At 47.2% G+C, this 64,338-nt stretch overlaps 1 protein-coding gene across 1 annotated transcript; it reads left to right on the plus strand.

Annotated features, from left to right (window-relative positions):
• The first annotated feature begins 982 nt into the window (after positions 1-982).
• LOC146357067 (alpha-1-antitrypsin-like) lies at positions 983-59,635 on the plus strand. The gene is made up of 9 exons (XM_084843736.1): positions 983-1,037; positions 2,234-2,315; positions 4,935-5,065; positions 7,088-7,128; positions 9,625-9,907; positions 48,080-48,682; positions 53,184-53,454; positions 57,012-57,159; positions 59,265-59,635. The coding sequence occupies exons 1-9, from the start codon at positions 983-985 to the stop codon at positions 59,454-59,456; spliced, it is 1,806 nt and encodes a 601-aa protein (XP_084699862.1). The 3' UTR covers positions 59,457-59,635.
• The last annotated feature ends 4,703 nt before the right edge of the window (positions 59,636-64,338 follow it).

Consider the following 64,338-nt stretch of genomic DNA (forward strand, 5'->3'; position numbering starts at 1 on the left):
GGAGCCGCTCCGGAGGAATTCGAGGGGACAGGAGTGGCATGACTGGCCCCTCTGCGAACCTCCCCCCCCACCGGACCAGAAGATGGGGGGTTCATACAACCCTTATCACAGCACTAGGAAAAACTCCTGCCTGAAACCCTGGAGAGCAGCTGCCGGTCAGTATCAACAATACTGGGCTAGATGGACCAAGCAAGGGTCTGAGTCAGTATAAGGCAGCCTCCTATGTTCAAGCATGAAAAAGCTAATACCCTGGAAGACAGGGGAAAAAAATTCAAAGTGATCTTGATCGGCTGAACAGTGGTCAGAAAACAACAGAATGAAATTTAATAGGGAGAAATGCCAAGTTCTGCACCTAGAAAAAGAAACCAAAGGCACAGTTACAAGATGGGGGATACATGGATCAACAACACTACAAGCGAGAAGGATCTTGGAATTGTTGTCCATCACAAGCTGAATATGAGCCAACAACATGATGTGGCTGCAAAAAAGGCAAATGCTATTTTGGGCTTAATTAATAGAAGAATAGCTTCCAAATCCCGGGAAGTACTAGTTCCCCTCTACTCAGCACTGGTTAGGCCTCATCTGGAGCCCTGTGTCCAGTTCTTGGCACCATACTTTAAGAAGGATGCAGACAAACTGGAGAGGACAAGAGGAGGGCAACTAAGATGATCAGGGGACTGGAAACAAAGCCGAAGCCCACTTCTGGTCCCCCCCCGACACCTCCCAGCCCCTTACATTGCCACCGCCTCTTCTGCTGCTGCCTTCTCTACTGCTGCCTTTGCTGCCTTCTCCGCCACCTTCTCCACCTGCGCTGCCTTCTCCGCTTTCGCCACCGCTGCCGCCATCAACGCTGCTGGAAGTTCCTGGAAGTTGCCATTTTAAAAATGGTGACTCCCTGCAATAACAGTTGGCGTGCATGTCCAGGCCTCAGGACCTGAAGGTGGTGATGCCGGTGGCAGCAGCAGAGACGGTGGCAGTGATGATGGTGGTGGAGGTGGCAGTAGCAGAGCTGGCGGCGAAGGAGGTGGGAGGCTCAGGTAAGGACCTGGAGGCACTGGCATGGCTGGGCCAGGGGTGCCAAAGCTCCAAAGCGCACTGAGCGCTTCCGAGAGCCCCTGACCTGCTCTGGGTTGCTTCGTGTGCCCTCTGCTTTGCTTTGAAAGGGACTCAAAGTGACCCAAAGCAGCCCGCTTAAACTTGGGGTTCGGGCCTTGGGCCGAAGCGGTGCCCAGCCCTACTTGAAAAGTTGTCACAGAGAGGAAGGCCAGGACCTCTTCTCGATCTTCCCAGAGTGCAGGATACGGAATAATGGGCTCAAGTTACAGGAAGCCAGATTCCGGCTGAACATCAGGAAAAACATCCTGACTGTTAGAGCAATACGGCAATGGAAACAATTCCCTAGGGAGGAGGTGGGCTCCCACAGGCATTCAAGACGAGGCTGGACAGCCACCTGTCAGGGATGCTTTGAATAGGATTCCTGCATCGAGCTGGGGGTTGGACTCAGTGGTCTTGTACGCCCCTTCCAACCCTACTATTCTGTGATTATGCTGTTCTATGATTCTATGAAAGTGAGTGTGCAATACTGGCTCTTGTGATCAGAAGTCACTACAGAGTTTCTGAAATGCACAGGCATGACCTAAATGCTCAGAGCTTGGTAGTCTGTCCTTGCATAGTGTACAGAACAAAACCCTTTGTTAAGTCACTCTAGGAGCCTTTTTGGCTGAAGAGTGGGATTAAAGTAGCTTAAAGAAATACATACATACAATACTTAACTCCCAAAGAGATTTCCCCCATGGTTTCCCCCAAGTTATTGTTATATTCACAAGGAATTTAATATGTTTGATAGAGGGACAGTGGCTCAGTCTTACCATAGGAACAAAGGAAGCTGCCTTATACTGAGTCGGACCCTTGGTCCATCTAGCCAGTATTGTCAACTGACCGGCAGGAATGCTCTCCAGGGTTTCATAGAATCATAGACTAGTAGGGTTGGAAGGGGCCTACAAGGCCATCGAGTCCAACCCCCTGCTCAATGCAGGAATCCAAGTCAGAGCATTCAGGAAGAGTCTTTCCTAGCTTCACCTGGAAATGCTAGGGACTGAACATGGGACCTCATTATTTGTTGCCTTGATTCAGAGGCCTTGTGGTCAAGCGCAATGAACGATGGCAGGAAAAACCCCTTGGGCTCCTCCCATGTTGACTGGAGCCCTCTGTCACCTGCTACCCTCTCTCCAAGGCATAGATTTTCTGATTTTGATTAGCAGATGGGGAGAAGAGATGGGCAGACTGCCTCATCCACAGCGCAAGCCAGCCAGAGGGTGAGGTGGGGTGGGGAGATCTTTTTTTTATTTAGTCTTTTCCCTTTAACTGGTGCCAGGGGAAGCTTTCCACACACGGAGCACTCTGAAAGTGGAGACCAGCAGTGCTGCCAGATTGTAACCCACTCCAATGAGCAACATAAAGAGAATTACAATTGCTCTTATACTGTCGGGGGGTATAAGCTGTGTGGCAGAGCACATGCTTTGCATCACCACTCCAAGGTGAGAGATTTCCCTTTTTTTAAAGTTAGGGCATGTGGAGAAGAGGCTGGCCGGGAGGGAAGAGGAGAACTTAACTTGAAGCAGGCTTCCTTAAGGTGGGCTGTGCTCACCTCCCATTACAGCATCCGTGAGCTCTCCACCCCTGCTTTGAATCATGGCTTCATCCATATGCCTGATGGTTTCGCAACTATATGAAGCATCATTGGGAAAACTGATTCATATCCATTCCTTACATTTGTCTGGACTGAAATCAATCCACCCTGCCACCTTCTGTTGCCAGTCTACATGTCCTGTTTCTCCAAAGAAATATCCCTCTTCCTTTCTGTGAAATGATGAAGGGTTTGCAACCCTTGCCTTTTGCTCAAGACATGCTTTAGAGTGAAGTCAAGCAGCTGCTTTCTGGTTAGAGTTAGAGGTTTTGAATTGTACAAATATTGTAAGTGAGAAGCAGGAATGGTCTACTGAGTACTCAAATCACGGAAGCTCTCAAAAATGCACACTCAAAACCACCTTGCTGTGTTCTACTCCGTTGCAATCTGATTCATCAATAAATGTATTAAACCCCCAACAAGACCACTTCCTCTGCTTTCTGGCTGAAAGAAAATTAAAAGGTTTTAAAAATTATTGTTGTATGGAAAGGAACACAGTGTTCCCATAGCTCCCAAATGCAATCTAGGGCCCTCTATGGAGTAGACCCTCAGAAATCAACCCACATAATCAAGTCTGCAGAGAGGAAGCGCTACAAGAGAGCACAAAGAAGAAATAAAAAATAGATCTGTGTGCAAACGGCCTCTCAAAATTCTCCACCCTATTTGTGGGCAGAGAAATTGGGTAAACAATTTCACCAAATTTCTCCAGGGGGAAGAGAAATTCCGCAACACTTTCTCACAGGTAGGGCTCGCCGTTGGCAGGGGTTATAGCACAAGTGCTTTCTTTGCACCTAAGAGGGTTCTGTTTTGTACTGTCACTGCAAGTAGCAACAGCATCCATTGTCTTGGCAGCCTTGCCCCAATTTTGCATCCTCCACAATGCAGGTGTGTGTGTGTGGCGGGGGGGGGGCAGTGTTGTGTCTAGCTCCAGGGAAGAGGTGGAACTAATGCTGTGCCAAAATCGCTCCCGCAATTTCCAGAAAATGTTCTTCCCCCATGAAAGAGGCTTCCATTTTTTCTGTCTCATCCTTAGGGCATGTTATAATCATTTTGAATTTATTACGGTGGTGTTTTTGAGCATACCTAATCATTGCAAGGTGGCCAAGGTTGCTGTGTGTGTGTGTTTTATCCTCCTATTACCCATCCGTCTATTGTTCTGTAGCCTCCCTGGCTGCCTGTGCTTCCTGATTCGAAAAAGCCCTATGTGAGGAACACATCATAGGTAGATGTGTTCCCCTGGGCAGAAAGCACAGGAAGCCAAGGAGGCTATAGTTTGCTGGATATATGACTGTACAATGAAAGACGGGACAATCATACCCACTCCTCAGCACCTCATAAGTAAGTTAAACACAAGAATCCTGATCCCAACCCATGAGACTCCTTGGAATTCCTTTTCGAAAGCAATTTCTTTTCTATCAAATTGAATGAGAATGGCCGAAAAAAATGTAGGATAAATTTTTGGCACAGCACTAATCAAAATGGTCTCCCATGTTGTGATGAGGTGTAATTCAATCACCTTCCACCATGACATTGTAATAAGAAATTGAGAATAGGATTCTTTCTTTACAAATTACTCCCAGAGGAACATGATGTCTAATTTCTAATTTCTAATTAGAATTTCTAATTCTAATGCATTTCTAATTTCTAATTCCTAATTTCTTTACAGATAACTCCCAGAGGAACACAATGTCTAATGTTTAATTCTAATGCATTTCTATTTCTAATTCTAATTCTAATTCTAATTTCTTTACAGATTACTCCCAGAGGAACACAATGTCTAATTTCTACCTGTGTTTGCATCTTGCTGGCCTCCATGGTTTTGCCCACTGTCACCATGTTCCCGCCCACCATGAGGACCACAGCCACTATCCTCCTGTCTGAAGATTGCCACAGCCAATATTGAATTTGCATTTAGATTCTACCATGAGGTTGCTTCAGAGGCTGCTAGGAAGAATTTTTTCTCTCTCCTCTGAGCATTTCCACTGCTTCTGCCATGCTTTCTCTGGGGGCTAAATCTACCACACTGACTCAGCTTTTGTCAGGCCTTGGCTTTAACCTGACAGAGATCAGTGAGCAGGAAATGCATGAAGGTTTTTGTGATTTCCTCCACAAGCTCAACAGCAACAAGACTGAAATGGAGCTGAGTGTTGGGGATGCCCTTTTCATAGATCAGAAAGTTAACCTCCCAAAAAAGCTCTTAGATGATGCCAGACATTTTTAATCAGGGTGATGTTCTTCATAACTTCAGGAATCTTGAAGAAGCTGAGAAGAAGATCAATAGTTACATTGAAGAGAAAACTCATGGAAAATTAGTGTATGTTGTCAAGGGTCTCAATCCATTGACGGTAGTGATCCTTGTAAACCATGTTTTCTTCAAAGGTAAGTGGGAAAGCTAGTCTTGGCAGCTAGTGCTGGACCACAGGACTGAAGTCCAGGGTCCCTGCAGCCCAGTGGGCCTCCAAATGACCATCCAGACAAGTGGCAAGCAATGGAGACAGTGGCAAACAGGCCTTGCATGAGCACCAGGACTTGCTTGGTCTGAATTAGATTATATTTAGAGGGCACAGTAGCCCCTTAGGAAGAAATTACACTAGCCAAATTTCAGGAAAACAGGAGCAAGGATCTTTGTGCTGTGAGCATTTATGTTTCTTCATACAGCTAAATCTGATGTTTTCATTGTAACAACATGCAACATGTAACAACAATAGAACTCCATACATACTAAGAGCAACCTCAGTTCTCCACATGTTGGTCCATATGTAGCCAAAACAGCACTACCCATGCAGAAGAGGGAATTGTGAGCATCCTTGGAGAAACCCCAAGATTAGCTGAAGAACAGAAATCAAAAACTCCAATGTGGAAAACCTGATGGGAGGGGGAATGAAATGGAGTATCCTGAACAAGAGCACCCTAGAATGCAACATTTTATTACCTGTATTGTTATTATGGACTGGATATTTTACTTACTTTTGTTTTTCCTTACCCGTTAGACTTATCCTGCAAACTGCCATATAGGCATATCAGGTGGAAACAGAACACTTTCTCAACTTAGGGATGTATGAAAGGTACTTACCTTTCGGGGATTATGCTGATGGTGTGGGGGGAGGCGTTCCGTCCCTCCCCCCGAAATCCTTGCTGGGGGGGGGAAGCGCTCTGTTCCTCCCCCCCTGGAATCCTGGCCGGCCGGCTGTGCTCTGCAGCGATTCTGCGGAGCCGCCAGCCGGCTCCGCCAGCAGCCGGACATCGGGCCGGTGGCTAGCAGGGACGCAAATGGCGGCGGCTGTAGCCGCCACCGTTTGCGTCCCTGCAGTCAGCTGTGATAGGCTATGTAAATGTTTACATAGCCTATCACAGCTGATTAAAAAACAAACAAACGCGTGTACGCAAATTGCGGCACCCATGGGCGCCGCCATTTGCGTTCCTTATTTTGGCACGTCTTAGTCTACGTAAAGATTTACGTAGACTAAGATGGCGAAAATAAGGGGAACACAAATAGCGTAGCGTCTACGCTATTTGCGTTCCCCTTATTTTCTCCATCTTAGTCTACGTAAATGTTTACGTAGACTAAGATGTGCCAAAATAAGGAACGCAAGTACATGCATTTGTTTTTTTTTAAGTCAGCCGTGATAGGCTACGTAAACATTTACATAGCCTATCACGTTTTTTTTTTAAAATCTTGCCGTGATAGGCTACGTAAATCTTTATGTAGCCTATCACATTTTTTTTTTTTTTAAACCTGGAAATGGTGGCGGCGGCGGCCGGTCAAAAGACCGGCCGCCGAGCCGCCGCCGAGCCGCCGCCGAGCTGCCGCCGGAGCCGCCGCCGGAGCCGCCGCCGCCAGGAAGATCCACCCCAGGTAAGTCCCATCCCGGGGGGGGTGGCGGGGGGGTGGCGGGCTGTTCCGCCACTGATTTCGGGGGGCCAAATGCGCTGGCATTTGGCCTCCCCGAGATTCGTGGCAGAACTTTTGTATATCCCTATCTCAACTAGTCTCTGACCTTCTTCATTAACTATTTTATCCTGAGAAAAGTGATCATGTGGAAAGACATCACTACAGTCCAGACCAAAAGCGGTTCCATTTTCATTAGGCCCTAAGCCGACACAAGCATTAAAATCACCACAGACCTGCTTGCTTCAGGAAACTGTACCTCAGAGAGGTTCAATACCTCCGCCAATTCTTCCCATAGAATCTTTGAGCTCAATGAAGATTTATCTGGTGGGAAATATATATTTAAGCAAATTAAGGTGCCCAACTCACACCCCCAGTTACTTTTACCAACATTGATAAAATAAAATTACTTTCAGATTGGTAGATTACCTCAACCTTAGCATCAAGCTTCACTGAGACTAGTGTGACAAGGCCTCCCCCAGCTTTTATTTTCTGATGGTGTTTTGTTGCAGGAGGCAGAAAGGAGCTAAACCCCTGCAGCAAAAGAGTTGTGGTTGGTTTCCAATAACCAAGTTTCTTGAAAACAGAGAATGTCATAAGACAAAGGAAATTTACGAAACCCCTGATCTATTAACTTATTCTGCCACTGTGTAATATTCCACGATAAAATAGAGAAGGGGGAATATAAATCCAACCCATCTAGTCTGGGAAATTGCTGTAAGTGGTGCTGGAGTTTGGGGTGAGTAAATTGGATTGTTTCCTGAGCCAGTACCCATCTCCCAAGTTTGAAGAATTGTTTGAACTCTTGCTTGGAACATATATATTTCTGTCCAAGTTATAATTGGCTTGAATGCTCCTAATAATTTCTAGGGGGAGTGGTAGTATGAGTAGCAGGCATAGGAGATGGATCTCCCCAACTCAGAACCATCCCCTCGTCTGTGACATGAGATGGGGATGTTATTTGGATAAGTCACATACGTGGCCATTCCTGACTCAGAGTTGTAGGGATGTATGAATCCCTTACCTGGTTCTGGTCAGGGCACCAACTGGGGGGGGGAGGTGCTCCATCCCTCCCCCCGGAATCCTCAACAGGGGGGGAGGCTATCCGATCCTCCCCCCCAGAATTCTGCCCGGCCGGCTCTGCTCTGCGGCAGCTCCGTGGAGCAGCTGGCCAGGGCCTTCCGCAGCCGGACTTCCGGCCATGGACAAGCTGCTGTGGATGCAAATGGCGGCCGCCATAGCGGCTGCCATTTGCGTCCTTCCAGGCTGCCATGATAGGCTACGTAAGTATTTACGTAGCCTATCACGGCATGCCCCCCCCCAAAATGATGTACGTAAATGGCGGCGGCTACGACGGCTGCCATTTGCGTTCCCTATTTTTCACCGTTCTAGCCTACATAAATATTTACGTAGGCAATTACAGCAAAAAAAGGAAACCGCAAATAGTGTAGTGGGCGCTATTTGCGTTTCTTTTTTTTTCGCCGTCAAAACCTACATAAATATTTACATAGGATAAAACAGTGGGAAAAAAAAGAACGCAAATAGCGCCACTACGCTATTTGCGGTTCCCTTTTTTTCGCGGTAGTTGCCTACGTAAATATTTATGTAGGCTAGAACGGCAAAAGATAGGGAACTCAAATGGCGGCCGCTGTAGCCGCCATCATTTGCGTACGTGGTTTTTTTGGGGGGGGGGGTTAGCCGTGATAGGCTACGTAAATTCTTACATAGCCTATCACAGCTGCAAGGGGGGCAATGGCGGCTGCAGCAGCCAGGCCGTGGCCGGCCAGGAGACCAGCTGCTGCCGCTGCTGCCGCCGCCGGAACCACTGCCACTGCCGAATCTGCCGCATCCGCCCCAGGTAAGTTTCATTCCGGGGGATTCCTCGGGGGGGGGCAGGAGGCTGTTCTGTGCTTCAGCTTTGTTGGCCGAGGCAGGTCCCCCCTCCCCAAAGCAGTGCAAGCCAAATCAGGCCCACCTTGGAAGCCCCGAAGCAGCCTCCAAGTTGGATCGGGGGGTTCATGCACCACCCTATTTTTATCCCTCCTCCTAGCAGAGGGTATTCCTTTTTAACACCTTTCTTTTTTCTTCTTTACCTCTTTTAAAGTCTTTTTCTTCAGCATATTGGAGTGAGTTCAAAGTGAGCAGGTCACTATGGTAGTAATGAGGAACGTCTCCCTGCACCAGCACAGAGGTCAATATTGGAATATTTTCTCCAAGTAGAAACTGGGGAAATATCTAATGAAGAAATCCCATTTAAGGACAAATTAACCCCTGCCATGGGAAACAAATTTAATTGCATTTATATGAAGAGAGGTGAAGATAAGAGGGATTTCCAGTTGGAGGACTTCATAGCTATACATAGGGATGGCGGAGAATGCTGCCATGGACCACAGTGAGGATGGATTCCAATGGAACAGCACCACTCACCTACGCCTCCCTCCAGAACCGCCTGGAGCCGGATCCTGCCCTCGTCGATCTCACAGAGCCGGCTGCTGGCTCCATATCGCTGGCGATACGGACGGCCGCCATTGCCATGCCATATCACTGGCTGAGTGAGGGCTGACTCCAGACACAAATGGCACCCGCTATGTCATTTGTGGCCATAAAGCTCTTCGATTTATAAATGGCTGCATTTAGCTTAAACTAGGGGCTTTATGGCCACAAATGGCGTCCACTACGCCATTTGCATCCGGAGTCAGCCCTCACTCAGCCAGTGATCAGTGCGGAGCGGAGCCGGCAGAAGAGGATTCCAGGGGTAGGGATGGATTGCCTCCCCCCCCTCCGGGTGGACTCCCTGCCAGGATGAAAGGTAGGGAGTCCGCCCATTCCTAGCTATACAAGATCAGGAAATGGTGGGCAATTGGTCGCCTGACCCCCAAATTTGTGTGGAAATTCTTACTTGCTGTCCCCTGAATATGGTATATTCCAGCATAATTTTGGTTCTGCGCAGCAGGAAAACCTGGTGGATAAGGGTATAGAAAAGGGAAATCAGGTAGTCCTTGCCGAAGTGTATAAATTCTTTAGGGACCAATGTTTCCTCACACCTCAGGTTAATGAGAAAATGTTTAATAGTCTGAACGTATTAAAGAAGGAGCTCTCTGGTCTTAAGGCCAATATGCAAGTTGTAGTGGGCCTAATTGAGACTGGGATTCTGAGAACAGCTCCTGCTCCAGTACCACTCAGTGAAGAAACTAATAACTTTTCTGATTTGAGGGAGGTGCAGGTTGAAACGCTTTTCATTAATAAACAGGACCTCAAGGATTATGTGAGCGATGTTTTGCTGGACTGCGAAAGACAGGGCATGATATGGCCAGAAATGGAAGAAACCCAGGGTAATGTTACTGAAATTTCCCACCTTGTTTTTTCTCACCTGATCTCATCTGTGGGATTTGGAGGGGGGACCTGCCTCGGCCTACAAAGCTGAAGTGGGATTTGGAGGGGGGACCTGCCTCGGCCTACAAAGCTGAAGTGGGATTTGGAGGGGGGACCTGCCTCGGCCTACAAAGCTGAAGTGGGATTTGGAGGGGGGACCTGCCTTGGCCTACAAAGCTGAAGTGGGATTTGGACATCCCCTGCTTGCCCCCCGCAACATGCTGCTCAGACCCCAGCTCCTTACCTGGGCCCTTGTTTTGGGGAGGGCGGTGCTAGCACCAGGGGAGCCACTGCTGCTGTGGCTACTGGTACCGCTGAGGGAGCTGCTGCCCGTTGCAGCCTATCGACTTCCAACCGCAATCTCTCCCTTCCTTGGAAGGAGGGGAGGGCACCTGGTTGGAGGATGACTCCTACCTCTGCTCAAGCCTTCATGGGTTCCTTGCTTGCAAGGAGCCCATAAAAGCTTGAGTGAGGCCAGTGGTGGCAGCTTGCAATGAGGGCGGGCTGCTGCCACCGCTGCTACCAGCTCCTAGGCCCACTGGATGCGCACCATCAGCCGTCTTGTTCTGGGGAATGGGGGGAGCCATTTCCCCCTGTTTTTGCACTGTGGCTGTGCCCATGAGTGGCAAATCTGTGATTTTTCTGGTTCAATCCGTGGAGGCGAATGTGTTCTATGATATGATGGTGGTTTGGGTGATTTGCTCTGTGAAAATCATATGAAATCAAGAGGATCCCTGCCAAGGATCACTGTGTTTGAGTCTTGGCTATGCCCATGAGTGGTGGAACCATGATTTTTCTGATTCAGTCCATGGAGGCAAATGTGCTCTGTGAATGGATGGTGGTTTTGTGAGTCTCCCCTTTAAAAAGAATATGAAATCATGAGGATCCGTCTTTGCGTTTATGGATCCTTGTTTGACCCAGTCCCCATAGCACGCACTTCCTTCTTTCTTGGCTTTGTTCTGCCAAAAGAGAGTGGGAAGGGTTAAGGCTTCCTCTGCCATGCCTGGCAGAGACTGGGGCAGTTGCTCCCAGTGGCCGCACCAGAGGCAGGATAGGACTGGAGCGGAGAGAGAAATGTCTGGGAGCTTCTCTCTTAGCTCCTGTCCCATCCTACTGCCACTGCCACCTCCGCTACCACCGCCACTGCCACCACCACCACTGCACATAATGGCAGCTTGTCAGGGCAGCAGGAGGCTGCTCAATTATCAGGGGTCTTGCACACCTCAATGGATCATCTTGCGCCCCCCCAGGGTGCATGCACCCCACTTTGGAGACCACTGCTCTAGCCAAATAATGTTCAGGCAGTCCTCTCCTCTCCAGTAACACCACCTCTCTCACAATGAGCAAATGGAGTTGACTCACAGCAAATCTCCCTCCCCCCTTCTCCTCCTCCCTCTCCTCTCCTCCCTCCCCTTCCCCCCCTCCCCCCTCCCCCCTCCCCTTCCCTGGCTTCTCTGGGTGGCCGGATCTCTCTCAAATTCACACATTTGGCGCCTCCACATCCTCTCACCTTCCCCTTCTCTCCTCCTCCTCTGCCTCTCTGCATGATCTTTTAGAGAAGTTGATACATTTTGGAGGCAGCCTGTCTGGGCTGCTCAGAAGGCATAATAAGAGCTCCCAACATATGAGGCAGATGAGGCACTTCATGGAGGAGCTGCTTTGCTTCAGGGCTCCTTGGTGCTGGTCTGATCTGCTTCATATCATGATGAGGCACCTCCAAATCAGCCCACTTTGTCTTATTATTCAGGCTTTGTATTGAAGCGGCACACAGCCCTAGATAAAAGCAGTACAAACTACTGCAAATTAAAAGCACAATAACAATGTGGAACCAAATCCAGATAACTACCCCAGCAATATATCAAATAGACTCTTCAACTTCCATCACTGGCCTTCCAGACCAATCCTCAAGAGGCCTCTGCTAAGCTGTAGCCGGATATATAGACCGCAGATGGGTGGGGCTAGGCAAGCACACACCTGAAGGTAGCTCAGGTAAAGCAGCTTCTCCTTCTAGTCCTCTCCCCTTGTTGGCATATAAAGCTCTGAACAGCTTGGGAACTGAATCTCCGAACTATCAGCTTTATGGGAAGACCCCAGATTCTAGTATTATGAGAGAGGGAGAAAAATATCTCCCTAACCACATTCTCCACACCATGCTTAATTTTGTACTCCTCTATCATGCCTCCCCTTATTCACCTGTTTTCCAAGCTAAGCAATCCCAGCTCCTGTAAACTTCCCTCCAGGAGAGCTACTGCTAATACAAGGGTAGGTGGACGAATGGTTTTACTTGGTGAAAGGCAATTAGATAGCATCACGGATGCAATGAATATGAACTTGAGCACGCTCCGGGAGAGAGCGCAGGACAGGAAGGCCTGGCGTGCTATGGTCCATGGGGTCACGAAGAGTCGGACATGACTGAACGACTGAACAACAACAACAATTTCCTCCTAGATCAGCTAAATTTTGTTTGTGGCAAAGCAAAGCAACTGTCCCTTCTTCTGATGTCGTCCCATGTGGCACTGGCTATTAAGTGCTGACCAAATGAGGTACTTTCTTCAGAAAAGCCTGTAAATACTAAGTGAAATAATTACTGTTCTGAGTTCAGCCAGTCATAGTTCTCAGATCTTGTCCTATCACTTTCTAACAGATCAGGCCAATAACAGTAGGGTGAACAGAACCATAATGCTAATTTAGGCTGTTATGAGTTTAGGAGTTCCAGATTCAAAACTCTGAACTAGAGATGGGCAAATCCATCAATTTCAGTTTCTCTCAATTTGTCATCTTTCCAAACTTAAGTTCAGCTCATCCCAAACATTGAGGTTTTATTTTTAATGGCATAAATATTGGTATGCATTTGATGCACAGTTCCCCTAACACATGCATTTTGATTGCAATTTTGCCTATTATGCTCTGTTTTTGCAAGCATCTTTCCCCTAATATACACACTTTTGTATGCATTTTTTAATTTTTATTGGCAAGTTGCAGCCCAAAATTAAGAGGTGTGTGAATTTTGAACAATAACTGAGTTTAGATTCACATATTGATTTGACAGTGAAAAAATAACTATTTTCTCTTCCATCCCTAATTTGAACTGTTTACATTACCTTTCCTGCCACATGTTCTGGCTGACATTGTCTTGAAAAGGGCCCTTTCTACTTCCACAGTAAACATTTTCCCAGACAAGTTGCCCCCATTTCTAAATAGGTTCCTAGTGAATAACCAGCTATTGAATAGGATCTCCATTAGCATTCTGTTGTAATTCAAAAACTGCAATCCTAAGCACATTTATAAGGGATTAAATGCCACTGAACTTGATGGACCTACTTCTGAGTTAAGATTATTAGGATTAGGGCTGTGCACCGCCTTGTTACGAAGCCCGAATAACGAGGTGAAGCGGGCTGTTTTGGAGCAAAAGCCTCATGATACAAGCAGGGTCAGAGCAGTACTGAGGCACCCTGGGGTGAAGTACACCCCCCCCCCACGAAATACCTCCTCTGCCTCATATATTCAAACCTCTACTGAATGACCCAGCAGACTGGACAGGCTGTCTCCAAACTGTATCACCTTCTCAACGCTGAGGTGGAGGGTGGAGGGCGGAGGAAGGCGAACGAATGCAGGAAGGCAGGGGGAGGTGGGAAGGTGAGGGCAGGAGGAGGAGGGAGTGTGCTTTGGTGAATAGGAACCCTAAGCCAGAACTGATGCTAGCAGTGTCCAGTCAGAGAGAGCAGTGGAGGAAGGGTCATATATACTTCGGCAAAAGGCTGCGTTCGGTCATTGCACTAGCTGTGTCTTTGGGAGGGGGCTGGTGTATGGGTAGATGATCGTTTGTGCATGTGTGTACACGTGCATTCCTAGGAGTTGTTCCTTCAGTTTATTCAGTTTTGATTGCCATTAGGCTTTCCTCAGAATTTAAATTAAAAGGCTGTACTTGGTTGTACTGGGAGCGTTCCCTTCTCTCACTCCTTGATTGTCCATCCCCACTGGGACAGTGTCTTTTGCAGCGCCTTTCTCCTGTATCTTTGTACCTCCAACTCATTTGTTATTTGTATTTGATTAGATTCTATCTCTCCTTTCTATATTTTTTTCAAGCTAACATAGCTTTCCCTTGCATAGCTTTCCCTCCCTCACCATTCCTGTGTTTGTTTGTTTATCTCAATTTTAGACTCCGGAAAAGGCTGCATTCATTGTGTAACATCGATCCTTACTTCTGCTTTCTCCATTCTATTTTCTTGTCGTTTTTGTCAGTCAACCATGTCTCTGTTAGATTTTCACAAACCCAGTCTTATTTCGATTTTTAAAAACAAACACTGACTTCTGGGCATGTTCCTCCCCCTCCCCTTTAAGTCATATTCAAGCATTCCATTTTTTCGTTCCTTCCAGATCATTAAGGAAAGACATATTATAGCAGCCTCTGTGTGTAGTGTTTGACCCCCCACCCCCGTGCTGAAGTGAACCATCCATGTCTTCTCTGTGTTGATCCTCCCCAAACAGCAATTAAAGAAGAGGTTTTTTAAAAAAAATTAGGGTTTGATTTGGCTGTTATCTAATCACTTGCGCTGTTGTCCTGTATTTCTTGAAGTTATTCTGCCTTCCATAAAAGAACATGAAATATAAAACAATAAATTAAAGACACCTGTCATTTGCTTAGCTAGTTCTCCTTTTCTTTAGCTCTGGTGTGTCTGTGTCCGTGTGTGTGTGTGTGTGCGCGTGCTAGGTTGTTGTTCCATCAACACTATACATCCAAATTTCAAGGCAGTGCTGAAAAATCACAAGACACATAGGATTTTATATTAATCACCTTCATATTCCAATAACAGTCCACTGTGTGGCAAAGCAATCCAGAGCAATATGAGGCATTTTCGGGGTGTTGGCAGGGGCAGAGGTGGGCGAGGTGCTGCTGTCACTAGCAGCACCGTTAGGCAAGCGAACAACTTGCAACTCTACCTGGAATCCTAGGGCCAACCTAGACATGAAAACGAATGTGTACTTGCATTTCTCTCTTTTTAAGTTCATAGAATCATATCATAGAATAGTAGGGTTGGAAGGGGCCTACAAAACCACCGAGTCCAACCCCCTGCTCAATGCTGGAATCCAAGTCAGAGCATCCCTGACAGATGGCTGCCTGCCCCAGGCTCTGCCAGCCAGCCTGCCTTCACCAGCCTCCACCAGTCTGGCCGCCTGCCTGCCTCTGGCCTCTGCCAGCCTGCCAGCCTCCTCCAGGCTCCCCCTTTCTGGCCACAGGCCGCTCTTCCCTAAGCAAATGCCCTCCTGTTGTCTGGTTTGCAGCCTCAGGCCGCTCTTCCCTACACATTATGACCTAGGGGACAAAGCATCGCACTTTGGTCCATTCATTCCCCTTTCTCTGTTTCGTTCATTTGTTCTTTCTTTCTTTCTTTCTTTCTTTCGTAATTTATACATCCTCCTTTTCGAAAGCCACAGTCCATGTCTGCTCCCCTGCCAGATCTACCCAAGAGAAGCGCTCGTTGGCATGTAGGAGCGGTAGAACCATCATAGGTCCTGACTGGCAGAGTTGCTGTGTCTTCTTGCCTGTGTCAGAAGACCACCGAGAGCCTGAGGTCAGCAGAGATGACCGACTGCATAAACTGGATAGTAATTAATGCACTTGCAGCACTCTATGTTCCTCCTGGTCCTGAGAATCAGGTTCTGTTACAACCTGTTCGAGTTTGGAATGTGGTCTGGCCAAGAAAGGAAAACCCCAAATGTCAATGTGCTAGAATAAACAACAGCAGGCAGAAATTTCTTCCAACCTGCCTGCAAGGTAAAGTGTATGCATGCACTACAGCCATAGAGAGGCTGAGCCAACTTGTTCTGCACTTCAGAGAAACCTGCAGCAGATATTGGGCATGGTGACTTCAACACACTATCCCTTCTGAGTTTGTTTTGAGTTTCATGTAAAAGTCAAATTTCACCAGCACCTAGCGCACAAGCCAGTTGGCCAAAGTGCCTGGGCTTTGGGGGGAGTGATGCCCTGGATGAGGGCTGGGAGGGGCCCAGGTTTCACACCCGTCCATGGAGACAGGAAGAAGTGGCAGCTCTTGGTTTTGGGAGTTTTGCTGGAAAAAATCAAATTTCACCTGCACCTATCACAGATGCCAGTGGGCCAAACTACCCAGACTTTGGGGCAAGCGATGCCCTGGAAGGGATCTGGGAGGGGCCAAGGTGTCATTTGCGTTCATGGAAACAGCGAGAAGTTACAGTTCTTTGCTTTGAGAGTTTCTGTGGAAAAGATCAGATTTCAACTCCATGTGGCACATAAACCACTGGGCTAAACTGTCTGAAATTTGGCAGCTGGCCTTCTCACTAGGGGGTGGAGAGGTTCCCAGATTTCATGCCTGTATCTTAAACCTGAAAAAGTTATGACCGTTTGTGTTTTCCCATGCAAGTCAATGCGAAAACGCCAAAATCACGCGATCTGGATATCCAAATCTCACTTTGGATTCGGATCCAAGTCAGAGCAGAGGGCGTGCAAATCAGTCTGAAGAGGATTGGGGTCACTTTGGATGATCTGAAGCGGCATCCGAAGCAGATCGGGGGGTCCATGCACAGCCCTAATTAGGATCACACTGCTTGATACTGCCTTTGGCTAAGATGTCTCCTACTATGTCATCATGTTACTCTCGATCCATGTTTTGGAGAGGGTTTGTCCCCCCGGGAACGTGCTAGTGGTTCAGCCAGTGGAGGCTGGTGGCTCCGACATCAGTGGGGTACTGAATCCGCTCTGGATTTTCATCGGAACCAGCCAGAACTCTAAAGGAGTTATCCAAGGTTCTTCACAGTGCTCTACCAACTTTGCTTTGCGCCTTGGTTAGCTCCTTTAGAGTTCTGACTGGTTCTGACTGAAAGCCAGAGCGGATTCAGCGCCCCATTGACATCAGATCCACCAGTCTCCACTGCGTTTAGTTTCACTGCCAGTAAGTGCAAAGGACAAGGACCAAGTCACAGTTACTCTGTAACTGGGAATTGTGTATTATGGAAAACATTCTTTTTATTTGACTTTTCCTTTGAAGTTGGCAAGATAAACATTTTGAAAACAAAATGTTACTAAAGATCAAATAAACAGAATCAAATGTCTCTTGTCTCCATTTTGTACACCAAATATTAAGCAATTGTCACCTGGTCACACAATCTTTGATTAAGCAGCAACTTTTAAGCCCTCAGTGGCTGAAGACCTGTCTTGTTATGAACCTGCATGGGAAGTAAGATCTGCAGGAGAGGCCTGTTTGTTCAGTATGTGTGAAAGGGCCTTCCCCCATGTCACTCCCAAATTGTGGAATGTGCTTTCTCAAGAACTATGATTGGCCCCCAATCGCTTGGCATTTGGAATGGGGGTGAAGATACCTCCTTTTAATCTAGCCTTTTAAGTTATGTAGTTGTTATAATTCTGGAGGTGACAGACTCGACCTTGGGGGAGTTGGGGGTGGCGATGGCCAACAGGAAGCTCTGGTGTGGGCTGGTCCATGTAGTCACAAAGAGTCAGGAGTGACTGAACGAATAAACAACAAAGTTGTTATATTTAGGGTGTGCATGGACCCCCCGATCCAAATAAGAAGCTGCTTTAGGGCTTCCAAGGCGGGCCCAATTTGGCTCGGGCTGATTTCCCCCCCCCCTCACTTCAGCCTAAGCAGCCAAAGTGGGATTCAGACATACAAATCCTGCTTCGTGCCCCCCCCCAACACACCTGTCAGGGTTGGATCGGAGCCCATAGAGTCCCAAAGCAGCTCTGATTCTGAGGAGGAGATACAATTCATGGGAGAGGAGCTCTCAGGTTTCAGAGGCACAGCTGGAGGGGGAGCCCCCCCTGCTCACATTCCTGGGAGCAACAGTGACCCTGGCATGGAAAGGGAGGGGCAACTTGAGCTTTTAGACATGAGGCGCAGGCACAAGCGAGAGTGCCTGCTTAGGCGCTCAGCCCGATTGGCTCAATGTCAGCAGCTGCGCCCCGTGGCCCCACGGGAGAGGGGGAGACCTTCCCCTCCTACTCCTTAAGTTCAGAGAGCTTCCGCGCTTTTCCACAAACAGAGACCAACTGACATCCTAACTCTTAGGAACCCCTAGGTGGCTGCTGCTTTGCATTTCTCCAGAGTCTCAGGCAATTAGCATCTGTAAGCTTCATTTGGTTGAATGGAATTAAAGCTTGGAAAGCAGCCCTTTTGTCTGAGTGTTGATTCTGTCTATTAGAGGATTCAATAGGCAACAGGGGCACTCCTGACAGCACTGCTCAGCCCCAGCTCCTTACCTGGGCCCTGGGTTCTGGGTGGGGGGGCTGCCACCACTGGGGGAGTCTGCTGCCAGGGGAGCTGCTGCTGGTGCCGCTGGGGGAGTTGCTACCACCAGCAGCTCCTAGGCCCTCTGGACATGTGCCAGCAGCCATCTTGTCGCTCTGGGGGATGGGGGGAGCCATTTTTAAAACAACAAGATGGCTGGGGGCTGGATCACGCTGAAGCACACCAAAGCAGTTTAGAGAGACCCACTTCACTTCAGGCTGCTTCGTGGCCCCTCCGCCTCCCCTCGGAGGTGGCCCGAAGTGGCGTGAAGCACCTCGCTTCAATCAGAGCTCAGGCTTTGGGCCAAAGCAATGCACAGCCCTTGTTATAATGTTTTGCTGTTTTTAATGCTCTTATTGTTATTGTCTTACAGTTTTGTTTTGTTTTTAAATCCTGTGCGCCAGCTTGATGGCTTTTTAGCAAATAAGGCTAAATAAATGTAAATAATAAAGAAATAAAAATGTTGCATAATGTTTTTGGCTAATCGTTGAGGAAAAGTAGATCTGCACAAGAATGTTTCAGAGGCCCATGTCACATGCTGCTTTCAACTAGGGGTGGACGAAAGTCACTTACCTGTCCTCGAAGATTTCCCACGGTGGGGGGGAGGCGCTTCATTGCTCCCCCCGCGAAGTTCAGGCCGGGGGGGAGGCTTCCTGCCTCGCCCGGCTGAAATTCAGGCCGGGGGGTGGCTTCCTGCCTCGCCCGGCCGAAATTCAGGCCGGGGAGGAGGCGCCTCGCCTCGCCCGGCCGCGAACTAAACAGTGAAAAAAAAAACAAAAAACGCCCCCGTGATAGGCTACGTGACGATTAACATAGCCTATCACGGCTAGATCTGCAAAGTCAGCCGTGATAGGCTACGTAAATCGCCACGTAGCCTATCACGGGTGACGTTAAAAAAAAAAAAAGTGTGTACGCAAATGGCGGCCCCCATAGGGAGCCGCCATTCGCGTTCCTTATTTGGTCGCTGTAGTCTACGTAAATGTTTACGTAGACAACAGCAAAAATGTTTTGCAATCTAAGGCTGCAATCCCATACACACCTATTTGGGAAGTAAGCCCCGTTGAACCCAGCAAAACTTACTTCTGAGTAAACGTGCCTAGGGCTGGGCTGCAAATCTCATACGTGAGCTTGTGTCCTGGGTCCTGCAATCTCAACAGTATACTCTGGAGCTTTTATCAGTGTCTCTAAGGTGGGGACAGTTCCTGACTGTGTGGAAACTTATATGCATACACCTGCATTCATGTTGGGGGAAGGACTTGTGGGGTGTAAAATGTCAGAAGGAGAGCCAAGAGGTCCCACTGTCCTCCTTTACAAGTAGAGGATAACATCTGTAATGGTGTACTGACAGCAAAGCAATGACCCTCCCCCACAACATCTAAATAAAGGCTTGGCAGAATGAATGAATGAATGAATGAATGAATATAGACATCCTTGGCAGATGAGGAAGCCTGAGAAAGTCCTGAGTTCTGACAGGAACCTATTTCTTACAATTATGTGCTTCCCTGCAGAGCCCTGGGGAGCTGTGCCAGCACTAGACAGGACAGCTAATACTGGTGGAGAAAAAATGTAACTTACCCAGTTAGTCGTGTTCTGCCTCCCATGAGGAATACTGCCTGAGGTGTAGGGATGTACGAAAGTCACTTACCTTTTCACAGATTTTGTTCGTGGGGGAGGGGAGGCGCTCCGTCCCTCCCCCCGAAATCCTCGACGGGGGGGGGGAGGCAATCCGGTCCTCCCCCCCGGAATCCTCGATGGCTGGCTCTGCTCCGCAGCGGCTCTGCGAAGCAGCCGGCCAGGCAGCCAGGGCTGTCCTCAGCTGGATTTCTGGCCATGGACTCGCTGGTGCGGATGCAAATGGCGGCTGCTGTAGCAGCCACAATTTGCATCCAGCCAGGGAGCCATGATAGGCTATGTAAGAATTTATGTAGCCTATCACGACTAACCCCCCCCCAAAAAACACGCAATGTACGCAAATGGCGGCGGCTATGGCGGCCGCCATTTGCATTCCCTATTTTTCGCCGATTTATCTTACGTAAATATTTACTTAAGATAAAATGGCGAAAGAAAGGGGAATGCAAATAGCGTAGTGGACGCTATTTGCATTCCTTTATTTTTCGCCATTCTAGCCTACATAAATATTTACGTAGGCTAGAACGGTGAAAAATAAAAGAACGCAAATAGCGTCCACTACACTATTTGCGTTCCCCTTTTTTTCCCGCCGTTTTGTCTTACGTAAATATTTACGTAAGATAAATCAGCAAAAAATAGGGAACGCAAATGGCAGCCACCATAGCTGCCGCCATTTGCATACGCTGGGTGTTTTTTTTGGGGGGGCGTTAGCCATGATAGGCTAGTTAAATTCTTATGTAGCCTATCATGGCTGCAAGAACGGCAATAGTGGTGGCAGCAGCCCTGTCGCGGCTGGCCAGGAGACCAGTCGCCAGAGCCGCCGCCGCCACCAGAACTGCCGCTGCTGCCGCCGAATCAGCCACATCTGCCCCAGGTAAGTGCCGTCCTGGGGGATTCCATGGGGGGGGGCAGGGGGGCAGGAGGCTGTTCCGCCACAGATTCCGGGGGGGCGGATTCTTTAGAATCCGGCCTCACTGGAATCTGTGGCGGAATTCCCTGCCATCCCTACAGAGGTGTCTCCTAGAGATGCTGTACCTCAAGCCCACACTTTCTCCAAGCAGGCAGTTGGGAAGGCAGAGTGTGAGCCAGACATGCAGCACAGAGCGGGAAAAAAGCACCCCACCATTAAAAACAAAATGCAACACTTTTGCTTAGCAAATTTTATGCTAATCAAGTTCTCTTCCCAGCAACCACACAGGGAAGAGGATGGTAGTTTGCAGATGGAGTAAATTGTTCAGTTCCAACTGTTTTTAAGGGGAAAGTGTTTTCACCCACTTCCACAGTGTATGGCGATGGGGGCATCTTAGGCTAACACACATATTAATTCATGGCAGGGGGAAAGATATAGGACCTGGATAATATGTAACGACAACCCATGGCTTGTTTAAACCATGGGTTGTCAGGCACGATTGGGAGGCAGTGAGTGAACGGGCTGTCTCTGGCGCACTCCTCACTTCCACTTTCAATTAACAACCTACAGTATGATTGCCCTGTTCGTAGGTTGTTAGAGTGACATCCAAACCTGGGAACCCTGGGTTGCTTAGGGGTTAAACAACTCGCAGCTAACCTATGATTTATTGCTGGGCTAACTATGGGTGGTTTAACCCTTAAACAACCCAGAGTGTCCCAGTTCTGATGTCACTCTAACAACCTATGAATGGGACAATCGTAGGCTGATAACTGAAAGCAGAAGTGAGAAGCATGTTGGATGCAGCCTGATCATTCGCTCCTGTTCACCCCCACCAATTTCTGCATTAAATAACTCATGATTTGGTATTACATGTGAACTGGGTCATAAAGTCGGGTGTGATTTTAGCAGTATGACACTGCTGAGCACTTTTAAAGAACAAAAACACGATATATAGGGATGTGCAAACTCACTCCCATACAGATTCTCCGGATGTCCACCCAGCCCCTGCCCCTGCTCGTCAGTCCCCGGACCACACCTGAGCTCCTCCCATGCTTGGCAAGCAGCCTCCTCTCACCCTAGCAGCCTCATCGAGCTCTGCAGTAGGCATTTTTAAAAAAAAATAAAATGGCGATCGCAAAAATGTGCATGTCTTTGTATGCGCAAAAATGCGCATTTCGCGAATGCACATATTCTCATGTGTGAAATGTGCATTTTGTGAAGGTGCATATTTGTGTGCCTGCAAAAATGTGTATTTTTGAGAAATGCACATTTTTGCACATATGCAAATATGTGCATTTGCAAAATGCGCATTTTCGTGTGTGTGCAAAAATGCGCATTTATGCGATCGTCATTTTATTTCTCAAAAGATGGCAACTGTGAAGCTCGACAAGGCCACCGGGGTGAGTGCAGGCCAGTCACTGAGTGTGGGCAAGGGGCGAGCAGGGGCAGGGGCTCAGCGAGTGGGGCTCAGGGGTGCAGGCAGGGGTGGTTCCACCAGATTCCCAGACTGAATTGGGCTCCCACATCATCCCTAATGACATACATTAGTCTTTCCTTTTTTGCTGAGCAGAGGTTCTGTCTGGCAACTGGGCTGGGTTGCAAGCCAATGAAAACTGCGTACAAAGATTACTTCTTTGAGCAGGCATGGCTTGGCCAGGCTGTGTGAGATTTAAGTTTGACTCAGGGAAGGAAGTCTGTACCTACTAGTAGTGCATTTAAAAGGGTAAAAAGAAAACAGGAATATCTCAGGCTTTTCAAAAGAAGAAGACGCGATAAATATGATTTTATCTGATTTGCTCAAGGCATGTAGGGGGATTGTTTGCCCCATTGCTCAGTTGGTGAGCCCTTTTGATTAGCAGCCACAGAAGCCTGAAGGACCTGCTTTTCCTCCAACATGTGGTGGACTAACTTCATTTCCACCCCCATGGCCAAACACTCCCCTCCTTCTCAACTTGTGGCACAAGCTACGATTCCAAACACAGATACCAGAAAGTAAATTCCATTGAATTCAGGGTCAACAAGTACTTGATTGGATCATAATGTCACAGTGGCTTCTCCTACCAGCTCTGACTGTTGAGGCTGGAATTAACTTCTGATGGCGCACCAGGCCTCTGAATACCTTCATTTTAAGGAGTGGAAAAACATGGGCCAATTTAAAGGGAACACACCGGGCAATTTAAAAGGAGCACGCACACCCACAAACTGTGGCTCCCCGGTAAGTGGGGAATTCGGCTTCTGAGAGCAGGAAATGGGAAAAGGCAGTTCCAACAGAAGAACGGTTTTGTTGCAAACCATTTCCAAGGGGTTCTTGGGTTGTATGGCTTCAGGTCTTCTGCCCTGAAAGGCAGCCCAAAATATTTTAAATAAATAAATTATAGGAATAAAACAAGTCTTGCCAATGCATAAAGGTTTCGAGGTTAGAACTCTGGCACAGTTATCTCTATATTTCATGTCTTTTTTGGAAACCTTACCACATTGGCTCCTGGGTAGTGCAGTGCTGAAAATTTCTCCCACATGTTTTTCGACCATTCTTATTCAGTTTGATTGAAAAGAAATTGCTTTCAAAAAGACATTTAGAGGAGAACTTTCAGAGAAATTCTCATGGGTTGTGTTCAGGGTTCTTGTGCTTACTTTACTAATGAGGTGGCTGAGAAATGTGCACAGATGTCCTGGCTTTCATTGTACAATCATGTCTCTGGCAACCTGTATCCTCCTTGGCTTCCCAGACTTCCCGTCCAGGGTATGAAGTAATTCCTCCCATAGGATGTTTTCAGCTCAGGAAGTGCAGGCAGCCTGGGAGGCTGCAGAGCAATGGAGAGATGTGTAATAGAAAGAAAACTGCACAAATAGTACCAGTGGCCACATCAGTGATTAGGTAAGGTAAAAAACACCATAAAAATAAATTCAAAAAAAGTTAAAGAACACACTGAGAACGGGAAGGAAAAAAAATGGATGCCTCTTTCATGGAAGAATAAAACTTTCAGGAAATTGGAGGTCTGATTTTGGCACAGTACTAGCTTCTTCCCTGGAGATGAGCACAACGCTCCACCCAGCCCCTGCTACAGGGCTTGCAGGGATGAAGTGGTATTAGCAGCTGCTGCATTGCACACAGGATTAGGGGTGTACAAAACCCACTTACTGTTCCGTCCAGGTGTCCGCGGGGGGGGAGATGATCCGTCCTTCCCTCTGGAATTCTGCCTGGCTGGCTCCGCTCCACGGCGAGTCCGCAGAGCCAGTGGCCGGGGCCATCCGCAGCCGGACTTCCGTCCGCTGCCAGGCTGCAGCCGCAAATGGCATCCAGCATGGGGGACGCCATTTGTGTCCCTGCCTTTTGCCGTGATTGGCTACGTAAATATTTATGTAGCCAATCATGGCCAAAGGCAGGGACGCAAATGGCGTCCCCTATGCTGGACGCCATTTTGTTCCTCAGCTCGGCAGCGGATGGCTGCGGAACAAAGACGATGACCCGGACCAGCTGCCGCCAGGTAGGTTCCGTCCCGGGGGGATTTTGGGGGTGGCGGGGGGGGTAGTCCGTTCCGCCACGGACTCATTGGAGTCCAGGGCAGATTTCTCCACCATCCCTAGACAGGATATATTCACAATCACCCCTCAGAAATTTAACATTTGGGAGACCCTGGGGAAGGTGCTGAAACCTGAAGAATGACAACTAGAGCTGAGTAGGGATGCACTAAAGTCACTTACCTGGTCTCGCAGCTTGCTTCGCGGTGGGGGGGAGGCGCTTCGCTGCTTCCCCCGAGGTTCAGGCCGGGGACGGAGGCTTCCCTCCTCACCCAGCCGAAATTCAGGCCGTGGGGGAGGCTTCCCGCCTCGCCCAGCCGAAATTCAGGCCGGGGAGAAGCGCCCCGTCTCCCCGGCTGCGAACTTCAAAAGAAAAAAAAAACGCCCCTGTGATAGGCTACGTAACGATTAACGTAGCCTATCACGGCTAGATCTGCAAAGTCAGCCATGATAGGCTATGTTAATTGTCACATAGCCTATCACGGGTGACTTTGAAAAAAAAAAAAAAGCGCGTACGCAAATGGCGGCCCCCATAGGGAGCCGCCATTCGCGTTCCTTATTTGGTCCCTGTAGTCTACGTAAAGATTTACGTAGACTACGGTGAAAATAAGAGCAACGCTCACAAGGGCGTTTGTTTTTTTTAAACTTTTCTTGTAATGGCGGCGGTGGCGGCCGGTCGAAAGACCGGCTGCCGCCCCCGCCCCTGACGAAGACCTGCCGAACCGCCGCCGGGACCCGCCGCCAGGAGGGACATTCGTGAAAGGTAAGTCCCATCCTGGGGGGGGGCAGGGGGCGGGGGGGCGGAGAATTTCTCCCCGAACAACCTTCGGAGGACCGAATGCGTTGGCACTCGGCCCCCCGAAGTTTCGGGGAGAAATTCTCCCCCATCCCTAGAGCTGAGACAAAATTTCTCAGATGACATTTTCTTCTCAGAACAGTCCTGAGATTTTTCTTTTCTTACCACCCCCCGGAAATAAAAGGCAAATCTGAAGAATTTTCTCCAAATGTTCTTCACCATTATTTTTTGTGATGCCTGCATTCCTTCCTTCCTTCCCTCCCTCCCCCCACCCCACCCCCATGCCCTGGAATGATGCTAGATATGGGGCATTGTGGAGGATGCAAAATGGGGGCCAGGCTGCCAACAGAGATGATGCTGTTCCCACTTGCAAAAACCTTTAGGTAGGGATGTACGAAAGTCACTTACCTTTTCGCAGGGGTGCTTCTCGGGGGGGGCGCTTCGCTTCTCCCCCCAAAGTTCAGGCAAGGGGGGGGAGCCATCCCGCCTCGCCCGGCTGAAATTCAGGCCGGGGGGGGAGGCTTCCCGCATCGCCCAGCCGAAATTCAGGCCGGGGAGAAGCGCCCCGTCTCCCCAGCCGTGAAACAAAGTCTAAAAAAACAAAACAAACAAACAAACCCCATGATAGGCTACATAACGATTAACATAGCCTATCATGGCTAGGTTTCCAAAGTCAGCCGTGATAGGCTACGTAAATCGTTACGTAGCCTATCACGGGTGACTTTGAAAAAAAAAAGTGCGTACGCAAATGGCGGCGGCCTATGGGCGCCGCCATTTGCGTTCCTTATTTGGTCTCAGTAGTCTACGTAAAGATTTACGTAGACTACACCATAGTCTACGTAAATCTTTACGTAGACTACCAGGACCAAATAAGGAATGCAAATGGCGGCGCCCTCTGGGCGCCGCCATTTGCATACACGCTTTTTTTTTCCCTCCAAAGTCACCCGTGATAGGCTACGTAACGATTTACGTAGCCTATCACGGCTGACTTTGGAAATCTAGCCGTGATAGGCTTTGTTAATCGTTACATAGCCTATCACGGGTTTTGTTTTTTTTTTACACTTTGTAATGGCGGTGGTGGCAGTCGGTCGGAAGACCGGCTGCTGCCCCCGCCCCCAACAAAAGGCCGATGAACTGCCGCCGGGACCCGCCGCTGGGAGGGACATTCGCCGAAGGTAAGTCCCATCCGGGGGGGGTGGGGGGGCGGAGAATTTCACCGCCGATTTCGGGGGGCCGAATGCGTTGGCACTCGGCCCCCCGAATATTCAGGGAGAAATTCTCTGCCATCCCTACCTTTAGGGGAAAAAATGAAAGAAGCTGTGCGATAACCCTTGCCAATAGTGAGCCCCACCTGTGAGAAACTGATGGAGAACTAGGGATGTACGAAAGTCACTTACCTGGTCTCGCAGCTTGCTTCGCGGTGGGGGGGAGGCGCTTCGCTTCTCCTCCCGAAGTTCAGGCCGGGGGGAGAGGCTTCCCGCCTTGCCCGGCCGAAATTCAGGCTGGGGAGAAGCGCCCCGTCTCCCCGGCCGCGACCTTCAACAGAAAAGCAAATAGCAAATAGCATTGACCTTATTTTCGCCATAGTCTACGTAATCTTTACGTAGACTACAGAGACCAAATAAGGAACGTGAATGGCGGCTCCCTATGGGGGCCGCCATTAGCCGTACGCGCTTTTTTTTTTTTTTTTAAATCACCCGTGATAGGCTGCGTGACGATTTACGTAGCTTATCACGGCTGACTTTGCTAATCTAGCCGTGATAGGCTAAGTTAATCGTCATGTAGCCTATCACGGGGGCATTTTTTAAAAAAACTTTTCTTGGAATGGCAGTGGCGGGAGCCGGTCGAAAGACCGGCTGCCGCCCCCGCCCCTGTCGAAGCCCTGCCGAACCGCCGCTGCGACCCGCCACCAAGAGCGACATTTGGGAAAGGTAAGTCCCATCCTGGGGGGTTGCGGGGGGCGGGGGATGCGGAGAATTTCTCCCCGAAACTACTTCGGGGGGCCGAATATGTTGGCACTCGGCCCCCCGAAGTTTCGGCAAGAAATTCTCTGACACCCCTATGGAGAACCCCCCCCCCCAAGAAATTTGGTGAAAATGTCCTCCCAATTTCTCTGTCCACTAATAAAGTGGAGAATTTTGAGAGGCTATTTGCGCACAGCTTTACTCCTGAGGGCCTTGTTAGCTGTTTCCCTATCCAGAACCATACATTTCACATGAAAACTGGTTTGCCCACTGTTAAATCCAGAATAATAATTAATATATTTGTTGAAAAATTATCAAACTAGATTAGCTCATATTCCTGAGGGCAGCTTAAATAACATTGCACCCCTATGCATGCTTACTTAGAAGTAGATCCTACCATGTTCAGTGTGAATTATTCAATAGTAAATGTGTTTAGCTTGCCAGTTGACAGTGTAATCCTATCTGTGTCCACTTGGGTGAAAGCCCCATTGAGTTCAATGGGACTTACTCCCAGGTAAGTGTATGGAATTGCAGCCTATGTCTGGTCTTAAAGAAATTGTGAAATTATACTCTGTGCATAATGAATTCATAGAATGATTTTGTGAAAAACTGTATAAAATAGGGATGTCAGAAAATTTCTCCATGAATCTCGGGGAGGCTGAATGCCAGCGCATTCGGCCCCCAGAAATCGGTGGCGGAACGGTCTGCCCCCCCCCCCGGGATGGGACTTAGCTTGGGCAAATCTTCCTGGCAGTGGCGGCTGTGGCGGCGGTTTGGCGGTGATTCAGCGGCGGCAGCTGTGGCGGCCGGTCTTCCAACCGGCTGCCGCCACCACCATTTCCAGTAAAAAAAATAAATAAATGTGATAGGCTATGTAAAGTTTTACGTAGCCTATCACGGCTAGATTTTTAAAAAACACCATGATAGGCTATGTAAATATTTACGTAGCCTATCACGTCTGATTTAAAAGAAAAAAAACCCGCGCATATGCAAATGGCGGTGCCCATGGGCGCCGCCATTTATGTTCCTTATTTTGGCACGTCTTAGTCTACGTAAACATTTATGTAGACTAAGACGGCGAAAATAAGGGGAACGCAAATAGCATAGATGCTACGTTATTTGCGTTCCCCTTATTTTCGCCGTCTTAGTCTATGTAAATGTTTACGTAGACTAAGACGTGCCAAAATAACATATGTGCGTGTGTTTTTTTTCTTTTAAATTAGCCATGATAGGCTACGTAAACATTTACGTAGCCTATCACGGCTGACTGCAGGGACGCAAATGGCGGCGGCTACGGCCGCCGCCATTTGCGGAGCCGGCTGGCCAGGATTCGGGGTGGGGAGGGATGGAGCGCCTCTCCCCCTGGCCAGAATTTGGGGGGGGAGGGACGGAGTGCCTCCCCCCCACCGCAAATGTCACCCTTCAAAAAGGTAAGTGACTTTTGTACATCCCTAGTATGAAGTTATCAGAAGTAATAGGACTTTGGTAGTTTACTACCAGTAACAGCAGCTTTGTCTGAAGCCTTTACTAGGAAACCCTGCCTTTCCCCTTCAACACCAAGAGAGAGGTTACTTTGCCAAAAGATAGACCAAGACACATTACTTCTGCTTCAATAAAATCATTTGGATTTTTACAAAGATGAAAGACTTGATTAGAGGAGCAGGGATTTCTGTCCCTTCTATATTTCTTGCAAATTGATGTGGAAACTAGGGATGTCAGAGAATTCTGCCACGGATCTCAGTGAGGCTGAATGCCAGTGCATTCGGCCCCCCAAACTCCGTGGCGGAACAGCTAGCCCCCCACCCCCCCGCGGATCCCCCCCGGGATGAGACTTACCTGGGGCAGATGTTCCGGGTGGTGGTGGCGGCGGCGGCGGCAGCTGGTCTTCCGACCGGCTGCTGCCTCCGCCATTTGTAGTCTTGTCTTTTTTTTTTTACAGAGACATGATAGGCTACGTAAGTTTTTACGTAGCCTATCACGTCTGTGTAAAAAAAAAAAAGATGAAGAAAAATAAGGAATGCAAATGGCGGTGGCCATAGCTGCCGCCATTTGCGTACGCATTGTTGTTTTTTTTCCTTACCCAGAGCCCTCTGCGGCTGGAAAGCCGGCTGCAGATGGCCCTGGCCTGGGCCTGGCCGGCTGCTCCGCTGAGCCGCCACGGAGCACAGCCGGCTTTCGAGGATTCCGGGGGGGAAGAACCGGATCACGTCCCCCCCCCGGCAAGGATTCCGGGGGGAGGGATGGAGCGACCCCCCCCAGCGGAACCCGGTGGAGCCAGGTAAGTGGGGTTTCATACACCCCTAGTGGAACAGGCCAGGAAAACAGCATTAGAAAAATGGGAAACTTAGCCAAATTGAAGATAACAGAGTTGTCCATTCCTACATACAGTATACTGCTGAATGCCCTCTTTTTCTATATTTCCTGCTTCCATATAACTTCATGGATGTCCTGTATGTGAGCTGGCACAACTCATTTTCTTCATTTATTTTTTTCCTTGCAGTTTTCCTTGTTTCCCGCCACTTTCTCATTTTCTCCGCTCATTCCCCACTACTTCTGTGCCCTTGGCTAGCATCCATTACAGATAATTCCATCTTGGGAATTACACACTCTAGTGAAGAAACGAGTAGGAAAAGAACAGTGAGTGAAAAGCATTAAGAGACCTTCTACAACATTTTATATGATATGCTTGATTAGCTTTAACTGAAGTATAAATGCAATGTTTTTTGAGTTAGACAGAAGGTTACGATTCCTTGGTTCAGCAAGAACAAAATTATCATTACTGTTGTGTGCTTGGGGTCAGTCTAAATTGCCTTCCAGGGGACGCTTACAACTCGGTATCTGTGATTACAAAGTGTTTCGGGGTTCTACTAGGCCAAGGGGAGGTGCCAAGAGAGGCCTGTGGTGTACCAGGAAGTCAGGCTGGAGAGGGCTGGATCTAAGGGGATCTCTACACCAGCCTAAAATCCTGCATTTAAAACAGGGATTTCTGCTTCTGTTTTAAATGCAGGATCACTACTGACTCCTTTTACACACACTTCCCCCTCCCCCATATCTGAGTCTTCCATTATCTATCATTTACCTCGCTCCTCTTCTTGCCGCTTTCACTCTTTTCCTGGAGGAAACTGAAGCAGAACTCAATGGGGTCATTTGATAGATCATTATCTGCATTCTATTTAAAAATGGAACAAAGGGCAATTAGTTCAGGAGTCGCCATGAATGATCACGGCATCATGTAAAGAGCCCGCAAACCTCCGTGAAGGAGCAATCTCAATTGCAGGATAAAAGCTCCATGTGAAGAAAGCCTAAGATGAAGGAGAGAGCTGATTTTGGCTCGCTGCAGTAAATCCCTAGACAGCTGAGAGGGAGCAGAGATCTGTTTGATTGGTAATGTTCTGGAACCTCATCTTGAACTCAGTGTAAATAAACATTTTATGAAAGAAACACTACAAGTCTCCGGTGTCGTCCTTCTCAGGAAACTGATGTCTGAATAGGTACCAGGGCCCCTGAAACGTCTCACCTCTCTGAAGTGGGGTACACAAGCATAACATTTCTATTATTTATTTACAGCATTTTTCTCCACGCCTTAGCCAAAACAGGCTCCCCAATCAATAAACACCACCTCCTTCTGATCAATTTAAGCTGGATATTAATGTGAAAGATGAGATATACAAGCCATGGTGTTTATTAATGCAGTTTGATTGGCTGTTAACACATGTGCTGATAGTTAATTATTGTTCCCCTCTGAGTTTTGTCTTTGGTCTCTTCCTAATTGGTTCTGTCTCGGTTTATAAGTGGTATTCTAGCATAGTTTCATTTGACTTCAGCTGTATTATGCCAAAAATTCCATGTTTTACAATCTGCTTTGTTTGTTTTTATTAAAATGTCCTTTTAAATTTTTAATTAACAAAAGAGAAAAATTCCTTGAATACATTCTCCTAGGGGTGTATGAAATACTCACCCTGTTCCGTTTTGTGGCGTCCGCTGGGGGGGAAGGCGATCTGTCCCTCCCCACCAGAATCCTGGCTGGCTGGATCCACTCCGCGGTGATTCCACGGAGCCACCAGCCGGCTCCGGAGCCCCAGTGATACAGCTGCCATTGCCGTATCGCCGGCTGGACTGACGTACTGAGGACGCAAATGGCATCCGGCATAGCAGACGCCATTTGTGTCCCTGCTCTTTGACGTGATAGGTATAAAATTTATATGGGCCCCACATTGGGTTGCATTATGGGTAGTTTTGGTGCCTAGTTTTTAACTTACTTGCAGCCAGGGCAAATTTTGCAACCAGAGCAGTAATATTAGGGTTGGCGGAGAATTTCTCCCCGAAACTTTGGGGGGCCGAGTGCCAATGTGTTTGGCCCCCCGAACAAGTTTTGGGGAGAAATTCTCCACACCCCCCCACCCCCGCACCCCCCCCGGGACGGGACTTACCTTTGCCGAATGTCCCTCCCGGCGGCGGGTCCCGGCAGCGGTTCGTCGGGTCTTCGTCAGGGGCGGGGGCAGCAGCTGATCTTTCAACCGGCTGCCGCCGCCGCCATTCCAATAAAACTAAAAAAAAAACCCCGCCCCCTTGATAGGCTACGTGACGATTAATGTAGCCTATCATGGCTAGATTTGCAAAGTCAGCCGTGATAGGCTACGTCAATCGTCACGTAGCCTATCACGGGTGACTTTAAAAAAAAAAAAAAAAAAGTGTGTACGGATAATGGCGGCCCCCATAGGGAGCCGGCATTCCCATTCCTTATTTGGTCGCTGTAGTCTACGTAAAGATTACATAGACTACGGCGAAAATAAGGGCAACGCTATTTGCGTTGCCCTTATTTTCGCCATAGTCTACGTAAAGATTTATGTAGACTACAGTGACCAAATAAGGAACGCGAATGGCGGCTCCCTATGGGGGCTGCCATTTGGGTACGCGCTTTTTTTTTTTTTTAAGTCACCCGTGATAGGCTATGTGACGATTTACGTAGCCTATCACGGCTATCTTTGCAGATCTAGCCGTGATAGGCTACGTTAATCATCACGTAGCCTATCACAGGGGCGTTTTTTTTTTTGCTTTTAATTTTGCGGCCGGGCGAGGCGAGGCGCCTCCTCCCCGGCCTGAATTTTGGCTGGGCGAGGCGGGAAGCCTCCCCCCCGGCCTGAATTTCGTCCGGGCGAGGCGGGAAGCTTCCCCCCCCGGCCTGAACTTCGGGGGGAGAGCAGCAAAGTGCCTCCCCCCCACCGCGAAAAGCTGCGAGACCAGGTAAGTGGGTTTCGTGCACCCCTAAGTAATATACACATTATTATCAGCCAACAAAATACAAATTTGATCAAGGGGAGGTCAATTAGATAAAGAGTGGAGAATGTAGGGATGTCACAGAGAAATCCTCCACGGACCCCAATGAGGCTGGATTCTATTGAATCTGCCCCCCCCCCGAAGTCCGTGGAGGATCGGATCTCCTACCTCCGCCTCCCCGCAAAGTTCTCGCCTGCCGGATCCTGCCTGCTGCCGGCTCCGAAGCCCCAGTGATACAGCCACCACTGCCATATTGCTGGCTGGACTGATGGACTGCGGACGCAAATGGCATCTGCTACGCCATTTGCGTCCCTGCTCTTTGACGTGATAGGCTGTGTAAGTATTTATGTAGCCTATCACGGTAAAGGGAGCCACGCAAATGGATTTCGGGGGTAGGGACGAAGCGCCTCCCCCCCCCACCGCGAATGCGTCTGCGCGGAGCCAGGTAAGGGATTCGTACATCCTTACTTTTGAGCCATATCAATGTGATCTTGCATTTTTATACTCTTTTTTTTTTTTACCGTTGTATTCCTGTCTACCATTTTTACTGTATTTTATCTTACTATTTTTATGGTATTCCATTTTAGCTTATTTTCCTTTTTGTATTTTATTTTATTTTATTTTAAATACATCAAATTGTGATGGCTTATCACTTTTAGCAATAAAGACAATTCATTCATGGAAGGAGCAATCCTATGGCCACTAGACAGCAGCTAGACAGCCATTGGATATCTGGTTTTCCGGGAACTGACCTCGGATCCTGCTCTCTGAGGTCAGTTCCTGGAGAACCAAACTTCTCCCACTTCCACACTGCCTCAGAGGCAGCGTGGAGCAGCCGGTCCTCCGTGATCTCAAGAGGAGCGCAGAGAAGCTGAAACAGGGCATTCTGGGGGGTGTTCCGGGGCGGGGAGGGTGGAAATGCCTGTATGACACATCCAATGTGTCATGCAGCAGCCTCCTCCCCTGCTCAGCCCTCCTGTGGTTAGGCAGCCACAATCGGCTGTGTAGCAGAAAATGCAGGGCAGGAGAAGCATGGAGGGAATGATCCCCTCTGTGCTTCTCCTGCCCTGCATTGGATAGGTGGTCGCCTCCAAGTTTGGGGGCGACCCCCTATCTGAATAGGTTTGCACCCTCAAATGTCATTTTAACATTTATAAGCTGGATTGCTGGTCATTTATTGTGGTTTGGAGTGACCTGTCATGTGCATTGCATTGCCGATATTTATTAAAATGCTGCATCCTTGTCAAAGCGAGAGAGAGAGAAATGTAGTTAGAGTTGGTGAGCGTGATGGCTCAACCTTCTCAGAGGCATCTCCCATGTCTGTCCAGTAGATAAAAAGACCTTCAGGGACCTTAGGTATGCAAAGCATGTGCTCTGTCACTGAGTGACGGCCCTTCCCCAAAAGAAATTTGTCTAAACTGTCGCAACCCCAAAAGCTAGAGGGATGGAAAAGGAGTTAGACTGGTTGGTCATGACATTTGCACCTTCTCAGAGGCATCTCCCATGTCCTTCCTGTAGATAAGAAAATCTTCAGGGAATGTGTAGCAATCAGGTTATCTCCAGTCAATCAAGGTATAAGGCCCTGCCCATGTTAAGGCAAGAAACACATATTTCTTACACAGGTCACTTGCATAATGTGGCAGGCTATAGCATGATGCTGCAGTATATGATCGGTTGTTTTGGAAACCTGCTGAGGGAGGGGTTTGCTGACAATTAAGGTTGCACTGGACTACAGTGAGGACGTTTTGGTATAAGAGGCCATCAGCCAAGGTTCAGAGAGTAAGGAAGCAGACAGCTTGCATGTGAAAACATCAGCTCTCAGAGCAATAGGAGCAGCTTATGATCTGGGTGAGAAAATATTAATTGTATATTTCTAAAATTGTGTTTTTATGTACGAGTGTGTTGCTTGTTGCTAGTGTGCTTAGCTACTAAAAGTAAAGGTAAAGGTGTCCCCAACCAGTCGTGTCCGACTCTAGGGGGTGGTGCTCATCTCCATTTCTAAGCCGAAGAGCCAGCGCTGTCCGAAGACGCTTCCGTGGTCATGTGGCTGGCATGACTGAACACCGAGGTGCACGGAATGCTGTTACCTTTCCCACCAAAGTGGTACCTATTTATCTACTTGCAATTTCTTGCTTTCGAACTGCTAGGTTGGCAGGAGCTGGGACTGAAGACGGGAGCTCACTCCGTCACGCAGCACTTGGGTCTCGAACTGCTGTCCTGCTGACCTTCCGGTCTGCAGTTCAGCATCTTAACCACTAAGCCACTGTGGCCCCTCAGCTTAGCTACTACCCTTGGAAAAAAACAAAGGTTTTTCTTGGCCCATTTACTTTCTCTTTTTCCGCCCTGGGCTCTATCAGGTGTTTCCATGTTGATAGCTGGACTGACTGTAGTGAGGGAGTGTCTGTAAATCACCCATGAGTCATAAACATGGTAGAAATTCTAGATCTTCATTTAGACCACATGGAGACATAGTTATTCGTCTCAAAATCCACTCCATTTATTTTCTTGACAGATCTATGTCATCCTTTGTGTTAAGCTTATCCAGTGCCCCAAATTTTAAATCTGTAGGAGACACTACTGCAGGTAGTAAAATGCTTTACAATGTATGTCTGTTGGTTGGAGGGATTTTCAAATTTGGTGACTTTGGAGGAGTACCTGCAGAAACTGCAGTGTCCAAATGGATGATGAAAGCACCTGGTAATCTTCTAGTCCCCACTCAGCCATGGAAGCTCACTGGGTGACTTTGGGCCAGTCACAGACTCTCAGCCCAACCTACCTCACAGGGTTGTTGTTGTGAGGCTAAAATGGAGAGGAGGAGGATTATGTATGCCACCTTGGGTTCCTCAAAGAGGAAAAAAGGTGGGATATAAATGTAAATAAATAAATAAATAAATAAATAAATCTCCCTAAGGAATAAGCTACCATATGGACAGTTTCTAAGACTTGGGGCTGATCTACACGTATGGGTTTTTTCTCTTCCAATGAGGTTTCACCACCCGTCTTTCACACTATGCAGTACCCGCCTCGAATTGGAACCGGAATTTCCCGCTTCCATGCCCCCGCTTTCAATATCTGATATCCCGGTATTTCCCCTTGATGTGCTCTGATTTTCCACCTTCGCTACCGTATCTGGTTGTAGTCCCCTCCCCTGCCTGTCCATATGCGATGGTGTTTGTATTTCCATCCTGTCCAATCACAGCTCTCAACGGCCCTATGTCATCTTCTGGCTACTGATCGCATAGCTTCCTCAGCACTCAATGTTTCCTCAGCAACAAGCAAAGGGCTGGATGTGCACGCACTTGTCTGATCTCAGAAGCTAAGCAGAGTTGGCCCCAGTCAGTAGTTGGATGGGCGACTGGGAATCAGGCTTCCTACATTGAGCATGGGGTTTTTCTGTCCCTTCAAATGAGACTAAGTTTTACCCCCTCCTATCCCCCACTTTGTTTTTTTGTTGTTTTTGTTCTTAATTAAGGCGTTATCTCTGAAGAATCATGGCTTCTCCATGATTTTTTTTTCTAATTGAGGCATGATCTTCACAAGAGGAGTGCGGAGCAGCCAAAATGGGGCATTCCAGGGGGCATTCCAGGGCAGGGAGGGCAGAAATGCCAGTACGAGACATCATGTGTGTCGTATGGCAGCCTCCTCCCCCACTCTGCCCGATAACAGGTGTCTAGCTGAAAATGCAGGGCAGGAGAAGCATGGAGGGAACAAACCTTCTCCTGTCCTGCATTGGATAAGTGGTCGCCTCTGAGTTCGGAGGCAGCTGTCTATCTGCATAGGACTGCACCCTTATGCTCCTTAAATTCAGCTCCCATCCCATCTCCCTACGGAATAAGCTCTCATATGGATAGTCTCATATGGACGTGGACAAAACTGTTCCAACAAATCAGATTCGGACAGGGATCATACCGTTGTCTATGCACCTAAGGGAAAGAGGATACCCTAACCCTATAATAACACAGGGCTTTATAAAAGCAGAAAAAAAGACCACAGACTGAGCTGTTAAGTGTGAACAAAAGAACATCTCCAGACCAGCTCAACTGCACCTTGACATTTGATTTTATCACCAACATTTTGCAAGGAAACATAAAAAGACATTGGCATATAATACAGCACATTTCAGGTTGCCAAGAAAAACCGTCAGTCTCTTTCAAAAGAACCAGGAATATTAGAAATGTTCTGATAAAGAGTGAATTGAAGGAGTTAGAGAGGGGTGAACATTTTGAATTATTGGTACAAAACGCCACTCCTCTGTTTACCAGTTAGATGTTGGATGGTTGAATAATGCAAATAGAAGTGTATAGAACAATGGTCGACTAATGTTTCATATCAAAGACAAACTGATAATGATCTGCTCCTTGTTGATACCGAACTATTAATTTTGCATCAAGACCACTTTGTTCCTATTATTTAGGCTGAAGGGACAGAAAGAGCTCGTTATGAACAGTCTGAAAAGCTTACAAAGTTTGAACAATAAGCTATGGCCCTACACTGAATGAACCCCCATAAATCAACCCATATAATTGATCCCCATAATCAAACACCTCAAAACACCGCAGCAAGAAATGGAAGACAAACATCTTCCATTAAATCACTGAAATTTGCGTAATGGGCATTTTGTGACAATGGTGATTTGCATAACGCTGCCATGTTGCTGCAGAATATGATTGGTTGTTCTGGAAACCAGCTGAGGGCATGGTTCGCTGACAATTAGGGTTGCACTGGACAACAGTAAGGATTTTTACGAATAAGAGTCCATCAGCCAGGACTCAGAGAGTGAGGAAGAAGACAGTCTGTGTGAAAAAATCACCGCTAAGAGCAATAGGTCCTAAATGAGGGGTAGCATATGATCTAGGTGAGCAAGTATGAATGCTGTGTCTTGAAAACTGTGCCCTTATGTGTGTGTTGCCTGTTGATAATGTGTCCGGCTGCTACCCTTGGGAAAAAAATCCAAGATTTTGCATCCTGTTTAAGAAGAAATTTGCAGATTTGGTAAGTTTTATCAAATACAAAGGGAATGCAGTTCATACCAATTGGCATCTGACAAATACAATAGAGGCAGGTATTCACAGAGTGGGGAGGACGATGCTGTACCTGCTGCCACGAACCTGTTAACGATGAGGAGCCTGTCAGAAAAAGGAAGTGACAATTAAGCACTAATATGGCTGAATAAGCATTAGATGAATCTGTCCGCTTTGCTTTGTCCCACATCTGCGTTTTTAAAATCTCATGTTATTTCCATCTTGTCTAGGAAAGGAATAGACTTGTGAATTTGGTAAGTTCTCATCAAAAAACAAAGTTAACATCCCTAGTATTTGACCTCTTCGTGTTCCCTGAGCCACAATATTTCCTTAGAGTAAACTAAGAGTGAACCTTTTGAATTATCAGCACAAAACGCCAGTGCTCTGCTTATCAATCAGATGTAAGATGGTTGAATAATGAAAACACAAGTGTTTAGAAGATTGGCTGACTAATGGCTCATATCAAAGACAAACGGATAATGATCATTTCCTTGTTGATACTGAGACAGATTTGCTATGCTTATTTGACCCCATTGCAATCTGACTCATATGTGAAGCTATTCATTTTGCAGCAAGGCCATTTTGTTCCTATTATTTGGGTACAGGGAATAGCAAGAGTTTGTTCTTAGTAGTCTGAAAAGCTCATAAACTTTGAACATATAACCTGTGGTCCTACATTGAATGAACCCCCAAATCAACCCACATAATCAAGCCTGAAGAGAGTGTTACCTGCACAGCAAGCACATTAAAACACTCCTGCAAGAGATGGCAGACATGTATCTTTCCTTTTTGATATGTTTTTTTTATTTCTTTTTTATACCATTTGCATTATATTTTGTGGTCTTCTTTGGTGGGGGATGTTGACACTATGTGGGATATTTGATTTTGATTGTTTTTTTAAATTTTCTAATTTTAGAGGTTTTGTAAGACTTAGCATAACAAATATTAGTTTGCATTTTTTGGACTAAAATGTATTATATTTATGATTTCTATGCGGGATCATTTAAAAGTAGGTAACTTCTATAAAATTTATAAGATCTGTATGTGTGGAGGACCGAGCAATGTATTTTCTTTTTCTTTTTCTATGTTTAATGTGATTTCATGGAATGTCAAGGGATTTAAATAAGCAGAAGAGAGGTCTCTCTAAACTAAAAGAGCTTAACACCAATGTGGCTTCTTTTTCTTTTTTCTTTTAACAAGAAATCCATTTGATGGCCTCAGGTGAACATTTACTGAGAAAAGATGGGGTCAGGGAGGTCTATGTTACAGATAACTTCAGCATAATTTAAAGGGGTTGCTACTTTAATTCATAAGTGACTCTTCTTTTCAGTTCAACAAGTGATTATTGATCCTGATAGTCACTTTTTGATTCTTGTTGGGAAATACATTGATAAAGTAATTGCCATGATTAATGTATATGAGACTAATAAAGATTCTCCAGTCATGTGGCATGAATGTTTTAGCAAATTGGTTGATATCGCTTATGATTATGTGACTGTGGGCAGGGCCTTTAATGAGATTTTAGATTCTTGGTTGGATAGGAGTATGCCTGCTACCAAGAGGCAAATGGTTGTGAGTTTTACACTTCAGGTCTATATGGCTGAAATTGGTTTGATTGATGCATGCAGCATCTTGTATCCTGGCTAGGGATGGAGGAGAATTCTGCCGTGGACCCAAATGAGGCTGGATTCTTTTGAATCCAGCCTCTGGAATCCACGGCAGAATGGATCACTTACCTCCGCCTCCCAAGGATTCCCTCCAGAATGGCACGCCAGCTCTGGACTGCTTGCAATATGGTAATGGTGGCCTCCATTACCATATTGCTGTGAGGAATACAGCCGCAAATGGCATAGTAGATGCCACTTGCAACCGTAAAGTCCTTGGTTTAACCTAAATGCAGCCGTAAACAGCTGCAATTAGGTTAAACTGAGGGCTTTACTGCTACAAGTGGCATCCACTATGCCATTTGCGGCTGTATTCCTCACAGCGATACGGTAATGGAGGCCACCATTACCGTATCACCAGCGATATGGAGCTGGTGTGCAGCTCCGTGGAATCCTCCCAACGTGGCACCACTCAGGAGGATTCTGGGGGGGAGAGGAATGGATCGCCCCCCCCAGGTGGATTTCCCCACAGACCGGAAGGTAGGGAATCTGCCCATCCTTAATCCTGGCAAGAGATATTACACCTTCATTTCACCTGTCCATCATAGCTGCTTTCGATTAGATAATTATGTGGTTTCTACATTTTTGCTACATCAAATAAATGTCGGGAAGATTGGCACGCTGATAGTCTCACACATGCCCCAGTCTGCTTGGAGTTGCAATTTTCAGATTTGCCAAGGCCCTCCTGGTTTCTGGCACTTTAATGTTTCTCTTCTTAATGATGAGGTATTTAAAAATCAGATTTATGCTGAGTTACTCAAGTATTTCAAAATTAATGAGGGTCCTATTGATTCTTGCAACATTGGGTGAGAGGCCAGTAAAGCGTTTCTGTGGCACCAGATGATCACCTATGTCTCCTATAAGAAAAAAATAACAATAAAAATGGAACAAACATCCCTAAATAAGAAGTTAAAATCTCTTATAACACAGTCTGCCATTTGTCCAACTGCACAACTTTATCAGGAGTTGTAGAATGTTAAATACAAGCCGAATACTATTCTTCCAAAGCTGGTGGAATTTACCTTAACCCGTGTATGACAGGCATAGTGGGAAAATGGTAAATGTCCCGGTTAGCTTTTGCCACATTGTCTTAAACAGCAAAAACATTTCAATGTTGTTTCAGCTGTTAAAGATGAGAGTGATATGATATACACCTCTCCCATAGATATAAAATCACAATTGTTAATGTTTATTCTGATTTGTATAGTACGAGTAGTGAAACACTGGAGCAGGACATGGACACTTTTCCCCCTCATGTCAATTTTCTAGGGATGTACGAAAGTCACTTACCTTTTCGAAGGGTGACATTCGCAGTGGGGGGGGCGCTCCGTCCCTCCCCCCCGAAATTCTGGCCGGGGGGGAGGCGCGCCGTCCCTCCCCCCCCGAATCCTGGCCGGCCGGCTCCGCAAATGTCGGCAGCCGTAGCCGCCGCCGTTTGCGTCCCTGCAGTCAGCCGTGATAGGCTATGTAAATGTTTACGAAGCCTATCACAGCTGATTTAAAAGAAAAACAAACAAACACGTGTACGCAAATGGTGGTGCCCATGGGCGCTGCCATTTGCGTATGCATGGGTTTTTTTTCTCTTTTAAATCAGCCATGATAGGCTACGTAAACATTTACGTATCCTATCACGGTGTTTTTTAAAAATCTAGCCATGATAGGCTACGTAAATCTTTACGTATTTTTTTTTGTTTGTTTTTTAACTGGAAATGGCGGCGGCGGCGGCAGCAGGACTTACCTTTGGTGAATCTTTCTGGCGGCGGCGGCAGCTCCGGCGGCGGTTCAGCAGTGGTTTGGCGGCAGCGGCTGCGGCAGCCGGTCTTCTGACCGGCTGCCGCCACTGCCATTTCCAGTTAAAAAACAAAACAAAACAAAAAAAACATGATAGGCTACGTAAAGATTTACGTAGCCTATCATGGCTAGATTTTTAAAAAAACACCGTGATAGGACACGTAAGTGTTTACGTAGCCTATCACAGCTGATTTAAAAGAAAAACAAACAAACACGTGTATGCAAATGGTGGTGCCCATGGGCGCTGCCATTTGCGTTCCTTACTTTGGCATGTCTTAGTCTACGTAAACATTTATTTAGTTTACGTAATATTTACCTTATTTTCGCTGTCTTAGTCTACGTAAATGTTTACGTAGACTAAGACGTGCCAAAATAAGGAACGCAAATGGCGGTGCCCATGGGCACCGCCATTTGCGTATGCACGTTTTTTTTTTCTCTTTTAAATCAGCCATGATAGGCTACATAAACATTTACGTGTCCTATCACGGTGTTTTTAAAAAATCTAGCCTTGATAGGCTACGTAAATCTTTACGTAGCCTATCATTTTGTTTTGTTTTGTTTTTTAACTGGAAATGGCGGCAGCGGCAGCCGGTCAGAAGACCGGCTGCCGCAGCCGCTGCCGCCAAACCACTGCTGAACCACCGCCGCCAGGAAGATTCACCAAAGGTAAGTCCCGTCCGGGGGGGGGGTGGGGGGGCATACCATTTTGCCACCGATTTCGGGGGGCCAAATGCGCTGGAATTCAGCCTCCCCAAGATTCGTGGCGAAATTCTCTGACATCCCTACAATTTTCCATGTTTAGATTCCTCACAATGGCAGTTTCTCTTGGCTCCTTTGCATATCAAGGAAATTAGGAAAGCAATTATGAATATCAATAATGGGAAATCACCTGGTCTGGATGGGTTTCCAACTGAGTGGTAGGGATGGCGGAGAAATCCTCCACGGATTCCAATGAGGCTGGATTGTTTAGAATCCAGCCCCCTGGAGTCCGTGGCGGAACGTACTACTCCCCCCCCCCAAATCCTCCCCAGATGGACCCTACCTGCAGCCAGCCTGTCTGGGTCCATCCACTGCTGCTGTCCATCCACTGCCCTGGACTGTGGCTGCAAATGGCATCTGACGTAGGGGACACCATTTGCATCCCCGCTCTTTTCAATGATAGGCTACATAAATATTTACGTAGCCTATCATGGCAAAGAGCAGGGACTCAAATAGCTTATCTTTTCATGATAGGCTACGTAATATTTACTTATGTCGGACATCATTTGTCGGACATCATTTGCGGCTGCAGCCTGGCAGCAGACGGAAGTCCGGCTGTGGATAGGCCCAGCCGGCGGCTTGGCGGACTCACCGTGGAGTGGAGCCGGCCAGGCAGGATTCCGGGGGCGGGATGGATCACCTCCCCCCACCCCGCAGTCGCCCGGACCGGACCGATAAGTGGGTTTTGTACACCCCTGCTGAGTGGCATAAAACATATTTCAACCTGTTAGTTCCAAAGCTTCATCATCTTTATAATCTTATTTTTGAATTGGGCTCCCTTTCTTCATTGTTACATGATGCTTATATTACAGTGATTCTAAAGCCTGGTAAGGATCACACTTCTTGCGTTAACTGTCAATCTATTTCATTAATAAATGTAGATATTAAAATATTAACTGCAATTCTGGCTGACAGATTGCAACAAGTGATTGCAATGCTAGTTCAACCAGATCAGGTAGGATTTATTAAACATAGACTGGGAGCTGATAATTTTAGATTCATTGTTGATCTCACAGCTTTAAATACTGATAGAACTAGGGAAGTCAGAGAATTCCACCGCGGACATCAGTGAGGCCGGATTCTTTAGAATCCACCACCCTGGAGTCCGTGGAAGAACGGCCTCACCCCCCCACCACCCTGTGGAATCCCGCGGGACGGAGCGTACCTGGCAGTGGATGCGGCGGCGGATGCAGCAGCGGCTCCGGCTGGTCTCCCAGCTGCTGCCAGGCTGCTGCGGCCGCAAATGGCAGCGATCGTAGTGGCCGCCATTTGTGTGGCTGCCTTTCTTCATGATAGGCTACGTAAATACCTAGCGTATCACAGCAAAGAGCAGGGGCGCAAATGGCAACCGCTACGCCATTTGCGCCTCTGGTCTTTGCCGTAATAGGCTACGTAAGTATTTACGTAGCCTATCATGAAGAAAGGCAGCCACGCAAATGGCATAGCGGCCGCCATTTGCGCCCCTGCACTTTGCTGTGATACGCTTACTTACTTACTACAGAAATACTTACGTAGCCTATCACGGCTTGGCAGCCACGCAAATGGCGGCTGGCGTAGCGGCTGCCATTTGTGGCCACAGCAGCCCGGCAGCAGCCAGAATTCAGGCTGCGGACAGCTGTGGCCAGCAGTTCTGCAGAGTCGCCATGGAGCGGAGCTGGCTGGGGAGGATTCTGGGGAGAGGGACAGAGCGCCTCCCCCCCACTGCCGATGCCCCGGAATGGAGCAAGGTAAGCATTTAGTACATCCCAAGATAGAACAGACCAGCTGCCATTGTTTCTTTGGATGGCATCTGACTAGGAATGGCGGAGAATTTCTCCCCGAAACTTCGGGGGGCCGAGCGCCAACGTGTTCGGCCCCCCGAACAAGTTTTGGGGAGAAATCCTCCTCACCCCCCCGCCCCCGCACCCCCCCCGGGACGGGACTTACCTTCGCCGAATGTCCCTCACGGCGGCGGGTCCGGCCGGCGGTTCGGCGGGTGTTCGTGCGGGGCGAGAGCGGCAGCTGGACTTTCGACCGGCTGCCGCCGCCGCCATTCCAATAAAAGAAAAAAAAACACACCCCCGTGATAGGCTACGTGACGATTAACATAGCCTATCATGGCTAGATTTGCAAAGTCAGCTGTGATAGGCTACGTCAATCGTCATCTAGCCTATCACGGCTGACTTTGCAGATCTAGCCGTGATAGGCTACGTTAATCGTCACGTAGCCTATCACAGGGGCGTTTTTGTTTTTTTTTTAACTTTCGAGTTCGCAGCCGGGTGAGGCGGGAAGCCTCCTCCCCGGCCTGAATTTCGGCCGGGCGAGGCGGGAAGCCTCCCCCCCGGCCTGAGTTTCGGCCGGGCGAGGCGGGAAGCCTCCCCCCCGGCCTGAGTTTCGGCCGGGCGAGGCGGGAAGCCTCCCCCCCCGGCCTGAACTTCGCGGGGGGAGCAGCGAAGCGCCTCCCCCCCACCGCGAACAAGCTTCGACGAAAGGTAAGTGACTTTCGTCCACCCCTACATCTGACAAGGCCTTTGTCAAAATTCACTGGAGATTTATTTTCACTACATTGAGTAATTTTGGCTTTTTTGAAATGGGTCAGAATTTTATATTCAAGCCCAAGAGCCAGAGTTAAGACCAATGACCTCTTCTCAGCTTTCTTTTCACTTGGGATTGGTACCAGACAGGGAGGTCCACTTTCTCCATTTATATTTGATTTATGTTTGGAACCCCTGGTGTGTGCTATTAGGCAGAACAATAGTATTCACAGCTTTGTGCATGATTGTTTAGGATTTAAAATTATTTTTTATGCTGATGATATTTCATTTTTTACCTCAAAATTCCAGCTTTGAATTGCAGCTTTGATGCAGTTGATCAATACTTTTGGTGATTTGCCTGGCTATTTAATTATTGGTCAGCATTTGAACTGATGATGACTGGAGATACTAATATCTCACTGTGTATTACCGAACTGGCAATTTTGATGGCGCCAGTTATTATTGCTTATTTCTGAATACATATTCCCAGAGACATATCTGAAATGATCAAGTTAAATTTGAAGGGGGGAACAATCCTATGGCTGCTAGTCAGCAGCTAGATAGCCATAGGATATGTGGTTTTCTGGGAAATGACCTCGGAGCCTGTGCTCCGAGGGTGGTTCCGGTAGAACCAACCTTCTCCCTCTTCTGTGCTGCCTCGCAGGCAGTGTGAAATGACCCCATGCTCCACACTTGAAAGGGGAGCACAGAGTGGCCAAAATGGGGTTTTCGAGGTAGGGATGGATGAAAGTCCCTTCCTGTTCTTGAAGCTTGCTTCGCGGTGGGGGGGAGGCGCTTCAGTTCTCCCCCTGAAGTTCAGGCGAGGGGGGAGGCGCCCCGCCTCGCCCGGCCGAAATTCGGGCTGGGGGGGAGGCGCCCCATCCCTCGCCGGCGAAATTCAGGCCGGGTAGAAGTGCCCCGTCTACCCGGCCGCGAAAAAAAAGAAAAAAACAACAACACACCCCCGTGATAGGCTACGTAATGATTTACGTAGCCTATCACAGCTAGATTTCCAAAGTCAGCCATGATAGGCTACGTAAATCGTCACGTAGTCTATCACGGGTGACTTTGAAAAAAAAAAAGCGTGTACGCAAATGGCGGCCCCCATAGGGCGCCGCCATTTGCGTTCCTTATTTGGTCCCTGTAGTCTACGTAAAGATTTACGTAGACTACGGTGAAAATAAGGGCAATGCAAACAAGGGCTCCGCCCCCGCCCCTGACGAAAACCTGCCGAACCGCCGCCAGGACCTGCCGCCGGGAGGAACATTCGTGAAAGGTAAGTCCCATCCCGGGGGGGGTGGCAGGGGGGTGGCGGAGAATTTCACCGCTGATTTTGGGGGGCTGAATGCATTGGCACTCGGCCCCCCAAAGTTTCAGGGAGAAATTCTCCCCCATCCCTATTTCCAGGGGGCATTCCGGGGTGGGGAAGGAGGAAATGCCAGTATGACATATCCTATGTGTCGTCTGGCAGCCTCCTCCCTGGCTCCACCTTCCCACAGCTAAACAGCCAAAATTGGCTGTCTAGCTGCAAATGCAGGGCAGGAGAAGTGTAGAGGGGACAATTCCCTCTGTGCGTCTCCTGGTCTGCATTGGATAGGCGGTCGCCTCCAAGTTCGGAGGCTGCCACCTGTCCCCATAGGATTGTGTCCTAAGTTGATTAATGAGATCTCATGGGACATAGATAGATGGGCATCTTTAAAGTTGAGTTTATGCGGTAAGGTAAATACACTGACAATGAATATTAAACTTAGGATTTTTTATATTGTATGTGGGATTTCTTTATATAGATATGAATGTCAGGGTGGACACTGAACCCATAGAATCCCAGAGTAGTTCTGATTCTGAGGAAGAGCAGTCGCTCCTGGGAGAGGAGCGTGCTCCTCTTTCCCAGGGCCAACAGCTGACGGAGATTCCTCCCACCAGCATTCCTAGCTTAGATAGCAGTCCAGGGAGTGACAGAGCGCGGGTAGCAGACTTGGTGGACGTGCGACGCCGACGCAGAAAGTGGTGCCAAATGGAGGGCACAGAAAGGAATCATAGTGCCCGGTTGGCGCGCAAACAACGGGTGCGCCCAGAGGATCCAAGGGAAAAGGGGAGGGACTCCCCTAGTCCTTAAGTTCAGGGGTCTGCCAGTAATTCCTTTTCAAACGGGGACCAACTGTTCCAACTTAGGGCATAGGTACTGTGCTGCTCAGATCTAGTTGCTAACGGTAGAGTTGTTAAGTTGTAAAAGAAGAATAAAGCTTTGAAAGGAATCCCTTTGTCTGTGTCTGGACTTGGCTACTGGATTAGACTGAGAGAGGCCTCCAAGAAGCCCTTGACAATGAAGTATCTATTACCTATATTATATAGATACCTGGCAAATATTTTCAAAAACTCAATGCTCTGTATCGTAATTTTTTTTCAGGGGGGCGGGGGTCCTGCACACCATGAGTATCCTTGAAAGGGATGAAACTTCCAGTTAATGAAGATGGCTTTCTGGGTCTTACTTTATATCACTGAGCCTATTTGTTGACCCACACTAAATTTGTTCTTTTCTACTAAGATCAGATTTTCCACCTTGGTTAGGTCTGGAATCTTCCTGTTTAGATCCTCTCTCCAAATGGATGTCATTGGGTTCTTGGCACATTGAAATGGATAGGGTTCCTCTCACAATTACGGTGTTAGAGACATGTGGTGTATAATGTCACATCAACTACATTTTGATTCATTTTCTCATGCTAAATTGACTCTATGGGGAAATCTAGATTTTAAATGGGAGAGAACATGTTTTTGTGGCAAACTTGGACAGAGAAGTTGATTTTTATCTTGAATCAATTAGTGGGTGCTGATGATGAGTTTTTGTCATTCTTGGTTTTGTATGCCAAAAACAATTTGCCTGCTATGGTTGAATGGCAATACTTGCAATTGCAACCTTTATTAAAATCTAGGTTTGGGTTTGGCCCTGTTGCTTTTACAGCTTCAGAGACTCCTTTGCTATGAAGTACTTATTGAGGCTGATCAGTTATATCAACCCATGATCCATATTTACAAATGTGTATCATCGGTAAATAAATATGATACACAGGGTCTTAAGCAGGAATGGAATAGGGAACTGGACTGTCCCATTTTTGCCTAATCAATCAGTCAATCAATCAGTCAATCACTTTTTTAGCATCTCTATCTGAAACATCTATAGATCTCAGGTTATGTCTTATTCACCAAAAACTCTTGTTCCGTGTTTATTGGATGCCACAACATCTCTTTAATAAGGGTTTGTCTAAGTCGGCTAATTGATGGAGATGTAATACAGCTAATGCTTCTTTTAAATATATGTTTTGGCAATGTCCAATAGTTGCCTCTTTGGGGAGGAAGTTAGTATACAGATAAACTTTGTACTGGAACACTCTTTAATATTTACTGTTGTACATGTCCTCTTGAATGATCTACCTGCTTTGTGGAATTTAATGCACGGTCAGCAAATGGATTCTCTGCACCATTTTGACAGCTAAAAGAGTGATATTACAACACTGGAAGGATAAAGGGTCACCTCCTATAATGCAATGGATTAAGGACCTAATGGTGGTTTTGTACACCATTTCAACTGGTATATAGACACCACTTGTGAATGGATACATATATAGATATTTGCTCTGCCTTTGTTGAAGTTTATGTATAATTCTTAGAAAGCTGTATTTTACACAAACAACAACAAATATTTTCATTTGTATGTATTGAAATTGATATATTCAAATCTACATTTTTTTCAAATGTTACTTTTTTTTCTTTTCCTCTTTATGGTTTTGTTTGGCTGAAATTTGTATAATAAAAAAGATTTTTTTTTTAAAGAGAGACAACTTTCATAAAAGGCACAATCCTATGCATATTTAGACACAAAAAAGTCCTACAAATACCATGCTAGCTGGGGCATGCTGGGACTTGAGGACATCTTTCTGTCTAAACATGCATAGGATTGCTCCCTAAGTCACTGAATGTTGTGTAATGGGCTTGTTGTTGTTTCTTTACAGATTACCTCCAGAGAAACACAATGTCTAATTTAAATTTGTGTTTGCTTTTTGCTGGGCTCTTTGCTTTTGCCAGCCCTACCAGTCATCACAGCAATTTACCCATATTGAAGATAACCCCCGGCAATACTGACTTTGCCTTTAGGTTCTACCAGCAGATTGCCCCAGGGGCTGCTGAAAACAATGTTTTCTTTTCTCCACTGAGTATTTCCACTGCCTTTTCTATGCTGTTGCTGGCGGCTAAATCCACTACACTGAGTCAGCTTTTGTCAGGACTTGGCTTTAACCAGATCACAAAGCAGGAAATTCATAGAGATTTTCGTCTCCTCCTCCAATTTCTAAACCACCCTGATGCTGAAATTGAGCTGAACATTGGGAATGCTGTTTTCACACATGACCAAAAGAAGGTCCTACAGAAGTTCTTGAATGATGCCAAAAAAATTTATGGGGCAGAAATTTTCCCTACGAACTTCAATAACTCTGCCGAAGCTGTGAAGCAGATCAATAGCTACATAGAGGAAAAAACCCACGGAAAATTAGTTAATGTTGTCAAGGAGCTCGATGCAGATATTGTTATGGTTCTTGTAAACTATATTTTCTTGAAAGGTAAGGGTGATGAACTTTGTTTTTTGTATTAGTAACTGCTACACAATTGTATAATAAATACCATTTATATGTCCACAGTTCAAACCATGGTTCTAGCATGGTCCTCTCTGACAGATTTGTTGCCCCATTAGTTTGGTGCCATGACTGTAATGCTATAAAAGATATGAGCTGAAGCATCTTAGACTTTGTCATAGAGAAGTTCCCAAAAGTCAAGAACAAAGCTGATCTTCTCCAACATTATCCTTCTAGATTCTACTAATAATATCCTTTTTCTGGCAATAAGTTCAGTGGAGACACAGGGCTACAGCCACAACCTTTGAAGTAGGGATGTCAGAGAATTCCACCACGGATCTCGGTGAGGCCGAATGCCAGTGCATTCGGCCCCCCGAAATCTGTGGCGGAACAGCCTGCCCCCCTGCCCCCCCATGGATCCCCCCCCGGGACGAGACTTACCTGGGGAGGATCTTCCAGGTGGTGGTGGCGGCGGCGGCGGCGGCGGCTGGTCTTCCGACAGGCTGCCACTGCCACCATTTGTCTTGTAAAAAACAAACAAACAAAAAACAACGTGATAGGCTACGTAAATCTTTACATAGCCTATCATGGCTGGGTTAAAAATAAATAAAGCGTACGCAAATGGCGGCAGCTACGGCCGCCACCATTTGCGTTCCTTATTTTTGGCCGTCTTATTCTACGTAAATATTTACGTAGACCATGACGGCGAAAATAAAGGGGAACGCAAATAGCGTAGCGGGCGCTATTTGCGACCCTTTTTGATTTGCCATTTTAGCCTACGTAAAGTTTTACGTAGGCTAAAACGGTGAATAAAAAAGGGACGCAAATAGCGCCCACTACGCTATTTGTGTTCCCCTTTATTTTCGCCGTCATAGTCTACATAAATATTTATGTAGATTAAGATGGCCAAAAATAAGGAACACTAATGGTGGCAGCCGTAGCCGCCATTTGTGTACACGGGTTCCCCCCCCCCAGAGCCCTCTGTGGCCGGAAATCCGGCTGCGGACGGCTCTGGGCTGGGCTGGGCCTGGCCAGCTGCTCCGCGGAGCTGCCGCGGAGCACAGCCGGCCATCGAGGATTCCGGGGGGGAGGAACGGATCGCCTCCCCCCCCGTTGACGATCCCGGGGGGAGGGATGGATCGCCTCCCCCCCACCATCAACATAATCCGTGGAAAGGTAAGTGACTTTTGTACATCCCTACTTTGAAGACTGCAACGAGCCCTCTAAAGTTGGAGCTTCCCCCATTGGCTCAAAATACAACAAATATACTCTGGTGCAGCAAGAGGAAATATAGCTAAGCAGACTGTGGGTCCATTGAATGAGCAGAAACCAGCAGTATTAAAAAATGGTATCACAACCCACCAGAATCCAGACATCAGGTCCAAAAAGACCTCCAAAGAGGAGGAGGAGGAGCATTCCCTTGCAAAAATGGGGACCCTTGGAACTCCCTATCTCATGCAGCAAAGCGAAAGGCTGCCTCCTTAGATACCAGCTTGCCCATGGGAGCTCTGATAGCAGAGATGCCACTGTACCTTGTCCAGACCTTCATTCTGCCCACTGTTCATCTTCCTCAGGAGCAGCAGTGCTGAAGAGCCCAAGCCGTAGTTCGGGTCCAGCAACGCAATGCCCATTTAGAACCCCAAGGATTCCCATCTGTCTGGCCATCCGGAGCTGCAGGCATGTCCCAGGCATGCTGTGAATCCAGGCCCTGAACAGTTCCAAGAAGAGGTGGGGCCATACGATTCTGTATAGCAAGAGTGTTGAACCTCAGGCCCATGGGCCAAATCCAGCCCAACTGGGGTACCAATCTGGCCCCCCAGATCTGCAGATGGCCCCACTGCTTTCCCTGACTGCCAATTATTTGGTGGTTTCCCAGCTTTTGTGCAGTCTGTCCCCCACCCCCCACCCCATTCTAAAAGGGCTGAGATGCCTCTGCTAAGGCTTAGGTATTGGCAGTAAAATCTTTAAGCTAAAATATGATGGGATATTTTTTTTGATATTTTGGCCCCACCACCTTTATCTTTGGCCCTGCTCCTTTTCCGTTCACCCCCACCTACCTCTAGACTGAGGCTCCTGAGAGCTTCTCTGAAAATGAATTCAGTCCTTAGGCTAAAAGAGTTTCAATGCCCCTGCTCTATAGGAACCCTCAGCCCCTGGTTGCTCAGTGCTGCTTCATGCAATAGCTCCTCACTCAGCTTCATGGCTCTAGCTCCAGCTCAGGGGCATGTGCTTAATAAGCTATGGGACTGCTTCACTGCCTGGAAGGAGAGAATGGGATGCACAAGTGTATCAATTCCCATTTCATTTGTGTGCGTGAAGTGGGCTTTGTAACCCTATTGAATGGCCCCCATCCTGCCAGATCCTCTATCTAATGCACTCCTATCCTCATCAACACACCCAACATAAATATGTATTAGTAGCTATTCAATGGCTACTAGTCCTGATGGCTATGTGCTAACTCCAGTATCAGAGGCAGTATGCTGGGGAACATGGACAGGAGGATGCTGTTGCTCTTGTGTCCTGCTTGTGGGATTCCCATCTGACAGCTGGTTGGCCACTGTGTGAACAGAATGCTGGACTAGATGAACCCTTGGTCTGATCCAGCATGGCTCTTCTCATGTTCTTACGTTTCTGCCCACCTGTAGCTACAACCTCTCATTCATTCATTCATTCATTCATTCATTCAACCAATTAGATATATTTTAAATATGTTCAGCAGTATATACATCTATTAAATAAATAAGTAAATAAATTGGATTTGTGCCTCTCCTTTCTACCACAAAAATGTTACTCAAGGTGGCTGGGATGCTTTGGCAATCCCAGTTATATATGCCAGAGCAATTGGGGCTGTAAAAACAAAATGGTGTGTAAGTTTGCTATTCACATGCTGGTCATTCACATTCATCAAGTCAATGTAAGTGTGAAGGTTTGAGGCATACAGAGGCAATTGGAAAACGGTCAGGCTTAGAGGCTTAAGAGTGTTCTGTTTAGGGATGGCGGAGAATTTCTCCACGAATCTCCGGGAGGCCGAATGCCAACGCATTCGGCCCCCTGAAATTGGTGGTGACATTCCCGGCGGCGTTTCAGCGGCGTTTCGTCGGGGGCGGCGGTGGTAGCTGGTCTTCTGACTGGCTGCCGCCGCCGCCATTGCAAAATAAAAAAGGAAATTAAAAAAACACAAAACCACACCCGTGATAGGCTACGTAATGATTTACGTAGCCTATCACGGCTAGATTTCCAAAGTCAGCCATGACAGGCTACATAAATCGTCACGTAGCCTATCACAGGTGACTTTTTTTTAAAAAAAAAAGCGCGTATGCAAATGGCAGCGCCCATGGGGCGCCGCCATTTGCATTCCTTAGTTTGGCACATCTAGTCTACGTAAAGATTTACGTAGACAACGGCGAAAATAAGGGCAACGCAAATAGCCCCATGGGCGCTGCCATTTGTGTACGTGCTTTTTTTTTTTTTTTCAAAGTCACCCGTGATAGGCTACATGACGATTTACATAGCCTATCACGGCTGACTTTGGAAATCTAGCTGTGATAGGCTACGTAAATCGTTACGTAGCCTATCACGGGTGTGTGTGTTTTTACTTTCCTTTTTTTTTTCACGGCCGGGTAGACGGGGCGCTCCTCCCTGGCCTGAATTTCGGCAGCGAGGGATGGGGCGCCTCCCCCCCGGCCTGAATTTCAGCCGGGCGAGGTGGGGCGCCTCCTCCCCCTCGCCTGAACTTCAGGGGGAGAACTGAAGCGCCTCCCCCCCACCGCGAAGCAAGCTGCGGGACCAGGTAAGTCCCTTTTGTCCATCCCTAGTTCTATTGAGAGAGGATAACCTGAGAGGCGTAATGATTCGTCTAGTTAAATGTCCGTTCCTTTTCTCCACTTTAGTTTCATTTCTTGAGGTTTGAAGCAGTACTTTAAGTTTTGAGGGAGGAGGGTATATAAAGGAAGTGAGAGAGATAGTAAGGGTGGAGATAGCTAGAGTCTGAAATGACAGCAGAGTCAGAACACCCAAGCATGAAAGAACAGCCTAGAAAAGTCTAAGGGCAGCTATGGTAAAGAAATTTGCATTTTGCAACTTTTATTTTCTTTTAGGGCCTTTTTTTTTTAATCACTCAGCTCTATTGTGTAAATACCTTTAGTTGTAATTTGTTTGCTTTAAATCTGCTAGTAAACTGTTGTGGTTAAACCCTGTGTCTAGAGTGTCAGTCACCCCATGTCTACAGCCTTCCACATTACTGGGAAAGGGAAGTTAAAAAGAAGGAAGATGGGACTCTTAGGGAGGTAAGAGATCCTTAAGGAGATGCTCAGGGGTCCAGGTTATAAGGGAAACTTTGACAGTGAGGTTTAGGTATTTCAAAGTTGTCCTTCAACACATTGTCCTGATGTGTTAATAAATTTTGAATTTGTGTGAAATGGCTTATCGCTCCTAATGTGAACAGTTCTTATGGAAATAACCTATATCATCATGGCTTTCTCTTCATCAGCTTATTGGGTAAATCCTTTCAATCATGAGAGCACTAAAGATGCCAACTTCTTCGTGGATGAGCAAACTACAGTGAAAGTTCCTATGATGAACCGAGATGGCATGTTTAAGACTTACCGTGATCAGGACCTGTCCTGTGAGGTGGTGCAGCTCCCTTACAAGGGCAATGCGTCAGCACTGTTCATTCTGCCTGACCCAGGGAAACTGAAGCAGGTGGAAGATGCCCTGGGGAAAGACGTTTTGGCAAAATGGGTGAATTCATTGGAACTACAGTAAGTGAATGAGCTGTAGTGGATGGAGCATTAGACATGGAATGGGAAGACTTCAGTTGCAATGGTCATAATCTCTTAGCTGAATATACCTCAGGGCTGTGTTGCTATTTTATGAGGTTAAATAACAGGGAAGGAAACTGTTCAGCTCTGCGGGACCATAGCTCAGTGTTAAGAGTATATGCTTTGCCTAAAGAAAGTCCCAGCTAGCATCTCCAGGCAGGGATTACAGTTTGTGCCCATACCTGGACCAAGAGGTGGGGCACATGCTATTGTGTGGGTTCAACTAGGGCCAGAATTTGATTAACATTTAACTTTAGAGAATTGCACTGCTGAACTACAGTTTGGACCAACGCTTGGACCCGGCTGAGACAGGTAACCTCCTGCCTTCCCCTAGCTGTGGGCAAGCTTATTCCCCACTCCAAATCTCAGAAGCAGCTTCTTGGCTGTTTCTGATTCATTCTGGCTGCCAGTGATGCAGCCACGTAATTTTAGACTCCAGACTTAGGGCACAATCCTATCGATATAGATGTCAGCCTCCAAATTCGGAGGCTGACACCTATCTAGTGCAGGTCAGGCGGAGCACGGAGGGGATTTTCCCCTCTGTGCTCCACCCACCCTGCAGTCTTGGCTAGACACATGACTTTGTGCATCTAGCCGGGGCTTTGGAGAGGGGGTGGGAACAGGCCTGGAGACCCCATAGCAAGCAATGTAAAGGGGTTTCTGCAGTCCCCTCCCCACCCTTCAGGAATGCCCACTTTTCACCCTCTCCACACCCCATTTTATTAGCACAGAGGGACAGCCACCACAGTTCTCTCTGCACAGGCTACGAGGGGGAGGAGGAGAGGGTGGGGAGTGCAGTTTCCTGGCTCTAAGCACTGTCGACAAGCTTGGAGCCAGTAAAACCAAAAAATCCTATAGCCCTCTAGACACTACCAAGTGGCCATAGGATTGCTCTACTCGGGCGCTTCTAGACGAGTCTATTGCTCCAAATCATTCAGAGAATTTTACAGGGAATCCAGACCATGTTGTTTCTCCTGTGTTTCCCACCACTTCTTCCAGCATTTTCCTTTTTCTTTTTTCTTACCATGGAAAAAACATTAAGGAAACAAAAAGAGAGAAAAGCTGAAAATGCCTTCTAATTGTTAGGGCTGGGACCCCTCCATCTGTGAGCACTCTTTATGGTCTTACAGGGGCCTCTTTACACAAAGATGCAAAAGTGGGAAATCATCTGAAATAGATGCACAAATTGAAACGAAACATCTCAGGATGATGAAACAAAACGTTAAAAAAAAAAAAAGCCAGATGCATTTCAGCCAATTTGTATTTTATGGGGCTGTAAATAATACAGGACAGACATTACTAAAATAGCATAGAATGGTTAGCACTGAAATACATATAGAATATCACACACTGCAGAGAGGCCTGTGCATGCTTACTTATAAACGTCTACAGAAATTCTTAGAATAAATACCTCCTACTGAAATTCACTAGCAACTTGGAAAAGTGTTCTGAAGGCCCTAGCTTATATTCTACCTGTTCGAGAAGTTTTTTGCAGGTGTTCCCAAAATATATCAATTAGCTCAAGGCCTCTCATATCTGGACAGGGCTGTGTTAGAAAGGAAAGGGAATGTCTGAAAATGACATAGTTGTTACAGAGGTGGTAGAAACTATAATTCCTCATGCAGTGCCTGAGGGGATAAGGTGCTTAATCCTAAAACACATTCCACTTCCTTTCTCAGCAGGATGTTAGGGATGTACAAAAGTTCTGCCACGGATCTTGGGGACGCCAAATGCCAGCGCATTCGGCCCCCCGAAATCGGTGGCGGAACGGCCCACCCCCCGCGCCACCCCTGGGATGAGACTTACCTTGGGCAGATCTTCCTGGCGGCGGCGGCTGCAGCGGCCGGTCTTCTGACTGGCTGCCACCGCCGCCATTTCCAGGTCAAAAAAAACAAAAAAACAAAAAAAGTGATAGGCTACGTAAAGATTTACGTAGCCTATCACAGCTAGATTTTAAAAAAACACCGTGATAGGCTACGTAAATGTTTACGTAGCCTATCATGGCTGACTTTAAAAAAAACCCCAAAAACCACACGTACGCAAATGGTGGCGGCCATGGACGCCGCCATTTGCGTTCATTATTTTGGCACGTCTTAGTCTACGTAAACATTTACGTAGACTAAGACGGCGAAAATAAGGGGAACGCAAACGCTATTTGCGTTCCCCTTATTTTTGCCGTCTTAGTCTATGTAAACGTTTACGTAGACTAAGACGTGCCAAAATAAAGAACGCAAATGGCCACGGCCATGGCCACCGCCATTTGCATACGCGCGTTTGTTTGTTTTTTAAATCAGCCATGATAGGCTACGTAAACATTTACTTAGCCTATCACGGCTGACTGCAAGGACGCAAACGGCGGTGGCTATGGCCACCGCCATTTTCGTCCCTGCTAGCCAGTGGCCGGATGTCCGGCTGCTGGCGGAGCCAGCCGGCGGCTCCACAGAATCGCTGCAGAGCACATCTGGCTGGCCAGGATTCCGGGGGGGAGGAATGGAGCGCCTCCCCCCCCAGCCAGGATTCCGGGGGGAGGGACGGAATGCCTCCCCCCCACCATCAACATAATCCGCAGAAAGGTAAGTCACTTTCGTACATCCCTACAGGATGTTATCATCTTTTGTATTAGGCCTCTCAAGTGCCTGAAATCTAAAGACTGTTGGAAGATGTTTAGATTCTATGAAATGACCAAATAAGGGTGCAGTCCTATGGCCGATACATCATCATGCTCTGAGGTCAGTTCCCTGAGAATTGACCTTCACCCCCTCCTGCGCTGCCTCATAGGCAGCGCAGAACAATGCAGATGTTGCCAAGTCACAAATATCTGGGCATGTGAAGCAAACAAGTCACATAAGAATTCCTCTCCCTGCTTCTTCACCAACGTGGTATACCCAGGTGTTCAGCCATGATTTTTGTTTCCCTTCTTTCTTACCCCGACAGTCATGTCAGTAAGGTCTGCATAGCGTTTCTCTTGAGTGCTGTCCCTACAGTTAACAACATCCCACATGAATAGATGGTGCAGAGTAGCCTCCCCTGCCCCCTGCCCACAAGGTCCTGAAGATGACTTTGGTGGTGGGGAAAATAAAAATATCATATTTGGCCAATTTGTGGCCAGAAAATCGGAGGGCAGGGGGAGAGAGAGAGACACTTGCATAGTGGCAGAAGGAAAGATATTTACAGATAAAATGTCATGTTCATAGCACATAGTCCTACACCCATATAAATCTACAATTATTTTGAGTGCACAGTTACTGTTTATGCAAAATGGTAGTTGGTAAGTATTTTTCAACCAATACTACTAAAAGGAAACAACCATTCTTAATTTAAAACTGTGTGACTGTTAGAGAGCATGTTTTAATTGTCAGTCTTACTTTTCATTTTTTGTTTACAACCCTTCCTCATCTCCCCACCTCCCTGGTCAAATTGTAAATTACTATATCTTGTGTCTTCTGCCTATTTTCCTAGAGTGATACCTCACCAGGCTCTGGTTCTTCTTTCAACAGGAGAATAGATCTCTTCCTTCCAAGGTTTTCCATCACTGGTAAATATGATGTTCGAGATGTATTAATAAGAATGGGAGTTACTGAAGTGTTTTCAGACCAAGCAGACCTGTCAGGAATTACTGGAAGGCCTGAGCTGAAGGTTTCCAAGGTATGCTTCTCAAAATAATTTGAGCTACATGAATTGGACCAAATATTTTGCATTCTCTTGCACGTGACTTTTTAGTAGGGATGTCAGAGAATTCTGCCACGGATCTCGTGGCAGAATGCACTGGCATTCGGCCCACCGAACTCCATGGCAGAACGGCCTGCCCCCCCGCCTCCCCGTGGATCCCCCCCGGGATGAGACTTACCTGGGGCGGATCTTCCGGGTGGCGGCGGCTCCGGCGGCGGCTTCAGTGGCGGCGGCTGCAGCGGCTGGTCTTCCGACCGGCTGCTGCCGCTGCCATTTCCAGTCTTGTTAAAAAAAAAAAAAAAAAGACGTGATAGGCTACATAAAGATTTACGTAGCCTATCATGGCTGGATTTAACCCCCCCCCCGATGTGATAGGCTACGTAAAACTTTACGTAGCCTTTCATGGTTGGGTGGGTTTTAAAAAACCAAAAAACCGCGTACGCAAGTGGCGGCGGCTACGGCCGCTGCCATTTGCGTTCCTTATTTTTGCTGTGTTAATCTACGTAAATATTTACGTAGACTATGACGGCGAAAATAAAGGGGAATGTAAATAGCGTAGCAGGCGCTATTTGCGTCCCTTTTTGATTCGCCGTTTTAGCCCACGTAAATATTTATGTAGGTTAAAATGGGGAATCAAAAAGGGACGCAAATAGCGCCTGCTACGCTATTTGCATTCCCCTTTATTTTCGCCATCATAGTCTACGTAAATATTTACGTAGATTAAGATGGCAAAAATAAGGAACGCAAATGGCGGCGGCCGTAGCCGCCGCCATTTGCATACGCGGGTTTTTTTTGTTTTTTTTTACCCAGAGCCCTCCATGGCCGGAAATCCGGCTGCGGATGGCTCTGGCCTGGCTGGGCCTGGCCGGCTGCTCTGCAGAGCTGCCGCGGAGCACAGCCGGCCATGGAGGATTCCGGGGGGGGGAGGAACGGAGCGCCTCCCCCCCCAGCGAGGATTCCAGGGGGAGGGACGGAACGCCTCCCCCCCGCCATCAACATAATCAGCGAAAGGTAAGTGACTTTCGTACATCCCTACGTTTTAGGCCACAGGTGATGCTTTTTGGGTAATATGTAAGTGATGTGATATGTAAGTGGCCACCCTAACAATATTTGTAAAAGAAGGAAGCGCCCTATTTGTCTATGAGCTTTTCTACACATGACATTTATAGTGCACTCTTTATTCCTTATGGTTGTTTATGGGTTTTTTGGATTATTTTGTGACCCTCCAGTTTTGCTTGTGTAAACAGCACTTTCAGTGAGTTTTTGCAGAGCAGGGAAAATGGGGTATTATTTCTGAAAGCAAAAGCAAGAGTATGTAGCAGAAAAGCAGGAAAGGAAACACTCCTCGCATAGTGCTCAGATCTCACTTCTGCAACAAAACCAAAAGTAGGTTCAACGGAGTAACAGCCTCATGTAGAAAAGCCCCAAGACATCCTAGAGTTTCAATAAAGTGATATCATTCCATATAGAGTCCTCAACAGTGGCTGTGGCAAGGAAAACTCAGGAAAGCTGGATTTCTTTTTCTTTCCTTCTTTTTTAAAGTATTGTTAACTTTTTTAAAAATTAAAAGTTAAGCCCCCGATTTCACCTGGCTGGCTGGGGAGCTTCAGAGCTGGAGGTGGGAAGGCTGTGCAGTGCATAGGAAGCTCTGTAGTGTGGCTTCCACGGTCTCCTCCCCTCTCTGCCTCTGGAACTGCCCCCTTTCTGCAGTCTCCATGCTTCATTTCCAGGTGTGGATACATAGCCAGGGTGGAGAGAACCATGCTGGCTATGAGGGGGTCAGGGTCAGGGGAGGGAAGCATGGTTTCTGGTTCCCAGAAACTGAAAAATCCTATAGCCTTCTAGACAGTGTCTAGTAGCCATAGGATTGCTCCCTAGGCTAATTTTTGCAAAAATATTATGTGCACAAATCCTCAGGACTGGATGGGAGAGTCCAATCAATCATGTAAGTAAAAAATAACAAGATGACCAATTCTCCCATGACATTAAATGGATTCCTCTGCTTTGAAAGGCAAGATCTCTCTCAGATAATAACATCTGGATCTATATCTTTTATTAATTCTTGCTTCCTTTCTTTGCAGGCTATTCACCAAGCTTACTTGAATGTCCATGAAAATGGCACTGAAGCGGCAGCTGTCACTGTCATTGAAATTTCTCCAACTTCCCTTCCACCTGTAATTCAATTTGACAGGCCATTCCTGTTGATTATCTTGGAATATTTTTCCAAGTCCATTCTATTTCTAGGAAAAGTTAAAAATCCTAGTAAGGAGTAATCACACTTACTATTTCATGATGCTTAAATATAACAGCATGTGTGAAAAAATGCTTAGGTGTCTTTTTTTCCCCCTAGGACTGTCACTATCAAAGTAAACACTGATGTGAAAATGGAAGTCTATGAAATATCTTTGTGTTTCTTTCTCTAGTATAAACCTGCAAATCCAGAAATGCATAGTTGTTAGCACTGTGATATGAGTCAGTTCCAGTCACTATACTGGGTATCCTACAATATTCTATGGCCAACTATAAGGTTGAAAAAGGTTTCCATTTAATGGAAGATGTAACAACAACCACAACCACAACCTGCATTGTACCATTCTTTCTTATAAGTCAAATGAGGTTTGCCAAAGGTGGAATTGAAGTGACCAAAACCACCGTCACAGATTTAATATTACAGGTATAGGTTTCATATTTCCTGCCACTACCTTAAACACTACCTTTTTTCTTGAACAAAACACTTATTTCACACATTCATCTGCAAGTCATGAAGGGATATCAGTGGTGTGTATGCATTAGGGCTGTGCACCGCTTCGGTCTGAAGCCTGAATAATGAGTTGAAGCGGGCTCTTTTGGAGGTGCCTCTGTGTGGTACAAGGCAGAACTGAATAGCAACGAAGCATTCCAGAGTGAAGCAGCTTGCATATGAAGCCCCTATCCAACTCGGGGATTTGTTCTGAGCAACCCAGACAGCCTGGCGCCAAAAGTATCAACTTCAGAAAGTTCAGCAAGGGGTTGAGGAGGAGGGAAGGAGCTTTGGTGAATGGAAACTCCAGTTGCCAAATCGGGGCTGAATGTAACCTAGCAATCTCCAATCAGAGGCAGTGGTGGAGGAGGGGGGAAGATTGAACAACTGGAGAAAAATGGCTGTGTTTCAGAGACAGAGATCATTCTTGTGGTGTTACTGAGTGATGTGAGAAGTAAGACCTCCCCTCAGCCTCTGCTCTGCTTGCCAGTCCCTCTGCTGCAATCAATGTTTTTTTTAAAAAACATGGAGATTGGAAGTCTATGTGCATGTAGACTTATAAGCAAAAAGCACTGTGAATCACCCAGGAAGGAGGAGGAGGTGAGGTGCACGTCTCCGCCACTTGCTGGATGTCTCCTCCTCATGAGCAGGAGATGGCTAGCAGTGGGGAGCACCTCCTCCTCCATCTGGTCTGCTGTCAAGGACAGCTGACCAGCAGTGCAGTGCATGTCCCTGCCACTCTCTAGCTGTCTCCTCCTCATGAACAAGAGATGGCTAGCAGTCCTTGGGGATGTTTCCACCAGTGATTTGCCCCCTCAATTGACAAGGCACAGTGCCCCATCATTATAGAGATCCTGAGAGTTAAAATGGGGGCTGGCTTCCATCCTTGTGTTGGAAGAAAGTAAAACAAGGATCTATGACATAAAAAAGTATCCTCATGAGTTTAAAGGGGAGACTCCCCAAACCACCATCCAGTCACAGAGCACATCTGCCTCCATGGGATGAACCAGAAAAATCACAAATCTGCCACTTGTGGGTGCAGTCACAGTGCAAAAATTGGGATCTGATTCCCCTCCATGTCAGAAGGGAAGGCCCCAAGTTTCATGTATTTATCATGAAAATTGAAAAAGTTATGGCCATTTGTGTTTTCCCATGCAAGTCAATGGGAAAACGCCCAAACTGCGTGGTCCAGATATCCGAATCTCACTTTGGATCCAGAACCAAGTTGAAGCAGAGGGGGTCTGAATTAGCCTGAGTTGAAGCAGGGCTGATTAGGAGGGTCCGAAGCAGCATACCAAGTGAAGCAGGAAGTCCATGCACAGCCCTAGTATACACGTGTATGTCAATCATCACTAAGAATGCAATCCTTCAAAATATGCAATTAATGCAATTTGAGTAACATGATTACTAGAGTAGTTTCATCCCCTTCCCTAAATGATAAGTTGTCTTTGAAACTTAAGAGGGGGTTTGCAGGTGCTGTTTGACACAAGTCAAAAGTCTTTCTGTACATGCATGTATTCCTGGATCTAGGGATGTCAGAGAAATCTGCAATGGAACCAAATGAGTTTGGATTGAACCTGACCCACAGATTCTGCAGCAGACCAGCTTCCCCCTGTCAGGCAGCTTTCTCAGACTTGTGGACCATTTTACCAACTTTTCCTAAATTTGCACAAATTTTATTATAGAGAAATATGCAAAATATAAAAAACCTGGCCAAAAATGTGCATTCCCTCATAGGCTGAAGTGTGACAATGTGTGTTGAGGGGGGATTTGCTCATTTTCGCATGTTCAAATTCTTGCATTTGTGCAAATTTGGGAACAAAAAAATCAAATTCCGTCAATGCACAGGCAATGGAATGAAAAGCACCTAACAATCTGCAAAACACAGATGGAACAGATTTTAAACAATCCATAAATCCCTACCCTCATCACATCCAATGTACAGTTGGTGCATGGTGAGTATGTGTGCTCATTCCCCTATGAGGAATGCCATCTAGTAAGTCTACTCAAATTGTGAGCTGAGTCAAGCCTCAGGGTTTTCCCCAGAATTCAGAAAATGTTTAATTGCCCTCCCATCACCATTTACACAAATTGCAGCCACAATTTGCATAATTTGCACAAATTTTGGCTGTGTTTTGCGTAATTTGTGCAAATTGCAGCTGTAAATTGCTTAGTTTTGTGCAGATTGCACTTGTGCTATTTGCAGGCTCTGTTTGTGCAAATTAAGCAATTTACAGAGGCAATTTGGGCATATTGCACCGATTATTGCCAAAATCTCTGCAAATTACACAAATTGTGGCTGCAGTTTGTGTAAATGGCGATTTTTGGGGGAGGGAAATGAAAATCCATGAGGTGGCCTGACTCACACAGATTGGGTCAGGCCAGCTGGTGGGTTAGCAAGCCAGAGTCCAGGGGGCCGAACTCCTGAAAGCTCGGCAAACTTCACACCCCCAGATGTATTCCTACAACATCCAGTCAGCAGAACAAATGGCCGCTGGCTAATCCACTTTTTTTTTCTTTTTTAAGAAGACTGCTCCACTGTAGCAGAAATCAGAGTCAGAGAGACCACAGAGTGAAGGACATGAATCTTCTTAGTCTGATCTCTAACATGGATGCTACACCACTGCATCACAGATAGCTGCTGGATGCATGTTTTTGCCATTGCCCCTTCTCTACTGCTCCTTAGGGATGTTGGAGAAATCTGCAATGGATTCAAATGGGTTCAGATTTCTGTGAATCTGACCTGTAGATTCCACAGCAGACCAGTTTTTTCCAAGTCATGTGGATTCTGAGAACTTGTGGACTCTTTTTTAACTGGGGGGGGGGAGTTGTGCTAATGCATTTTAGTGGTAATGAGTATTAATGCTAATGCGCACTTTCACTAATGTGAATTAACACTAATGTGAATTAATGCAAGTAGGACAACATTCTTGTAAAAAAATGTTTACATCAATGGGCAGTTGTGAAACAAAAGTTGTCTGACAATCTGTGAAACACAGATGGAACAATTTAACAAAATCGATACATCCCTACTGTTCCTACTGCTCTTTAAGCCCCAAACCCACTCTCTCAACACTTGGCAGCAATGTCTTCTATTGCCAAGATGTGATGAAAGAGAGATGATGGAGGTGGAGCAAAGCTTCCAAACCACTCTGCTCCACCCCCTCCCTCCATGGTAGGGATGGCACAAGCGTCCGGTTAGGGCTCAAAGCCTGGCAAGGAGTTGCCAGTTCGGCCCCCCGGATGCCAGTTCATGGACCTGAGCTCTTGCCCGACTCGCTGCATGCTGAGTCGGGTAAGAGCACAGGCACCTGCTCCCTCAGTGAGACAGTCGCCTATCGCCAAGAGAGGAAGAAGGCAGCGCCTCTCCTCCTTCCCCCATCCTTGCTGCAGCGGCAGTGGCACGGGACAGGCTGGTCATTTTCCATAACAGCCTTATGGAAATCGACCAGCTTGTCCCTTGCTGCCTCTGCTGTAGCAGGTGAGGGCAGAGGGAAGAAGGAGGCACCTATCCTCTTCTCCCCCCCCAACTGCTGGAGGCCAGGGTGAGAGGCTGGGGGCTGGCCGCCAAGGCCCTTCTTCCCCATGCCAGCCCTTGACAGCTGGTGCAAGGAAGAGGGGCAGCTTGCGCAGCTCACGGGCAGATGGGGCAAGCAGGGAAGTTCACCAAGCAGCTCGCTGAGAAGGCCTGGGCCGCATGAGCTATGGGGAGGGGGGGCAGTTCATCACCCTCCCCCCACCCCAGATGGAGATGGGCTCGTCCATCCCTACTCCAAGGGCCATGTGGCCTAAAGCTCCCTGTTCCTTCCATCTCCCCCGTGGGAGCCAGGTACAAAGCTGTTCCTCTGCTCTCCTCATGACAGGGGTGGGATGAGTAGCACTATTTCACAGACACTGCATATTAGGCCAGAACACAGGTGTAAAGGTTCTGCTATTCTACTGAACATTCTTTGGGACCTTCGAAGAGGTTTTCTGCATAGCTTGCAAGGAAAAGAAGGATTTAGTTCTGAACACAACCAAGATGTTCTGGTCCGTCTAAGCAAAGACATGTGTATAATGCCTTAGGAAACATTAGTTATGTTGCCATTTCTTACTTCCAAGATTTTTAATCTATATCTCCTGTCAATCTTGCAGGCTTGTGCACACATCATATTCTTGCAGCATTTATCCCGGGGAAGTTGCCTTCTTCCTCTCCCTGCTCATCTGTGCAAGGGTTAGAGCAAATATACGTCAGAATCTTTTTACTGTAAAAAAAAGTAAACCTATGCTTTGAATATATGGAACTGATGCTCTGATTACTTTGATTGTGATTCAAGGCCTTTGCAGATTGCTTTGTACATGGTTGTGCCCTTTCCTTGTTTATCTGTGTGGGATGTTCTGTCCTGGTATCCTCAGCTCTGGGGGTGGAGTGGGAT

Source organism: Heloderma suspectum, chromosome 1 (assembly GCF_057233095.1).
Source record: "Heloderma suspectum isolate Gila_16-S chromosome 1, 16-S_ref, whole genome shotgun sequence".
Taxonomy (NCBI): Eukaryota; Metazoa; Chordata; class Lepidosauria; order Squamata; family Helodermatidae; genus Heloderma; species Heloderma suspectum.

Bases quoted from the DNA above. Each gene is read 5' to 3' on its own strand.
- LOC146357067 (XM_084843736.1), top strand. From the start codon at position 983: ATGGTGGTGGAGGTGGCAGTAGCAGAGCTGGCGGCGAAGGAGGTGGGA. The intron at 2,316-4,934 runs GTGAGGTGGGGT...TCATAACTTCAG, and splicing joins CAGCGCAAGCCAGCCAGAGG to GAATCTTGAAGAAGCTGAGA. The intron at 5,066-7,087 runs GTAAGTGGGAAA...GTTTTGTTGCAG, and splicing joins AAACCATGTTTTCTTCAAAG to GAGGCAGAAAGGAGCTAAAC.